General features: G+C 35.7%; 2 protein-coding genes and 1 long non-coding RNA gene across 3 annotated transcripts; 1 reads left to right on the forward strand and 2 right to left on the reverse strand.

The window, feature by feature from the left end:
• The first annotated feature begins 11,679 nt into the window (after nucleotides 1–11,679).
• LOC129260791 (beta-1,3-galactosyltransferase 5-like) lies at nucleotides 11,680–16,432 on the forward strand. Its single transcript, XM_064114264.1, has one exon. The coding sequence runs from the start codon at nucleotides 12,015–12,017 to the stop codon at nucleotides 13,125–13,127; it is 1,113 nt and encodes a 370-aa protein (XP_063970334.1). The 5' UTR covers nucleotides 11,680–12,014; the 3' UTR covers nucleotides 13,128–16,432.
• Nucleotides 16,433–29,901: 13,469 nt separating this feature from the next.
• On the reverse strand, nucleotides 29,902–33,880 carry LOC135157742 (uncharacterized). The gene is made up of 3 exons (XR_010296732.1): nucleotides 33,331–33,880; nucleotides 32,035–32,217; nucleotides 29,902–30,546 (listed from the first exon to the last, which is right to left on the reverse strand). It is a non-coding gene; the product is annotated as an uncharacterized LOC135157742 (long non-coding RNA).
• Nucleotides 33,881–37,302: 3,422 nt separating this feature from the next.
• On the reverse strand, nucleotides 37,303–48,045 carry LOC129259921 (lysosome membrane protein 2-like). The gene is made up of 9 exons (XM_054898045.2): nucleotides 47,923–48,045; nucleotides 46,057–46,214; nucleotides 44,489–44,633; nucleotides 42,124–42,324; nucleotides 40,969–41,110; nucleotides 40,292–40,361; nucleotides 38,989–39,170; nucleotides 38,057–38,175; nucleotides 37,303–37,380 (listed from the first exon to the last, which is right to left on the reverse strand). The coding sequence occupies exons 1-9, from the start codon at nucleotides 48,043–48,045 to the stop codon at nucleotides 37,303–37,305; spliced, it is 1,218 nt and encodes a 405-aa protein (XP_054754020.2).
• Nucleotides 48,046–60,948: the final 12,903 nt, after the last annotated feature.

A 60,948-nucleotide genomic window follows, 5' to 3' on the forward strand; every position in this document is an offset into this window, starting at 1 on the left:
ATACGCACTGTATACTACGTTGTTGGGAAAATGAGGAGGGATGGTGGACATACTAGTAGATATGTTATTTCCGTCTCACTTGATTACTTTACAATGGCGGGAGTATGGCAAGCCAAATTTGAGACGAAATACATTCCCTCACAAATCATCTGACATTCAAGTAATTTTATACATGGTTATATTATGAAAACAACAGGAAAACCACTCAATTTACATCTTCTCAGGCCTAGCTATTTCAATCGTTCTTTTTAAGTCATGCTTAACTTTAATGACAGCTTTATAAAACATCCCTGCAGTATTTTTGAAGTTGGTTTTGTATTTTTTGTTACATTTTACCTTGAAATGATATGTTTGAATGGTGAGGAATTCTTTCTGATTAACTAATCTGAGGTCATGCATTATACAAGCTTGCAGACTTATTATTATTATTATCATGATGATGATGATGATTATTATTATTATTATTATTATTATTATTATCATTATTATCATCATTACGCCTATAAATACAGGCCTACAATGTGAAAACTGTTAGCCTCAATTCATTATTAATCGTTTAATAAATACAGATATATTTTATTTGGCCAAAACATATATGCTATGACATAATTCTAACCTGAAAGCGTAATGACTTAAATGGAATAAATAAACGGAACCAAAAACTAGGTACAATTCTACATATTGAATTTTAATTATTGCACATTAGTTAACGCAATGTGTACTGTTTAAAGATACAATTAAGACAAGCCAATAACGTTTCAAAAAATTAGGATTGTATATATATATATATATATATATATATATAATAATCCAAACATTTTCAACAATTGTAACATGCAGATAAATTTTATCCACGCAAATTTATTTCATACCCCTTTCATACCCCTTTCATAAACCCAATTATGCGGCTAATAGCAGCATAATTTGGTCGTAAAATCGGAGGAGGACCAGAGTTATCCGCATTATTTTGATGCTGCAATTATCCGCATAATAGCAGCATCGGGACAAGATGTTGAGTTTATGAACGTATTTCCAAATAATGCGGATAATTGCCATGGTGCGGTCACAAGGTCACCCTTTTCCAACACAACCGCATCGGAGGGGGCGTGTCCAGTTGTCATGACGATTATCCGCCTGTTTCAGGACGGGCGCTCGTAAAAATAATGCGGATAATTTTCGGAGTTTGTGAACGCAATTTTTATTGAATTATCCGCATTACTATTAGGCGGCTAATTGGAGGATAGGTTTATGAAAGGGGTATCAGTCACGGTACAGATGTATCAAGGTTGTATTCTTATATTTCCTGTTATTTATGACATGCACAACCACAATATTGCGTCAATTGCACAATAGCTCCACCTCCCCGGTCCTTCTTACTAACCATACTAGCAGGAAATAATGTACATTAAAACGTTGTTTAAATTGTTGTACAGCGCAATTAACTATACAAACCTTACAGTAGTTGTTTAACACTATACAACCATGCAGACTGGATTTATTTAAGTTTAAATGTTAGATAATAAACTCTGTTCTTCAAGATTTAAAACACGTGTTAAAAGTGTTAAACAACTAGTGTTCATATAGTTAAGAGCGTTGTATACAAATTTCAAACAGCGTTTTTAATTGTGCGGAATTTCAGAAACTAATACTGGTGTTTCACACAACGAAAAAGAAAGTGATAATGATGATAATGATATTAATACTTGATCAATAATGATAATACTACTACAGTAACTACTACTACTACTACTACTACTACTTCTACTACTACTATATACTACTACTACTATACTACTACTACTACTACTAATAATAATAATGATAATAATTATAATTATTATTATTATAATAATTATCATTATTATTATTATTATTGTTATCATCATCATCATCATCATCATCATTATAATAATAACGGTAGTAGTAACTAGTCTTTTTCTTATTTCGACAGAAAAAAAATACAGCAGGGGTTAGTTGGTTCTATATTGAGACTGATTTGTCTGATGCAGATTCCATAGGCATATTAATTTTTATTCATCTAATCTCTTTCTCGAGGCTATATCAAAACAATTGATATGAAATCAAATTTAATATTGAACGCCAACAAAGGCATCCAAACCAAGCTAACACGAATTTGAGCAATTTTACCCTTTTGACATTACAACGGGCGGACAGAATTTTTCTTATTCATTTCATTTATCTCAATCACCGTGGAAGCATATAAGGAGAATTATAAAAAATCAAAGGTACGAATACAGAAAATACACATACACAACAAACAGGCTTATGTGAATTTGGGACGACAGAGCTCAAAGCCTTATAAAACGCCGATCCCTGGGTACAAAAGTTAAAGCAAATTGTAGAGGTACAAAAGTTAAAGCAAATATCACAGATGAAAAACATAAACAAATAAAAAAAAATGGAGGGAAAAGGGGAAGTAAAGATGTGCAGAAGAATTAAAGACCCGTTGTTAATCAGCTAAATTGCTTAGACCAAAATAATACTCCTCGTCCTTTATGCACCATTCCCGACCTTTCGTTGGAAGAACGCGAACACTTATTTACGACGTTAGTTGATTTTGGAAGAGACTTTTGGGCCCGTCGTCATGGTCTTAAAACTCTGTCCTGCAATGCAAATTGTGTGACATGAGATTTTTTTTTCGTTTCGCATCTGGAACGGAAACATTCAATTTGCGTTTCGTGTGCAAAATTCTGGTTGCTACTATGGTAACAGCGATATATCCGATTTAGGACGACTTTCCAAATCCACATTTGGTTCCTCCCAGAGCTCGAGAGGCCGCCCGGGGGGCCCACTTTCATTGAAGAGTGGATACCAGGCGCAACAACGCGTAAAAAGGGAAAGAGTGGGTAAGTACGTTATGTATAGGCCTATGTAACGTTATAAAGGTGTCAAAAACGATGATTAAAATACTGAAAAAAGGATACATTTCCAATACTTGTAGGGTTTCACAAGCCAAATAATTGTTAAAAGATGCATTTTCATAATCTGGAAAAGACTTGCTTCCCTTGTTTAGGGTACTTTTCGAAACCCCATGGTCGTGCCTGGTATCCACCCCGGGGGGGGGGGGCACTCGACCAAAAAAGTGGTAGGGGTGTGCCGCGGGCGAGGCAAAAAACGGGGGCCTTGGAGCGGGCTTATTGTAAAAAGGAGGGTCCTCGGAACGGGCTTCGGAACTACAAATGTTTGTGAAAACGGGGGTCCTCGGAACGGATCTCCGTATCTCTGTGAGTGCGTATGCATCCCTATGGAACGGGCAATCGTGCATGACGCAGCTAGCGCGGCCTCCGCCGGGTGCGCTCGCGCTTAGGCGATGGTCGAAAAGCGCTCTACGGCCGCTTTTCACCAAAATTGCAGCTCCTTGTAGCAGATCAATGCGACCGGAGCGGCGTAACGAACCATATGCGAAGCTTTGGAACGGATTTCTTTCTTCTTTTTTCTCGATAAGAAGGAAATGCTATGCCTTGGAGCGGCTTTCTTTGTTCTTTTTCTAAAAAAGACAAAAATGCTGTGCCTTGGAACGGAAATTTGAGTGTAAAAATGGGGGTCCCCTCCGCGGCACATACCCACTATGCATTATATACTGAGTGCCCCCCCCCCCCCGGGGTATCCACTCATCAATGGAAGTGGTCCCCCCGGAATTTGAATCTAACCCCCCATTTCTGGGGAAAGTAAAACATAATACCCTTTACATCGTGTGCTAGAGGCGTATCGTTTGTGTAGAAGGAGTGAACAAAAGAAACAAAAGAAACCCGCATTTTCAAACGTATTGCATACGCCGTGTACATATGCGAAATGGGTTCGGCTTGAGAGGTGATCTGACCCATGGAATCAATTGCCAGTCATCCACCAATAATCCACATTAAATGCAATATCGATTCGATGGACTGTAATGATCTATATCTAAGCCTTAATTTAGTAAGTTTTCCTCACTCAATATGTACTCGATTTGTTTGAAAAACCACTTTCTTATCCATGTCATATTCCAATTTAGGTCCTGCATTTCGAATATCTCCAGCCATCAGTCGTAATACATGCATGTATGGCGCACGGGTGTCGCGGGAAAGAATTTTGCACACGAAAGCAGATATGTAGGGCCTGTAACCCCCCTGTAACACAAATCTTAGCATTGATTGTAGAGCAATTCTCTACGTTTGATTGTATTGACTATAATGTACAATCAATCTTAAAAATCAAGTGTATGATTAAGCGTCAACTTTTGTGTTAGGGGACCCTAATATTAGCGTCCGTGAGGATTGCGAAAGGTTGCAATTATCTACATGTCAGGAAGCTCAAATCATTGGTTCTCTTTCTTTATCCGTCGTCACACTCTGGCGAGATACATAGAAAGGAGATGTTGAAAACATGTTATACTTGGTTTCAAAATATTTTCATTAGCTTTAATAACCATACAATGGAAGTTTGATGTGGACCACCGTGACGCTTAATGATGATTATTGATATTAACTAATTAATGACACACCATCAATACAAACAATGAGAACTTAAGACCGAAATATTAAGAAGGCAAGACCGACCAAAATATCACCTTAGCCTCCAAACATCAGTCCAACATTCTGATCAGAGTCAATAATTGTAGTTCTCATTTTTGTCTCGCCTACGTAGCGGAGCGAGACATAGGTATCACTATTTCCGGTGTCGGCGTCGTTGTCGTCGTCGTCGTCGTCAACAATTGTGTTGTACACCCAATAATTTTCTATAGCTTTGAGGTGGGATCACCAAATTCATACCAGAGGTCCATCTCCTGAAGGCACAGGTCAAGTTCGAATATGAGTCGAATTTGAATAAGGTCAAAGGTCAAAGGTCAATGAACTTTCCATGACTGGCACTGTGCTGTGTTGTACACATAATAAGTTTGTACACCCAATAACTTTCTATAAGCTTCGAGGTGGGATCACCAAATTCATACCAGAGGTCCATCTCCTGAACGCACAGGTCAAGTTCGAATATGAGTCGAATTTGAATAAGGTCAAAGGTCAAAAGTCAATGAACTTTCCATGACTGGCACTGTGCTGTGTTGTACACATAATAACTTTCTATATCTTCGAGGTGGGATCACCAAATTCATACCAGAGGTCCATCTCCTGAAGGCACAGGTCAAGTTCGAATATGAGTCGAATTTGAATAAGGTCAAAGGTCAGAGGTCAATGAACTTTCCATGACTGGCAATGTGCTGTGTTGTACACATAATAACTTTCTATATCTTCGAGGTGGGATCACCAAATTCATACCAGAGGTCCATCTCCTGAAGGCACAGGTCAAGTTCGAATACGAGTCGAATTTGAATAAGGTCAAAGGTCAATGAACTTTCCATGACTGGCACTGTGCTGTGTTGTACACACAATAACTTTCTATAGCTTCGAGGTGAGATCACCAAATTCATAACAGAGGTCCATCTCTTGAAGGTGCAGGTCAAGTTCAAATGTGAGCCAAATTTGAATAAGGTCAAAGGTCAATGAACTTTCCATGACTGGCACTGTGCTGTGCTGTACACACAATAACTTTCTATATCTTCGAATTAGGATTGCCAAATTCATACAAGAGGTCCATCTTTTGAAGGTGCAGGTCAAGTTCAAATGTGAGATGAATTTGATTAAGGTCAAAGGTCAATGAACTTTCCATGACTGGCACTGTGCTGTGTTGTACACATAATAACTTTTATATCTTCGAGGTAGGATTGCCAAATTCAAACAAGAGGTCCATCTCTTGAAGGTGCAGGTCAAGTTCGAATGTGAGTTGAATTTGATTAAGGTCAAAGGTCAATGAACTTTCCATGACTGGCACTGCTGTGTTGTACACACAATAACTTTCTATAGCTTCGAGGTGGGATCGCCAAACTCGTAACAGAGGTCCATCTAAGTCATATAGCATACATAGTAGTTTTGACATGCAGTCTCTTCATGACTGCAATATGCAGGCGAGACAACGCTTGGCGTTTGCCTTGTTTTTTCATCATGATTTGATAGTTTGCAATAGAAAGACATAATACAATTGACAAATAATGTACACTGTTGGTAATAAAGGTGGAATATTTTTTTTCACCAAATTTTCACAGCGTAATTATTACAACATGATTTGAATATGGCATTTATGGTGCATGATAACCACTTTACTTTATTATTCTGCCTTTTACACACGTTTGACAGTGATATTTTACAAGTTTATGTCCTAAGCGATGGATGTCATGAGCATAGAACAACAATGACGACAATATACAGTAAATTAAAGGATCGTGAGATATTTATTTTCAATCTCTCTCAGTTTTCCAGATGACTTTTTTTGTGTGATTTCATGGACAAATTAGTATCAAACCTGAGTCATTGTTCTTACTCAGTCACTAGTATCGGGTATGTCCACCCCTGGCACGAACCAGCGCATGCAGACGTCGTGGCATACTGTCCACTAGCTTGTTGATGACATCAACAGGCACAGCGTCCCATTCTTCCCTCAGAGCATCTGCCAACTCCTGCAGATTTTGAGGAATGACCTCTCTGTCGTTGATGGCTCGGCCTAGGGCATCCCATGCATGCTATATGGGGTTCATATCCGGCGAACAAGCTGGCCATGGCAACTGTACGACGCCCTCTGCCTCCAGGAATTCCCTTACTGCAGCGGCCCTGTGCGGTCTAGCGTTGTCATCCTGCAGTCGGAAATTGTGCCCATACACTCGTCTTGCATATGGAAGACAGTGGAACTCCAAGATATCCCTGTAGGCGGCGGCGTTGACGTTTCCGTCCGGAACCACCAGTGGCGTTTTCCCTCCATAATGGATGCCGGCCCATATCATCACTGAGCCGCCTCCGCCTTGAGTCGTCTCGTGGATACATTCATCGCGAAGGTTTTCCCCGGTTAATCGACGAACTCGTTGTCTCCCATCCTTTCGGTCAAGGATGAACCGGCTCTCGTCCGTGAAGACCACATGTTGCCAATGTCCTGGATGAAGCCTTCTGTGCTCCCTAGCCCAAAGAAGACGAGCTACTCTGTGGCGAAAAGACAGGCGTGGACATTTGGTCAACCGTCGTGCTCGGTAACCATGTTGGAGCAATCTGCGATTAACGGTTGATCGGGAAACGTTGATCCCATGATATCTCCTCCACAAGCGACGAAGACGGCTCGTGGGCAATTTCCGGTTTCTGCGGCTGAAATTCAACAGTTGGCGACCATCTCTTCTTGTGGTCAATCTGGGACGTCCTGGAGATTTCCGTGGCCGCACATTCCCCGCCTCACGTTGACGTTTCAGGATCTTAGAGACTGCACTCTGTGATATCCCTAGAACTTCTGCGATATCAGTCTGCTTGTAGCCCTCCTGTCGCAGTGCTACCACTCTCTCGCGTGTTGCTGTTGCCGTTGGACCAGGCATAGTCCAGGGAACGTCTTTACCGATTTTTATTTCAAACCGTACAAGGAACTCAAAAAAATGCAACCTTCTTATACTCAGTGCTAAATCAGGGAAAGAGACAGAATATCATATGCATAGGCTTTTATAGTCTACAACAAAATAATTTATTACGTAATCCAAATTTCTCATGTTATAATGTCACCTGTGTAATGGGGAAACATTATGTAATCACTCAATTACCATTTTGTCTACGCGTAGCCTTTCAAATACCAACAAAAACTGTCGATTTTTATTTAAAAATATTTTATTCCACCTTTATGACCAACAGTGTATATAGTTTCGTTATTTTTCGTAATATATACGGACTTACATTTATAGCTAAGATCGGGTTTTCTTTCCATTGTTTCCAGTGATACCTTGAACATCCTATCCCTACCAGTAATATAAGGATTCCTATGCTGAATGCTACCCATGGTAAATACTTTCCTACAGCTAAAGGTACCATCAGTTGGTGCTCAAGTTCATCAACAGCCTCCTTGGTAGCTAAGCTTCTCTACAACAAATCGAATACGAAAAGTACCTTTAATTCCACTTATATTCAAGTTGTTTCTTCCATGTTGAGTATTATATATACTTTCTCTTCTTTCAAATTATTTGTATTGATTTATTAAAATAATAACCGTAATACCATCATCTTCCTGTAAGGCCCCAGTGTATCATCTAATCAAATTCATATTATGTTAAATTAACATTGTCATGATAAAAACTATTTTCATTTATACTTGGGAGTCAATGGATGCAAGCCAGAAAGGGGGGGGGGCAATTTTTTTTTCTGTCAACCAATGGTCCTTATGGATAATGGTTATTATGAATAACGGTCCTTATCACCATTTCTAACGGATGTACCTCGAAAAATAATTCCGTATAGATCTGATATTTTTGAATGTCCAATAAATATATCGCAGTGGCGTAACTAAGGGCCAAGGGCATGCCCCGGGTGCCACTTTCAGGGGGCGCAAAAAAGGAAAGGTGAAAAAAAAGCGCAAAAAGGAAAATGAATACAGTACATAAGAAAAAAAGTGAGTAAAATGAAAAATTAATCAGCTTAAATGTCTTGTAAACTGATATTCAATTTGCACTTTTCAATTCAGTTCTGCAAAATCAGCTACTTTGCCGACTTGCAGAACTTAATTTTGCAGGATAAAACGTTTATATTCATGTTTAGTTATTCAACATTTGCACTGAGCCATTCCGAGGTATTTATTTTATGCAGTGATGCAGTAACTCTGCTTGAAAAACTAAGATTTTTAAAACGATATACGTTGACATGCATGCAGTTTGCGTACTTTGTTCCAGTTCATCAATTATTGATTTATATTGATAAAAATGCTATTTTGAGCTATGGGGAGTGCAGAATAAATGATAGGAAGAATTATGAAAAAAACACATAAAAGTTATGATAATTTTCATCGCAAAGTTAATCTTTAGATCTTTCAAAATGTCAGATATTAAGATCCTTTAAGATCAACTCCAGGGGTCTTTTGCCCAACAAAATAAAAACTACATAATCATGATAATACAGCCATATTTAACATTTTTTTTAAACATTTTTTTTTATAGAAATCTCCCCTTAATACTTCCCCTTTACAATGAATTCTCTTTTCAGACATAATTATGCCCCAATTTAGTTGAAAGGGGCGCGATTTTAGCATTTGCCCCGATACGCTACTGAATATATGCAAAGGTGTTAATTACACTTAAAAAGTACAGGAGAAGAATAATAGACACCAGTTTGTTATCCAACTTGTCCGATGACCCAAATAAGAAATGCCTTGTTTACATTTGCTACGATCATCGTAGGATGGGTTATTCTACGATTTTTTTAAAAGGGGGCTATGGCAATCTTACGATTTCGTGTGTTAGGCGACGTGGAGGTTGTCTTTGGTCCTCCGTACCGAACACATGAAATCGTGCGATGGCCGTATATAGCTAACCCGTAGCCACCTCCCCCCCCCCCCCCCGATGGAGGGGTTTAAGAATTTCCACTATAGATCCCGCTATAGATTCACCTGCTGACCCATTTTGATGAAACAAATAATGCACAGATGCAATATTTAGGGACTAGTGGTGATCATAAATGTATAGGCATCTCATGATCTCCAAGTATTCACACTGTTATACAAAAGCAGAAGGTATCAACGGACACGCTGTTTCACAATTAATACAGAAAACTTTCACCAGTTGGGGATGATAAATTAAATTTTTTTTAAGCTTCAACCAACCTCATAAGTCAAGTCCACCCCGAAAATTGTTGATTTGAATCGATAGAGAAAAATCAAACAAACAACGCTGCAAATTTCATCGAAATCGGATGTAAAATAAGAAAGTTATGACATTTTAAAGTTTCGCTTATTTTTTACAAAACAGTTAAATGCACAACTCAGCGATATGCAAATGAGAGAGTCGATGATGTCCACTCACTATTTCTTTTGTTTTTTATTGTTTGAATAATACAATATTTCAATTTTTACAAATTTGACAAAAAGGACCAACTTAACTTAACCATAAACTGTTAAAATAATGGCAATTCCACATGTTCAGGGAGAAATAAAACTTTGTTTCACTTCACAAGGAGGAGAAAATTATAATATTTCATATTTCATGTAATATAATACAAAAAAAATAGTGAGTGGGCGACGTCATCAGTTTGCCAATTTGCATACCGACCAGGATGTGCATATAACTGTTTTGTGAAATTCAGCGAAACTTTTAAATGTCATAACTTTCTTATTTTGCATCCGATTTTGATGAAATTTTAAGTGTTTTGCTTGTTGTATTTTCTCCTTTTTTTTCAAATCAACTTTTTTTTGGGGTAGACTTGTCCTTTAATGATGATTTGGGGCGAGCTCCCATGGGCAAGCTTTCGTCCAGTCCTGTGGACTTTCTCAAGCCAATTGATCATTCACAAAGTTTGCTGCCTGTGGTGGTCTGTACCTCCGTGCTTCTTGATCACTGGACCGAAGATTGGCGACTATGTATACCAGAGTCTTTATTCAGTACTGGATTAATCTTCTTTATTCACAGTAAGTCTTTCACCTTTTTTTCCAGAGATATTTTTTAAGTCAATTACTTGTACATCGTCCCATCCAATATTGTGACCTGTATTGAGGGCGTGTTCTGCTATACAGCTGAATGAGATGGATTGTTCAATCAGAGTTCTGCCCGTTTCTTCAACATAACAATTGTCACAATCTGTGCAGGTGATCTTATAGACAATACCTGACCTGTCGTTTTTTGGAACTTAGTCTTTTGGATGGACTATAATTCTGCTTCTGAAAGTGTTTGGGCTTTTGAAAGCAACAGTAATATCCTTGTCGGTCGCCCTCCACCCCCCCCCCCTTATTGGCGAAAGCTGGCTCCACCCCTATGACATAATTATACAGAACCCCCCCCCCCCCGTGCCCCCGGAAAATATCCTCACTACGCCACTGCCTCGCGCTGAGGCAGAGGAGCTCCGACACTGGCAAAACGAAATTTGTACCCCTTCTTCTGCTTTCAACAGCTGATTTTCCAAACTTTAAGGGATAGTCCAGGCTGGAAATATATCTCAATGAAGTAAAATTCACAGAGCAAAACGCTGAAAATTGATCAAAATCGGATAACAAATAACAAAGTTAGTGAATTTAAAGATTTGCATTATTCCGGTGAAACAGTTCCAGGCATGTCTTTATGAATATTCATTAGGTGGACTGATGATGTCATATCCCCACTTGTTTTTTGTATTTTATTATAGGAAATTAGGTTTATTCAGAATTTTTCTTCCAAGAACTAAAACAATTGGATTGACAACTGATGAAGTGCATTAGTTATTTATTGCCGCAACTTATTTCATCATAATGGAGACACATCATTTACACATGTATGAAAAAATGAAATATTCATGATTTCATGCAATAACATAAGAAAAGGGAAAGTGGAGATGTGACATCATCAGCCCACCTAGTGAATATTCATGACGATGTGCATACTACTTTTTTACAAAATATATATAAATTTAAAATTCAATAATAACCTTGTTATTTGTTATCAGATTTTGATGAAATTTTCAGCATTTTGCTATGTGAATTTTACTCTATTTATTTAGATATAAATATTTTCAGCCCAGACCATCCCTTTAAGTTTCACCTCCCCAAGATGTGCACCCCCGCAGTTCTACCCTATACCCCCCGCCAGGATGTGCACCTCCCCATGCTCACCAGCCTACGCCCTTTACCTGTACAAGTTCCACAAAAGGTATTCAAGAAAACGGCGACATTGAACAAAGACCTGTCATAAAAAGAACATATACAGCTTTACTGGGGTTTCACAAAAAAGGACGGTCCTTTTGTCCGGTGGTTAGGTATGTCTGATCAATGAACAACGTGGCTGGGGCTATTCATTTGTATTTAACCTCATTAGAAAAAAAAATCAGTTCATCAAATCATTGTTCGTTAACGCATATCCCGGCCTCTCTTAACTGCGTTTCCTCTTTGGATTCGGTTTTGTATGAGCATGGTCCATGGTATGACTGGAACAGACACAGCAGAACGACTTCGAGGAAATCTTCTCTTTAGGTCTCCCAATCTAGTAAATAAATATGGTGTCCAAAAAGAGAGCAATAATTTACATCGTTCTTGCTAACACGGTGTGTACATTTTTCTATTTATTCGGGACAACAATTTTGCATCTGGATAGTCCGCTTGAAACTCGTTCTAAAAAGAAAGATGAGACAACTACTGCATTAGACCGTCATGTTACACAGAGCATACCAGATAATGTTGGTGACAACGTGAAAGTAAACCCTGCCACAATCCAAAAGCCTTCCTCTAGAAAGGCACTTGGTTGGAGAAATGAATTTCATTGGGAGTCCAAAATAGACCAGCATGACTATCGCATCCTCATTAACCCTCGGAATAAATGCAAGCAGTCGGAAAATATAACTTTGCTTATCCTCGTCAAGACAAGAGTGAGTAGCATAAAAGAGAGGAATATAATCAGAGAAACGTACGGCCAGGGAATAGTGAAGTATAATGTGTCTGCAACGATTCTATTTCTACTTGGAAGAGAAAGTAAATATAATTCAATTGCACAGGTTGATCTCCAGAAGGAGGCTGATCTACACGGAGATATTCTTCAAGAGGACTTCATAGATACCTATTATAATCTAACCATCAAAACCATTATGGGTTTCCAATGGGCATCGATGTCCTGCAGTAATACTTACTTTGTAATGTCAACAGATGATGATTGTATCGTCGACGTCGTTAACCTTGCCAATGATCTCGAATCAAACACATCTTCGACGTTTCTTTCGAATTTTGCCCTGGCCGAGCGAGCAATCAACTGGGTTCCGCACCGCGATCCTGGTGATAAGTGGTACACTCCACGGGAATTGTATTCGGCTGATCGCTGGTTACCCTTTCCTCGAGGATACGGTTATGTTGTTTCCAGAAAGGTGGCTCATCTTCTTTACCAAGCTTCTCAGAAGATAGCTCCACCTGCACCCTGGGATGATGTCTACTGTGGTATACTCTTACATTCATTGGGGATAGAGATGCAAGATATCATAGTTTGGTTTAAGACCAAGCATACACATGCACCATTAAGAGCACCATTGAAGGTTCAGGACCACTATGTGATTGGGGGAAATGGAAATGCAATGAACATGATGAACACATGGACGGCAGTTGAAAATAGGTACCAGAAATAAACACGAAGATATATAAGTATATTATTATGATGATGATTTCCCGGAAGTTTCCTGATTCAAGAAATGTAGATGCTATACTATCAAACTTTATTGTACCCACAGTTCCTTCCCACCACAGTTGCTGAGTTGAATTCTTTTAGCCGAAATATTTGAAAAGTCATTTTCGCAAAATAATGTTGACCGAAGTATCAAGCTCATCGACGCGCTTTACACCGTGATGTCATCATCAGCAGTTGCACCTGCAGTGCACCGACCAACATCGCCACCATGACCAACGTATTGATCAGTGCTTCTTTGAATAACCTGTTTACCAAGGCTCTGGAACAAAGCTAATCTTGTTTACTTACTGGTTGATTTTATATTCCATCTTGCCTTTCTCTCCCGCACAGCTGGACATTTACTGGGAAAGCCTATAAAATTTAGATTTTTATTGAGTTTCTACAGTCATTTCAATAAAAAAGTGTTAGTGTTACAAAATATGGCTTATATGAATATCATACAGTGGGGATAACAGAAATGAAGCCTACTGGGTTATCCCCTTACAAATAAATAGGCCTACATTTAAAAGTACACTTGCACATTATACAGTTAAACACTAACAAGCAAAATTTTTATAACTATTGCATTATTGTCATAATCGTCACCTTCGTTTTCAGTATTATCGGCATTTCTGTTGATATTTATAATCTGTCATTATTGATGGTGTAGGCCTGTTTTTAATGGAAATTACTATTTCCCATTGCTTCACTAAACACATTAAAAATTAAACGCTGAATAACGATTTTAACCGCTTAAGAGCTATGATTTCAAAAGTGTATTTTCATTTGGTAGATAAAGTACTTTATACATAGTATTTAGATTTATCATTGTGTTGAATCCAGCATGCGAATGCATCATTCGAACAGTCACCAATGCACATTTTGTACCAACGAATTAAACATTCCTGTTATTAGAATGAGTGAGGAAATGTATTCATTCATGAACAAAGTTGAGTCAGTTTAAACTTTGCTTAACAGTATGTAATCCAAATGAAATGTATTTTGAATGTATACGAGAATGTGATCTAAGACCACGCGTGACTCAATTACTGTATGCTGAATACAATAGGCTTGGATTTATTTTTCTCAGTTTGGTGCGTAAGAATGGCTTGGTTTTCGGATGCTGCTGTAGCGGAGTAATTTTTTGTCACGTACATGGTCACTTAATTGATAATGCCCATTGTATGATGTGTTTTTGTAAGTCATAAAGGCTGATTTTGACCAACCGATCTGGGGTCGTTTCACAAAAGATGGTAACTTTGTCATTTGGTAACAACAATGGTGGCACAGCCCAGCAACCAATCACAACTCAAGGCTTCCATGGTGGTTACTGCAATGGCAAAGTTACCCTAGTTGTAAGTCTTTTTGAAACCGGGTCCCAGTTTCCATTCACATCGCTCTTCTAAAAAAATTCAAGGAAATTGAATCTGTATCTCTTGTCTTCACGAATTAATCTATTTACTCATGAGCAAATAGTTATAAGAATTTGCTCTTTCACTTTCTGGTGGATTAATATAATAATAATAAAAAAATATTTTATATTAGCCCTTTGAATTTGAAATGGCAGTTAATTGGTATATGCACTGCGTGTATAAGGAAACTTGGCCCTCGTTTCATGGAAGGGGTAGACTATAATTGTTTGCAATCTTGATTTCATATCGATATCTATGATTCATAAATGCACTTCTGAAATTAATTAAATTACTCTATGACATATATTTTGTAAACAATTTAAAGTTCCGCATGAATTATTAATTTCAGACGTTATGAGTTGACAAACTTCGAATTCGTCGGGTTTTTTAAAAGATGTGTTTTCAGACGCGAAAAGAGGTTCTAATTCCTATTTCCATACCTTTGACATAGGAGAAACCACGTGTTAGGGCTGAATAAACTTTGTTTCACATTGTTTACAATATTCTATCATAATTTTTCATTACCAAGGCTGTCTGAAAATTGGAGACCACTAATTAAATGACCTACAACGCCGTCCTTCATTGTAGATCGGACGTTCTACCGGCGTTCTACGCGTCTGAAGGCTCTTGTGGGCAACTGCATACGAATACTGTGTAGGTCGTTGGTGCATCAAAGAGCAAACTAGTGGGCCGTATGCATAAAAAGTAGCAATTGCTTGTGCTAGCCTTTTACTTGAATCTGTATGCATAAACATAAGCAATTGCTTGCAAGCAAATGCTTTTGCTAGCAAGCACAAGCAATTGCTTGATGTCCGCAAGCAATTGCTTAAAGATCAAGCAATTGCTTAAAACCGTATGCATAAAACAAATCTTTTACTTGTCTTGATAAGCAATTGCTTGCGTTTTTTCAAGCACCTCCAGACCAGCTTGAGCTCTTGCTTACTCATGGCATTCTCGTTTAAGGATTAAATTTTCATACCGTTTCAAGCTCCATATTCCAGAGGTTATGTTGTGATTTCATATCTAATCAAATTCCTGTTATTTTAGACTTTTTACGGCAATTTTTGTCCATCGATCTACACAGAAACCCCCCTGATGCTCTGCGCTGTTTTCCCCCTATTTGCGTAATAAAAAATACTTCTGCCAGGTCGGGAACGAAGCGTCGTTGTCCTACTGTGCGATGTTCGCACAACCGTAACGATCCTTTGTCCAACACATAAGCAATTGCTTAGGCAGTGCAAGCAAAAGGTTTCAGCACAAGCAAAAACTTGTGCATACGAATTTAAGCAATTGCTTGAACTTGCCCTTTTGCTTGACCAGCTCTTGCTTTTGCTTAAAGCATTTGCTTATAAGCAATTGCTTGTCTTTATGCATACGGCCCATTGTCTGTGCATATACCTTTAGTATTTTGACGCGTTATTTATCATTGTGCAATATCACGCAACTCAATTTTGATAAATTGCGTTGTAAAAAAATCAAATAGAAAATCACGGATACACAACAGGGAGTAAGTGCCAATGCATTGATAGCAGACCAAATCATGTACTTTCAATGACCATGCATCTCTGCTATATATTATACGTATATGACACCTATTTGTGTTATCAACACTTATTGAAATTAGAAATTGTGTTTTAAACTGCGAAAGAACAGTTGTCTCCTCGAGGCTAAAATTAATCTCACTCTGAATATGAATTTTCGATTCTCATGAAGAAAGATTAATGTTATGCTGTCTAGAAAAGGATCGTATTCTAATTTAATGTGAGATGAAGATCGAAATCAAAACATCGCCATAATGAAAATATATACATGTTGTCTTGACTAAGTACCTACTCTATTAAAGGGGAAGTTCGCCGTGTTTGTTTTAAGAAGAGCAGAGTAATATTCTTAGGGGGTATAAGGATTTGATGTAAATCTGACAAAGAAAAACAGTTATGATTTTGTTTTTTCTGTGACGTCATAGACGAGCAGCTTCTCTGTATGTCGTGTGATACAAAATGCTATTTTCTCAAAACAAAAAATGATAGTGATTTATTTGTGTGGTGGATCAGACGCACCGTGATATCCTTTTCTATAAGGAAAATATTAATTTTGTATTCATCATATTCCTCTAATAAACGTGAATTTATGTAATTTCTGTTATGAAATATAGGGGAGCTGCTCATATAATGAAGTCATATATTCAAATCTTTGCAAGTTCAAACCTCTCTTATTCTTTGAATTAAAAAAAAATGCTTTACCGAAATTTCTTATCTGACATTACTTCTTTTATCAAAGACAACTTATCATCATTGGAGAACAGTGCCCCTCTGACACATACAGTAGACTATACAGTGCGTCCCACAAAAAAACGAAACCGAGATATAGCAATGATTTATCATAACTTAATCACAAATACAATAGACAAAATGACCTACCCAATGTAAAGCTTATATAGAATCTCCTATTTTATCTGAAATTACTTAAGATTATTCATCATTCACGCACAAGTTAGCAAAAACAATTTGTTCAAAGAAAGGATACCAAAAACTAATTTGGCAGGGGAATCTGAATTTCAAAAAGAAAATCACATGCCTAAAAAAAAATCAATATCTGCCCTTTCATTTGATTCCTTAATCACAGAAATGTTCAAGAAGTAAAAAAAAAAAGTTCTGTTCCCTCGAAACAATGCTTGTATTTTCATACAATTTCCTTGAATAAACGTGTTTTCACCGGTTTCCAACTGAAGCTATCGCAGGGTTAACAAAAGACTTAATGCATGGCTGATCGTCAACATGGTCAACAAGAGTGAGGTTGGACGCTAGTCTGTAAAACCTCTTCATTTTATGAAATGGTTGAAATTCAAGCCTTATTTCAAGTAACCAGAGCTTTGTTATTTTATGACCATTTTTGTAATTGGGGTATCAAATTAAAGAGCAGATATTGAACTTTTTAAAAATGTGGTTTTCTTTTTGAAGCCCAGATACAGCCCGCCAAGTGACTTTTTGGTATCCCCTCTTCAAATTGTTTTTGCTCACTCATGCGTGAATGAGAAATAATCTAAGTAATTTCAGATGAAAGAGGAAATTCTAAGCTTTACAATGGTAGGTCATTTGTCTATTATGTTTGTGGGACGCACTGTATATTATTTTAACTGAAATTCTAATAAATGCTCATCGGATAAGGCTTTCTCATTATTCATTTCTAAATTTAGAATCATCCTTTAAAGTTGAATTAAGAAGGGGGTGAGTTTCCATAAATATAGGTTCTACATACAATATATAGTATATATAAGTTGTTCAAACACATAGCATGTCACAATAATCCTCTGCCTTCTCGATATTTTGCTTTGAAAGTCTATGAAATTAGCCACCTGTCAGAGCCCGAGAGACGAGTGTACAGAAAAGTCACTCGGAGTGTGACGTCACCGGGGGGAATTTAGTATAAGAGGTGCCTGAATGTCATACAGAAATGCTATGCAGAGAGAGAAAGATATTTTACAATTTTTTTTCAAAGCAACTCAAATCAAACAAATAGGACTGATATGTACAAATCTTTACTTTCCCTGTATAAAAAACAGTATGAATAACCACCATGAACTCTTCAATCATGATGTAAGATAGCAAACAGTGAGTTATTGAATGATATTTTCACTATTTCTCATTTATTTTATCACGATGTTCAATCAAGTGAGTAGCTGGAAAGTAATTCCGGCGGCTAGCTCAGCGCGCGCTGAACGCATAATACTAGTACACACAACACCCAGGCATTGAGTGTACTGTTATGGTCTGGTATGTCGACTTAGATCATGGCCGTGCAGCGATCCCCTGGCGTTTTTTCTTCTTTTCTTTTGTCTTTGACTCCACTTTTATATCCTCTGGATCATTTCCACTCATAGCTCATTCCACAGAACAATCTTGAACCAAACGTATAGTATTCTTTCTCGGCCTTCTGAGTTGTTTTCTATATTTAATTACGCTAGGGGTCACCGTCACACATACAAACGCAATTCGGAAGTGAGTTGAAGACAGAAAGATATATAGTAATTAGTATACATCTCTATGGTTGAATGAAGACAACAAGAACGGTATAGTACGGTAGCTCGACAGCTAGCTGCGCGCGCCGGAGCGGGCGGCCGGTCGGCACAAAGCAATTCCGCAACCAACTGTGTTTTTTTGCAAGAGCCGCGTCACACGCGGATAAATATGTCATAATAACACGTCTGCTACGGTATCGACTGGTGAGAAGATCTCGATCAAATTTCATATTATTCACCTTGAAATTATTCCTTTAGGGTCTATGGTATCATTCTGAGGGAATTCACATATTTGGAATAATAGTACGGCCACAAATATTTTAATCATTTCCTCTTTGCAAGTTCTATGGCTCGCAGATACAACTTCAACTGCATTTATTCCATATGAAGGAGTACGTGCATAGTACACAAAACGGCACTGCCTTGATTACTACACCGGGACCGAATACCCCCCGGTGACGTCACACTCAAAGAACACCCGTCTCGGTAGGCATTGCAGGAGCGAACTCAGGGAAAATGGGTAGGGATAAATCGTTCAAATTCACTATTTTGAAAAAAGAAAATGGGGGGTCGAATCACCTATTAGTGTTTGGGGGGTTGTAAGGTTGCTATTAATGTAAATATCTCAATATTTGGAATCGTCTTCTTAATTCAACTTTAAGAAAATCATCACAAATTCTCGTAAACCCAAAACCTAGAAAGCGACATGAATACTACAGCACTTATTATGGCGACCGAAGGCATATCTAAAATTGTGTTTAAAAACCAACAAAAGTAATAGACGGGTCAATTTACGACAAAAAATACCCTTACTCGGAAAAAATGGCAACAAATGATTTTTTAACGGTGTTTGTACTATTTGACCTCAGGAATAACACTAAAAATATACCAAAATCTGCATCCGGGAAGTGCGTTTCCGTTTTACACCCTGGCAAAGGCAATCTCCGCAAAAATAGCTACAAAGCGACTAGTGAAGAGTCTACACACGTCGCTGGTTTCGGTTTCTCCCATATCTCTATGGTTTCTCCCCACACTACTGCATCGACATTGAACTCCAGCACAGAGTTTTGTGGCTACACGGCCACGGCACTTGATGTACGTACATAGAGCAGTCATGAATTAAATCCGAACATACTTTTGCAGTGGCGTTTGTATACACAAGGAGGTGAAAAACCTAGAATTTTTTTAACCCATCGCGGATTTTTGCACATACCAGACCACTGACTTTCCTTGTAACTTGCCCCAATATATTATTTGACCCATTTAACCATGGCATAGACACAAAAATCATATTTCTGGATATTTAACAAACTATGCCGGTTGTTTTTTAAGTAGCAACAGCAATTTTAGACTCCATATTTGGAAGCCATTTTTTATTTTCGAACATACTGGACCACTGACTGTCCGTGTAACTTGTCCCAATGTCTTATTTGACCATTGAAAACATGGTATAGGCAATAAAAATCATATTCCCGGATATTGAACAAAATATTTTGTTGTTTTTTTAAGTAGAAACAACGTTTTTTTATTCAATTTTTTGAAGCCATCTTGGATTTTTTTAACATCCTGGACCACTTACTGTCCCTGTAACGTGTCCCAATGTATTATTTGACAATTGAAAGCATGGTCTAGACACCGAAATCATATCTCCCAGGTGGATATTATATGAGCTATGTCAATTTTAAGTATTAACAGCCATTTTAAACTCAATTTTTGGAAGCCATCTTGGATTTTTGGACACACCAGACCACTGGCTGTCATTGTAACTTGTACCGATGCACTATTTCACATCAAATCCATTGAATAAAAACAAAATTAAAGCCACTTAAGTAAGTAAAAGATGAATTTCGATTTTTTTTTTTTTTTTTTTTTGCCTCCGGCAGTCATTTTGGGCGCCATCTTGGAATTTCCTGGTACCCAGGAGTGCTAATATTCGCTCTAACTTGTATCAATAAATTCGTTTACCCACTGGACCATGGAATACGAACCCAAATATGATTCTGGGGTGGATAATAAGTGAGTTATATCAATTTTCAGTGAATGGCAGCCATCTTGGACGCCATCTTAAAAATAACTACTTTCCCATATGCGGATTTTGGTAGATTTTTAGTATGTTATTCCTGAGGTCAAATAGTACAGAAAACCGTTGAAAAAACATTTGTTGCAATTTGTTCCGGGTCAAACCATATATTGACCCGTCTATAAAGGCAGCTTGTAATGGTGAGTCATGTAGACAAAATAGGCAGACCTCACATCGTTTTTCCGGGGAAGGGAGTTGGTATTTTAAATAAATTATCCCAAAATATACATTAATGGTACCTGGTTACAAGATTCCCCCACCACTGATGTTAAAAAAATATATATATATATTTCTGTTTGATTTATGGTAAACTTTGTTACCAGCCTCTAATGGGCAAAAGGAAATAATATTTAATTTTTAAAAGGAGTCGTCTTTTTGCTAACGACTCCAATATTTTCTTTTCCCATGATGATATTAACCAACTCATTAGAATCGTAAATTCTGAACTAACAAAATAATGTTACAAATTGGATCAAGACCAACAAACTTTCGCTTAATCACCAGAAGACAAACTACATGCTTTTTAGTAATAAAATCAATACTATACCAGACAGTATTTTCTTTGATAATTTCGTTCTTAATAATGTTTCCACTACCAGATTCTTGGGTGTCCTTATTGACAACAAATTATCCTGTAAGCCTCATATCGATAGTATATGTAAAACACTTTCTAGAAACATTGGAATTATTAATAAACTCAAATATTTTCTCCCTTCTCGCACTTTGTTAATATTATACTACACCCTTATTCTACCATATATATCAATTACGGAATAATATTGCCTGCATGGGGATGTGCAGTACAAACATAACTAAATAGAATATTACTTCTCCAGAAAAAAAGCTCTAAGAATAATTTTTCAAACACACTTTATAGATCACATACTGATATCTTATTTTTTTTAAATAACATTCTCAAAGTAAGTGACATGTATCTTTTCGAACTTAGTCAATTCATGTTCAAATTAAGCAAGGACGATCTCCCCGCTATTTTCTCAAATATGTTCCGTAAAAATGAATCCGTACACTGCTACCCAACAAGGCAACGACACTATTATCACCTTCCTTTAACAAGAACTTGATTTGCAAAGAATTAATTTGTCTTCTCCGGGTCTGCCTACTGGAACTCTCTGCCTCAAGATTTTAAAGAATCCCCTAATATAAATATTTTTAAACGTAAACTGAAAAAAAAATGTTAATTTTGCAATACTCGTTGCAAACAGGTCAAGCTGAATAACTGATTTAATTATATTCGGCTTTTGTGTATATGTGTATTATAGGCGCTCATATTATATACATGTTTATTATTTGCTATTACTTTTTTCTTCTTAAAATTGCAATTAGCCAAAGTACCTGCTCCTGCTGCCCGTTTTCTTTCTACGTAATGTACATTGCACTTCTCTGTCCCTCCCCTCTTCTCCCCCTCTCTCTCTAATATTATAAAACAAAATATTTCTCACACGATCCATCAGTTACTTTTTTTGTAAAGTGCACAAAAATTGTTTGTATTCATTTTTAAACAAAAGTTCTATATGTCATTACGACCCAATAATTCTTTGTTGTAATTTTGTAATGAAACTAAGTTAAGGGCTTGCCTTTTGTACAAGCTTTGCTTTTTTAGGCAAGACCCTCCGTTTACTTTTAAATACAAATGTCATCTGAGGTAACTTTATTTATTGAATTGTGTTCCTTAAATCTAAGATTATGTTATATATATTTTATTATGTCTTGCAGTATTTTCGACCTTGTTATGTTATATTTATCATAATCATGTACAATTGTGAAACGGAAATCAATAAATCAAATCAAATATAGGCCTATATACATTTACCAAAGGAAAATAAAACGATGATTTCTCCGTTATCATGGTTATAAGTGCAATTGTTATCTCAGAAATGAATTTTTGATACGCAAATGCGAATCTGGATCGTTATCAAAGATAACCATGATCTACTCCCAAAATTTTATTTTGAAATTTCAGAACATTTGTTTTCTCTTACAAATTAGTCGCTTCCATTTATTACATGCATGTTAGAGCTGCAGTAGACGTGCACATAAACAATGCCGGTATAATAAGTTGTCATTCTCGCAATCAATAATTCTTGGATAGGGCTTGGCCCTTCCACCTGCATGTATCTCCCACATAATGGTCATATTGAACAATGTCCCGTTATTAAATCAATTATTGTGACATTATGTTGCTATCCCGAGGTGCTTTAACAAACAATATCACATCTCGTAATCTGGGCATGTGTTTCAAGTTTAAAGCGTACTGATTGAAATCAATACATATTGCATTTTACCTAACAAAAAGAAAACAAATTGTATTTCACATGATTTTATCATCAACCATAATTTTACATTCCCTGTTTTCAGTAGGCCTCTGCGAGAGACTTAAACGAGACCGAGCGAGAAAAAATGAAGATGGAAGTGAATGTTAGAGGTCATGATGGTAAGGTGAATAGTAGGCCATATTCAAAGTTTTATATTGTAAAAACTTTTTGTAATTCGGCTCTGTGCTGCGATGGAAGTTTTTATCTTAATAAACCATTTTGAATTGAAAACAAAAAATAGTCAGAATATGTGTAAAAGGCTACATAGACTACATGTATACCGCCATCATTTAAAATGATGAGTTTCATTTTTGAAGTGCAATGTTTGTATGATTTACATTATAAAGGTGCCTGGTTGGTAGACTGAATTTCATATTCGGATTAAGTAAGATTGTTGCTTTTAAATAAACACGAAAACCCATGCCATGCGACCAAACAGCATCACACTTTAAAATGTAGATTGACTCTTTATTTTGTATTTATTAACGAGGATGATTGTCAACCTCAAAGCCATGCATAATCCATAATTCTATATATATGTGACAATAATATAAGAACCATTATGTTACTGCTTACTTAAAAAAATATTACTATTATTTTGATCGACGCATTAAAAAATGTTTGTTTGATGTTTACTTTATTAATTATTAATCAATGAAATTGATTTTGGCCCTAATTAACACAGTGATAGGATACAGGATATCACTTTCAAGTTTCTCTCCTGAAATTTTTACATCTGTATAAGAATCGATTTATTCTTAATGTTTACATCTGGATAATGTATATAGGCGACGAGAGATAAAAACAGGTCTTTTGGCAATGGTTGGTGTGTTCATTGTAAATCGAGTCCAATCTTAAAAGTAGATCTAAATCGAGAAATATCAAACAAGCAATATGCGACATTACTTAAATTTCATTAAAATAAAAGTTTTGAAATCGAAAGCTTCGTCTTATTTCACAGACCGTTACACAGCACGAGTAACTTGCAAGATTATTGTGAGAGCTGATTTATTCATTTATTTTTTTTACATGAAATATATTTTTTCAATGTAGAATTGGTTGTAAAAAGCTCTTGATAACTTCAAATAATCGCAGTACATCTAAAGCGAAAAAGAAATCGAAACATTTATCTTAATTGGATACCGTCCATGCTGTGCAGACATGTATACATGTAGTTGTTATGTGAATAGGCTAAGTGTGTTTTTATTTTACATCTAATTTTGTTTAGTTCTAATGAAATTTTCATAATTTTGCTTGAGTGATTTTCTCTATTTTGATTTGAATCAACTTGATTTTGGGGTGGACTTAAGACATTCAAAAACTTTATGAAAAATATCATAAATAAACTTCTTCTGAGTATTGTAATATACAGTATTCACCTATTCTTTTAGGGGGTGAAAGTAGATTTTTATTTTAATCACATATATATACGCAAAGATGACAAAATCTGGTTTCATTTGAAAAAAATATTTCATAGTTTTAATGATCTTAATTGTTGTGCACAGAGTGTAGTGTATATTGTATGATTATTCTTTTCGTTCTACGCTAATGGCAATGTGGAGGTTTTTATTTGAAAATAGAATGATCTGTATGTTGCTGACAATATTGCGTTAATGTAAAGAGTTTTTGGTATTGCTATAATGCTTAAGCATACTGTAAGCATGTCCATGTCCCAAACTTGGACAGTAGAATGTAGAATATTTATTTTCATTTTGCTAATATTGCTAGTTTAATGTCGCCATCTTTTATTATAGCGAGTTTTCGCAAGAGAAACCGAGGTCGGATTCTACAATATAGTAAATACATTTTTAAATGTCCGTCAAATCACAATGGGTAGTTTAGAGGTCTTTGTCGAAAAAATGGTGAACCGGGGCAGCTGATCGTCCTAAGATTCGGAGCTGACGAAAAAATGCAAAAATGTCGTTTGTCCAGAGTCCAGGATGACACTGCTGTTTATAGTGATTCACCGATTTTCGACAAAGGTTGCTCGATCTGTCACGAAGGGATTTTGACAATAGATTATCTATTTCCCCCGAAAACGTCCGCCTAGTGGTTGCAAACACTCCCTACTACGTTGTTGGGAAAGTGAGGGGGATGATGGACATACTAGTAGATATGTTATTTCCGTCTCACTTGATAACTTTACAAATGGCGGGAGTATGGCAAGCCAAATTCGAGACGAAATACATTCCCTCACAAATAGACTAGAGCCATTCTGGAAAAAGAGGCCTGTATAAACTTTAAGAAGCATTTTGGGGGAAAAGTTGGGAACCGGACTATTTCACACAATTCGAATATGCTGAATCTGATAGGATCGGTTCCCAAGCTAATTTTTCATGTTTTGAGCACCTAATTTGCATAAACAAAATGGCTGCCATTGACAATTCAGAATATTATTTCGACAATGTTCTTTAATTATATTCGCTTTCACAGACATGAATACTGCAAAATCCTGCATACATACGTGTACCTTTCGGCAAAATTTGTTATTTTTGTTACCGGCTAATTAATTATGCAAATTTATGCATATTTTGGATCATTATGCTTTAATTTGATAATTTCAGCTCAAATGTTTATATTTTTGGTACAAATAGCATTTGCATCATTATGAATAATTGTACGGCCCTTAGAATATAATATCACAGTGAATGTTAATGTATTTTATTGTTTTTGAATTTCTTATGTATTTCTTTGTATTTTGTACCTTTTGTTTCGTGCATGTTTTGTTATGGGATCTGTCAAAGTATTGATTATCAATGGCAGACAATAATAGTTTCAATGATTTTTACAGGTTTGTATTCGTACATATCCATGGGCATTAACAGATGCACCGACTCCCACACTCACATCTGCATACCAAGGTAAATTCCTGCAAGGAGGGCCTTCCCATTTAAAAGCACACTGGTGGTGATCCAACGAATTTCATGAACCTATCTGTATTCAAGCGAATGTCACTATTAATTGCTTAAATTTTCATTATAAAATGTTTTTTTTTAATTATGATATCAATCAATTAATTCATATTTACAATTTTAGATGATGGATTATTAAATTTGAATCATGACAGTACTGTAAATCTCAACTCCTAATAGTCAATTTTAGTACAAGTATTCTGCAGAGGCATTTCGGATCGAAGTCATCGTGTTTGTGTTCTTGAGATATGACCGATTCTCATGTCACAGATCCATAGAGAAAACCCAAACTTTTGTCTTGAGAGAGAATCTGCTGTCTGACCAGATCTTGTTTCAGGTGTTAAAATGCTCGGAGTGCACCTTTCAATACCGCAGTGAACTGTGTAATGTCCCCTTGGCCATTTTTCGAACTTCTAATATTCACACATCTTCATATCTTCATAAGATAGACTATTTCTAATTGATAACGAAGATATCTTTCAGAGGATGGTGGGTTCCTGACATGTTTGGTGTTCCTGTAGGTTATTATTAATCCACTTCTTTTGATCGGTATTAAACCCAACAGCATCCAATAGCTTACCCAGCTCTGATAGGCTGCATGCGAGTCTGAGATATCACCATTAAAGTCTAGGTCGAGAATTTCTTCGATTGTAGAGCCAGGAGATCTCTTTCTATGAAGAGAGCAGTTGCCTAAGTTATTTTTTACTTGTCAACCGGTTTTGATACCACTGAACATGTCATTCTTCTTGGGAGACTGACAGTCTGTTTTGGAATTGATGATTCTGCACTCCAATGGCTTTCCCTTTACCTTTCCAACAGAGGACAAGCTGTATTCATCACTGGCATGCAGTCTCCTGTGACTACCCTTTGCTATGGAGTTCCTTGGGAGTCTGTCCTTGGTCCCGTGTTCTTCAAACTGTACATCACTCCTCTTGGCTCTATAATGTGGCAACATGGTTTTGGTATACACTTCTATGCTGATGACATCCAGCTGTATACCTCACTTTTGATCCAAAAGTTAAAGATACAGAGGTTCGTGCAGCTGCTGTTGTTGGTGCTGCCATTGAGGATTCGATGTTGGATGATGGTCAACTTCCTGGAGCTTAACGATTAAAAGCGAAGTATCTTGTTCTGTCATCTCCATATGCGTAATTATTATGACTACAACTCCAGTCTTAATAGGTGAGGAAGCTATATATCTCAAGTATGCAAGGCTAGATATCTTGGCGTAGTCTTTTGATAGAACAATGAGCATGAAGAAATACACATCACATGTCTGCCAATCTGCGTATTACCAGCTTCACAGAATTGCTGAGATCAGACATTGTCTTACATGAGGTGGTGCGGAAAATATCATCCATGACCAGATAACCTCTAGACTGGACTTCTGCAAACTGTCTCCATGCTGGTTTACCTTCCTCAGGCATCCCTAGCACTTTTCAATCATATGACGCAGTGTGAAAATTTGTTCTGCATTGGGCAGTGACTGGGCTGGAAACCTTCTTGTTTTGCCCATGTTTTTTTTTTTTTACCATGGATCTAATCTATGTTTAGCCCCCTATTTTTATCATTTCCTCTTCTGTATTCAGTATCGTTCGGCAAAGAATCTTCAATGGCAAGGATTGGATAGAAGCTGTGGTATTCAGTTATTACTTTGATGGTTGACTCAGGGGAAAAAATAAATCGGTAATGACCAAAAAAATGAGTAAGTGATCCGGTAGTACAGACCCTTTGCCTTTATTACAAATTTTTATTTTGTTAACCATGTTAACTGTCATGATTGCCGTTCTGATGGAGCCGAATCAAAGATATAATTTTGCTACAAGGATGTTAACAATGTACTGATACTTATTTCCGATTGATTAACTACACTGCATAAATCATACGTTTAATTGATTATTGGGTCTGTTATCTAATTATAAAGGATATATAAGACATTTTAACATTTGAAGCTTAATATTTGTCTGCCATTGATATTATTTTTTTTAAAGGTCATATCAAACATATACAAAGAAGATGGTTAAAAATACAAGAACATAAAAAAATATAAAAGAATAATGAAATACATATAAAATTGACTTAAATATTACATTTAAGGGCCAAACATTTATCATAATGATACAAATGCTATTTGTACCCAGAATAATAATTTTTTAGGAGTAATTATCAAATTATAGCACATTTTTGCAAAATATGCATAAATTTGCATAATTAATTAGCCTCAAACAGAAATAACAAATTTTCCTGAATGGTATATGTTATGTATGCAGGATTTTGCAGTATCCATATCGGTGAAAGCGAATATTATAAAAGAATATTGTAGAAATAAGATTATAAATAGTCAATTTGGCAGCCATTTTGTTTATGCAAATTAGGTGGTAAAAACATGAAAAATTGGCTTGGGAACCGGTCTTATCAGATTCAGCACATTCAAATTAGGTGAAAAAGACCGGTTCCCAACTTTTACCCCAAAATGCTTCTTGAACTCAAATTTTCCCCATATTGGTCTTGTCTAAAATCATCTGACATTCGAGTACTATACACAAGATTATGTTATGAAAACAGGAAAACCACTCAATTGACATCCTCTCATGCCTAGCTATTTCAATCGTACTTTTTAAGTCATGCTTAACTTTAATGACAGATTTATGAAACATCCCTACGGTATCTTTGAAATTGGTTTTGTATTTTTTTTTACATTTTACCTTGAAATGATATGTTTGAATGGTGAGGACTTCTTTCTGATTAACTAATCTGAGGTCATGCATGAGACGAAAGCTTGCAGACACCTGCCTGTCATCTGGTAAAATTATCATGGAGTAATTTGAAATCGGTGAAACAAACCCATCTCTTAAATGGTAAAAATTAAAAACAAAACACGACAAAAATAATTCAATAATCTCATTTTTATTACAACGTTATTTATTTGTTATGTTCTTAATGCTTAAAACCCTAGTGCTTTCTATTCGTTGTACTTATATTGTTATTATTATTATTATTATCATGATTATTATTATTATTATTATTATTACTATTATTATTATTATTATTACGCCTATAAATACAGGCCTACAATGTGAAAACCGTTAGCCTCCATTCATTATTCATCGTTCAATAAATACAGATATATTTGGCCAAAACATATGCTATGACATGATTCTAGCCTGAAAGCGTAATGACTTAAATGGAATAAATAAACGGAACCAATAACTAGGTAAAATTCTACATAATGATTTTAAATTATTGCACATTATTTAACGCAATGTGTACTGTTTAAAGATACAATTTATTAAGACAAGCAAAGTAACGTTTCAAAAAATGAGGGTTGTATCTATAACAATGCAAACATTTTCAACAATTGTAACAGATAAATGTCAGCCAAGCAAATTTATTTCAATCACGGTACAGATGTATCAAGATTGTATTCTTATATTTCCTGTTAGGAGCATTATGACACAACCAGTCAATGACACAATAGCTCCACCTCCCCGGTCCTTCTTACTAACCATGCTAGCAGGAAATAATGTACATTAAAACGTTGTTTAAATTTTTGTACAGCGCTATTAACTATATATAAACTTTACAGTAGTTGTTTAATAATATAAACAACCATGCAGGCTGGATTTATTTCATTTTGAATGTTAGATAATAGACTTTGTTCTTTAATATTTTAAACGCGTGTTAAAAGTGTTAATCAACTACTGTTAATATAGTTACCAGCGTTGTATACAAATTTCAAATAGCGTTTTTAACTTTGCGGAATTTCAGAAATTAATGCTGGTGTTTCTCACAACGAAAAAAAAAGTGATAATGATGATAATGATATTAATGCTTGATCAATAATGATACTACTACTACTACTACTACTACTAATAATAATAATAATTATTATTATTATTATTTTTATTATCATTATTATTATTACTAGTATTATTATCATCATCATCATTATAATAACAACGGTAGTAGTAACTAGTCTTTTCCTAATTTCGACAGAAAAAAAATATACAGCAGGGGTTAGTTGGTTCTATATTGAGACTGCTTTGTCTGATGCAGATTCCATATGCATATTCATTTTTTTATCTAGTTTCTCTCTCGAGGCTATATCAAAACAATTGATATGAATTTAATTTAATATTGAATGCCAACAAAGGCATCCAAACCAAGTTAACACGAATTTTACCCTTATGACATTACAACGGGCGGACAGATTTTTCTTATTCATTTCGTTTATCTCACTCCCGTGAAAACATGTAAGGAGAATTATTAAAGGTACGAATACAGAAAATACATAACAAACGGGCTTATGTGAATGTGGGACAACAGAGCTAAAGCCTTATAAAACGCCGATCCCTGGGTACAAAAGTTAAAGCAAATTGTAGAGGTACAAAAGTTAAAGCAAATATTACAGATGAAAAACATAAAGAAATTTAAAAAACTGAGAAAAAAGGGAAGTGAAGATGCGCAGAAGAAGTATATAAAGACCCAATGTTAATCAGCTAAATTGCTTAGACCAAAATAATACTCCTCGTCCTTTATGCACCGTTATCTACATGTCAGGAAGCTCAAATCACATTAATAGCTTCATGATTCCATCATTGGTTCTCTTTCTTCATCCGTCGTCACACTCTGGCGAGATACATAGAAAAAAAGGAGAGGTTGAAAACATGTTATACTTTGTTTCAAAATATTTTCATTGGTTTCAATAATCATACAACGGAAGTGTGATGTGGACCACGGTAACGCCAAATGATGATTATTGATATTAACTAATCAATGACACAACACATATATGCAAACAATGAAAACTTAAGAGGCGTAAATCCCGGGGGGGATGGGGGGATATATCCCCCCCACTTTTCGAGGAGGGGGGGATGGCCTGTACAAACATCCCCCCCACTTTTTACGAAAGAAATGAAAAAAAAAATCACAAGAGAAAATTGTTTTATTGGTGAAAATTCTTCCTGAAATACCGCTTAACAAATAAAACAATTTTATTGAATCATAAAATGCAAATAAAGAGCCAGTTCACCATTTCCAAACGAAATACTTATGTCCTTATTATAACATTGAAGAGAAACCCCCGTTTCTTCCAATTCATCAATGTTGGGGTCTTTGGGAAGGGATCAAGATCGAATGTCAAAATATATGAAACATTTCCTGTCCGTGATTACGTTCGCATTAGTGGATTGGTGAGATATGTCTGCTCTTCATGAATTCCTAAAATCAGTCCTTAAAATGTCCCTTCTTCTGATCTGAATATAAAAAAATTTCAGCTCGCGCTTCGCGCTCGCATCATTTGGTTAATGAAATGCGTATGGTCCTAGTTAATTCCTACAAAGAAACCTTAGAATGTCCACTTCAGGTCTGAACTATCTAAATTTTCAGCTCGCGCTTCGCGCTCGCAATATTTGATTAGTGAGATGCGTATGATAATCATGATTGCAATGACTACAAAAAGTGTTTCATGTGTTGAGATGTAATTCTGATAAAATCAGCAAGCGCTTGGCACTCGCATTAGATGACTATGGTGAGATATGCATGCTCTTAATGGATTCCTAAAATATATTCCTTAAAATATCGTTTGGGGTAAAAATATACGAAAACTTCAGCTTGCGCTTTGCGCTCGCATTGTTTAGCGAGACAGGTACCTATCATGATTACACAAATTTGATTACAATGTCCCTTTTTAGGTGTGAATATTAAAAAATTTCAGCTCGCGCTTCGCGCTCGCATTATTTGATCAGTGAGATACATATCCCTTTAATTTTGCTGGTGCCCCCCCCCCCAATTCCGTGACCCACGGTACGCCACTGTGGACATATCAATGACAATTCCTTGCATATCTAAAAACATGATTGCAAAAAAAATGCCAAAATATTTCAGTCATCCCCCCCACCCATCAACACGGATTTACGCCAGTGCTTAAGACCGAAACATTAAGAAGGCAAGACCGACCAAATATCACCTCAGTCTCCAAACATCAGTCCAAAATTCTGTTCAGTCAATAATTGTAGTTCTCTTTTTTTCATCATGATTTAATAGGTTGCAATAGAAAGATATAATACAATTGACAAATAATGTATAGTTTCGTTATTTTTCGTAATACGGACTTACATTTATAGCTAAGATCGGGTTTTCTTTCCATTGTTTCCAGTGATACCTTGAACATCCTATCCCTACCAGTAATATGAGGATTCCTAAACTGAATGCTACCCATGGTAAATACTTTCCTACAGCTAAAGGTACCATCAGTTGGTGCTCAAGTTCATCAGCAGCCTCCTTGGTAGCTAAGCTTCTCTACAACAAATCGAATACGAAAAGTATCTTTAATTCCACTTTATATTCATGTTGTTTCTTCCATGCTGAGTATTATATATACTTTCTCTTCTTTCAAATTATTTGTATTGACTTATTAAAATAATAACCGTAATACCATCATCTTCCTGTAAGGCCCCAGTGTATCATCTCCTCAAATTCATATTATGTTAAATTAACATTGTCATAATAAAATCTATTTTCATTTGTACTTGGGAGTCAATGGATGCAAGCCAGAACGGGGGGGGGGGGCAATCTTTTTCTGTCATAACGATCCTTATCACCATTCTAGCGGATGTACCGGGAAAAAATAATTCCGGATATATCTGATATGTTTAAATGTCTGATAAATATATCGCAGTGGCATAACTAAGAGCCAAGGGGCTCATGCCCCGGACGTCACTTTCAGGGGGCGCAAAAAAGGAAAGGTTAAAAAAGAAAAGAACAAAAGGGCGCACAAAAGGAAAATGAATACATAAGAAAAAAGTAAGTAAAATAAAAAAATTAATCAGCTTAATGTCTTGTAAACTGATATTCAACTTGCACTTTTCAATTCAGTTCTGCAAATTAGCTACTTTGCCTACTTGCGGAACTTAATTTTGCAGGATAAAACGTTTATATTCATGTTTAGTTATTCAACATTTGCACTGAGCCATTCCGAGGTATTTATTTTATGCAGTGATGCAGTAACTCTGCTTGAAAAACTAAGATTTTTAAAACGATATACGTTGACATGCTTGTTTAATAAACAGATAATACATACAGTTTGCGTACTTTGTTCCAACTCAATAATCATTGATTTATATTTATGAAAATGCTATTTTGAGCTATGGGGGGTGCAGAATAAATGATAGGAAGAATTATGGAAAAAAAACCCATAAAAGTCATGATAATTTTTATCGAAAAGTTCATCTTTAGGTCTTTCAAAATGTAAGTAATTAAGATTCTTTAACATCAACTCCAGGGGTCTTTTGCCCAACAAAATAGCGGTAACAAAATAAAAACTACATAATATAACCATATATATATATATATATATATATATATATATCAGTTGGGGATGATAAATTAAATAACTTTAAAGCTTCGACCAACCTTAAAGATGATTTGGGGCGAGCTCCCCGGGGGCGAGCTTTCGTCCAGTCCTGTGGACTTTCTCAAGCCAATTGATCAGTCACAAAGTTTGCTGCCTGTGGTTAGTCTGCTGGGCAAACCCTTCACTCGAGTTAAGGGTCTGAATGTGCAGCCTACTCATGCCTTGTGTACTGAAGGCTATCTCGCTCGTTTTTGTATGTGCTATAGTCTTTACGTGGAGGCACACTTGTTGATCAAAGTTCCAATCAGGGTCTGTGCCTGCAGACTAGCCTGTGGTGGTCTGTACCTCCGTGTTTCTGATCACTGGACCGAAGATTGGCGACTATGTATACCAGAGTCTTTATTCAGTACTGGATTAATATCCTTTATTCACAGTAATTCTTTTTCCCCCAGAAGTAACTATTAAAGTCTTTTATATACTTGGACAACGTCCCATTCAATATTGTGACCTGTATTGGAGACGTGTTCTGCTATACAGCTGAATGGGATGGATGTTCAATCCGAGAGCTCTTTTATGTTCTTTTAATTTAGTAGTTCAATCAGAGTTCTGCCCGTCAACATTATTGTCACAATCTGTGCAGGTGATCTTGTAGACAATACCTGACCTGTCGTTTTTCGGTTGTCCCGAAAATGTGCGTTGACTCCCCTCCCTTAGGCCACCCTTCCGAGGGCTTTGAAAACAACAGTAATATCCTTGTATTGGAATGCTTTTTGCAACCGAGAGGATATGCTATCGACTGATCGATTGGCTTGAGAAAGTCCACAGGAGTGGACGAAAGCTCGCCCGGGGGGGGGGGGGGGCAGTCAAAGTCAAATATATTGCTGTACACATGCGTGACCCAAAAAAAAACGCGTTGAAAGGGGTGTTTTGTCAATTGTGGACGTGGCCGGGGGACGTGGGCCGGCCATGATGCCCCCCTCGACGCTTCGAGTGATATTTCCGAAACGCAAAAAGATAGCGCCCCCTTAGCGCCGCTTTTTTTTTAAAGTCTTGCGCAACTTTTGAGACCAAATTCGCGACATACGGGTATACCGTCACGTGACTTTTTACGAGACAATGTCATGCCGAAAATGGCACATTTTTATACTTTGTGTACAAAGTCTATGGGAGATGAAATTCATAAAAGGGTGATTATTTTTCGTTCTAATTGGTCTGATCAATTAATTTAGGGTTTAATTTAGTTGTTAAATGGTCTGTAATAATTTTCATTGAAAAAAACAATGAATAACAAAAGATGAAAAAACAAGAAATACATGAGAAATTCTCAAAACAAAGAAATACAGAAGAAAAAATTGGTTTTCGCAATTTTTTAAATTAGATTGCAAAGATGAGATCTGCAAAAAAAAAGAACTTGAGAAAATTTGAAATGAAATTGGGTGTTAAATATGCAAATAATGTTTTTCATGAATAAATTTGCATATTTTATAATTTTTTGTAAATATTTCATAATAAATGAAAATAATTATTTTCTGATTTTTTTTTATATACTATCTTGTAGTTTATGTGGTAAGAAATGTGCGTGCCAAAATTCGGCGCGATCGCGCGAACGGCGGCCGAGATCAGAAGGTCCCCAATCTTCAATCATCTCAAATAGCCCAGTCCTTTTAGGGTTAAGGGTATAAAAAAACACCAATTTTCAAGAAAAAAGGGTGGTTTTGAAAGACTGGTGAATGGTCAGTCGCGGGGTCAAAAGTATTTAGGGTATTTTTTATTTCCAAAGCTAGTTTTTTTTTAAGACTAGCCAAACGTGTTTAGGGTATGTTTTCCCCAAGGTCTTATTCTGGCGACATCTTAGGGGCCAAATTGTGTAAATAAAGCCCGCGAAAAACTTGTTTAAGGGGGTTATTTTGCACACAGAGAAACAACTGGTTTAGGGGGTGTTTGAAAATAATTTGGTCACGCATGTGTACAGCAATACATTTGACTGGCCCCCCGGGAGCTCGCCCCACCATTAAGGTTGGTTGAAGCTTAAACAATTATTTAATGTTTGACCATTACTACACAATCTCACCTGATTCTCACATTCAATTCAATTCAGTATTTCAATTCATTTGTTTTATTTTCCACTTTCAATTTGTCATATTTATAAGTATTACACAGTTGGCATAGTAACATAAATTATAGTCAAATTTGAAGGACATTCAAATGTCATTTCCTTTTACGTTTAATTTTCCCCAAATACATGTATATTTATTTATCCATAATTAATTTATTTATTTTTGTGTACGTACCTCTTCCATCCAGACAAGTGGTAAGTATGCTTTAGGAACGTTCTTATAAAACCTGTGCAACAACAACAACAACAAATAATAATTATTATCTTCTTTCCAAGCAGAAGAAGATAGCAGGGCCATGAGAACGATTTTTTTTTGGGGGGCAGGGGGTGCTGAAATAAATTTGAAAAGCAAAAAAAAAAGGTTTTCACTTCAAAATGAAGGTCGTTTTGATCCCATGAAATTAAAAAAGCAAAAAAAAAAGGGGGGGAATTCCAGGGGGTGCTGCCTATGGCAAATAATACACGCAGCCCCCAGCAGCACCCCCGTTTCACAGGGCCATGGAAGGTAGAGTGCAATATGGATAAAATAATTTTAATCGGGGTCCGACCACTTGACCGGAGGCCCGCGAGACCGACTTTTTTATATTTTATTTTCCTTCATAAGGTGCCGAGTGGTTTAAGGCGCCTCGTTGCAGCGGCGTATGCCTGTTATCAGAGGGGGAGGGGCAGAGCCAAATATTTCCTGGTAACTCTGTCTAGAATTTATGGAATTAATGAAATAGCTAGGATTTCAGTTTAGGGGTGGTAGTGAGCGCGGGAAGCGCACTCCCTTGGGGGTGCAGGGAGGGGGAGTGTCCCCCGCGAGAAGCGTGGAAGCTCCGACGTTCATGTGAATCGTTCCTTGTCTGCTCCCGCTCATCTTAATGTCCTCTGCCTGTTTTCGGGGGGGGGGGGGCTAATGCCCTTACATACGTGATCGAGGTGATGGTTTGCGAGCCTATAAGAAATCTAGACAGAGGAGTTTTCCCCTTTTATCGTTTTTTGCGATTTATTTTGCATGTATTTGTAATTTTAGCTGAAATAGGGCGCAGGCAGTCCCCATTCCCCTACTCCTGTTGCACCAACTTCTACGTCTCACAAATGGTCTTATATTACTCATCATGAGCAAGCAAAACGGGGTAGGAAAATATTACGCTTTTGTTGTCATTTGAGAAATCTTTATTTACTGAATTGTGTTCCTTAAATCTATGATTATGTTATATATATTATATTTTGTCTTGTAGTATTTTCGACCTTGTTATGCTATGTTTATCATATTATGTACAATTGTGAAACGGAAATAAATAAATCAAATCAAATCAAATCAATCAAATCAACATAAGCAAGGAAGAGCAGTATTATCAGAATTGGTTTATCCGTCGATTTATTATATTTTACTACTAATTTTGTTATAATGTTCTTTACTGTTGCTTTTCATCTGTTTCGGACATGACGAAACAAACATCATATCCAGATTTTATATTTTGTCATCTTTGATTCTTCTCAGGTCAATATTCACCACGATCGATTTATGGCATATATATATTTTTTTATAATCTTTTTCTATAAGTATTGATCTAGATAAACAGGAATATACCCTCTTAATGCCCATCAATGAGCTTTGTTTTTTAGTAAACGTGAAAAGAACAAGTTGAATTTCGAGCAGAAAGGGAGGTTTTAAAGGATTTGATTGAACTGATAGTTTGTGCACAGTTACCTAAACACACATCTATCATGCATTGGAGGTATTTGAATGCTTGAATTGTGAATGTACGAAAAGAGGGATTGTTAATCTAAATTGTATATATCAAACAAATGTCGATCATTTTTCGATTTCCATTAGTCGTATAAAGTTGAATCAGTTCTATCAATGTAACCATTAAAAAAAAGCCCGCCCTTTTATCAGGGTACGTGGCATCCCTTATTATATTTATACTTACTCGATAAAATCATAACTATGGATGTACGTGTTTATTTGGCTTCTCTTACCAATCTTCAGAGGAACTCCCGTGTACTATATCATAAACAAAATAGATAAGATAATCATTAATAAACCGACAGCAATATTCAAAGGTATATTATGAAGGCGAATAAATTCGCTTTCCTTTTTACCTTTCGGGTTGATAACATCAAACGCTGTATGATTTGTTTTCTTATCCAAAATAATTCATGCAACTTTACCACAGCAAGATTTGTGAAAGCATATGACTAAATGCAAAGACAGACACACAGATAAACAACTGGTACAAGAGACTACTCAGCACAGCCTTTCGTGAAAAGCTCCACCGGTTGTTCCGAAAATGTGCGTTGACTCCCCTCCCTTATTAGCCTATACCCTTCCTAAAAAAGTTCCCTCGATTTTCTCGAAAGGGTGCAGCCATCCCGTTCCATCCCCCCTTCCGCGAACGCAGACGATCGTCGTAAGTCATATGAACCCAACTTCCAAGCGTGCTATTCACACAGGTTCTCCGTTTCCCTCTTATTAAAAATTCTTCAATCCAATTAATAACCATCTCACTTATACCCCCCCCCCCAAAAAAAAAAAAAAATAATAATAATACCAGCATGCTTATATAGCGCATATCACTGCCAAATGCGTCCCTATATGCGCTTTTGAAGGAGACAGAAATGGCAAAGAAAAATGCTTAACGCTTTCAAGTAATCGACGGTATGGCTCCTTATATACGTACTGGTTCAATATCAAGAAATGATTGATGAAGTGTATCATTAGGATGAACACCATTTATCATCTGAAAGACTTCATCATCGGCAAAAAGGAAATGTGGTGATGAAAAATAGATTGGAGCACCTGGACATGGAAAAGGTGAAAGTTTTTGTTTACCTAATATAGATCCATTGTATTTTTCGTTGTAATCTCGTGTGATTCTTCTTTATTTTTATCATAAACTAAAATTGTTACTTAACGTAAAAATAAAAACTAAAATAAGTATCTCCAGTTTAAAAGATAAAATTTAATAAAGACCCGAATATCAGAGTAACTCATTTTATTCGTTGATTATTCTGGGTTATTTGTGAATAATTCAAGTAGGTTACTATCTATCCTTATTTTGTAGCTGAAATTTCAGGAACGCAGATTTAGACAAAATAATGTGCAGCTCAATAAAATTTGTAGGACCTACAGTGAATTATGTAGGGATCTACAAATTCGTTATACTAATAGTTTCAATTTTTCGAAAGTTGTCATACATGTTCCACACAAAAAATCGAATAAAATAAAAATCTAAAGCTTTATATTCAATTCATTGGTAGAAGGGACCTGAAAAGGGGGTCTTATTGTAAAAAGTCCCTGTAAACTACAACGAGGCTACTTTAATTTGACGAACAATTAAAATAAAGTACCAAAATAAGGGAAGAATAAAGAAGGACTGAACTTGAGAAACTAGCAGGACTTTAAGGCAAAAACCAAACGAGGACGCAAAATTGTGACCATGCAGACAAGACAAGAAAGGATAGAAGATAAATATATACTCATTTAGTTTTATTTAATCACAATTGATTATTTGAAGCCATCAAACTTAGTTATATCGATGAATTAAACAAAGTAGATTGATATCAAATTGGTCAGAAAAGCAATAGAATCTAAAAACAGCCAAAATATTACCGAATTGACAATCAGTGATGTTTAGAATCCCTCCTGGTGGACAGCTATTCTTATCGGGTGTGCAGAAAGCAGCATTAGATGGTTCGATGTAATGATTATCAAATACAGATTTAGGGATGACGTATCGCCATGTTGGAATCTGCCGTGTTTCCAATTCATGTTGAAACGTTGCATACACTGAGCTGAATGAAACGACATGAATACATTTAAAATTAAATTCTATATCCAAGAATGGTAAAAATTCACATCCATAAAAAATGTTGGTCATATATTGATTACAAAATCGCTTTGCTTAGCATAAGTGCCGTCATCTGACACTGTCTGATAAACAAGTATAGCAGATATATTTCAAATTCATTCTCAAGTAATTTTAGACAATCATCCTTTAAATAAATTTGCTTTACCAATAGATTACCAACTTTCAATTTTAAGAAGGGCGAGCAGCAAAGTAACGCGAGAAAGTAGTATGGCAAAGCATGAACTGAAGGATTGGAAGAAGGAACAAGTAAAATAAAAGATAGAGAGAGAGCAAGGAGTGGCGGTGATATTTTTTTAAACAAGTTTAATGAGCGATACTACCTTCTCCCATTGTCACATTAATTACAGTGCGTCCAAACGTAACTGAGATTTAGCGATGATTTATCATAACTTAATCATAAATACAATAGACAAATGACCTATCAACAGAATCTCCTCTTTCACCTGAAATTACTTAGATTATTCCTCATTCACGCAAAAGGCTGATCGGCAACAAAACGGAGTGTCGAGTGAGTCTGGACGCTAGTCTGTAAAATCTCTTCATTTCATGAAATTCTTGAAATTCAAGCCTTATTTCAAATAACCATGACCATTTTCTGTAATTGAGGTATCAAATAAAAGAGCAGATAATGAAACTTTAAAAATGTGGCTTTCTTTTTTAAACCCAGATACAACTCGCCAAATGATTTTTTGGTATCCCCTCTTTGAATTGTTTTTGCTCACTCATGCGTGAATGAAAATAATCTAAGTAATTTCAGATGAAAGAGGAGATTGTAAGCTTTAAAATGGTAGGTCATTTGTTGTCTATTGTATTTGTGATTAATTTATGATAAATCCTCGATAAATCTCGGTTTCGTTTTTGTGAGACGCACTGTACAACACATTAAACATGTCATCTAAATAATGAAGGAAAAGAACTGAAAGGAAATGTATATTATTAGGCGGTATTATCATGTGCGTAGCGATATACGTGGTAATTTATGATACAGAAGTAATCTGTCGTTGATCATGTGGATAAAATCACGTTATCACACATTGTACTTACCGACAAATGTCAGAAATAAAAATGTAAATCTTTTTTTCCTTCGTTAAAAACTGTCTAAAGTAGGTGCCATCTGCAAGAAGATGATCATAGAAACAAACTATAAACATACATGTAACCCATGTGTTTGGATTTATTGTTTGCGTTGGCCTATAATAAGATGCAGTTATAGCCTATTTTCTTTATAATGTAGCAAATAATTATTGAAAATGACACCATTATAACTTTAAATGCTATAAGATCTTTGACCTGTTTATTCAGGTATAATTAGATGCCAAAGTAAATCAATAAAAATAAATATCAATATGCTAAAATAATGATAAAAAAAACAAAGTCTGCGTGCCCGTGTGTGTGTCTATAGCAAATAGCCTTGATATATAGAGGGGTGGGTATAGGAGTTACGTTTATACTTTGATCTTATGTGAAAGTTATGTTTCGTGTAGGCCTAAGGTATCATTCATAAGCAACTTGCTCCGCGTTTTCCAATCTATATTTGTTTAAAATTGATATTAAATTAACCTAATAATCTTACCTTTTTGTATTTCTTGTTTAATGTCATTGATTGAATATTTCTTTTTCGTATGGGTCTCCTAAATCTTGCTTTGCAACCCAAGACATGTAAATATTTATCTTAAGTCCTAATCGAATTAAATCTTGAAAAAAAAAGTTTGACAGAATACCTGTGCCATTAATCCTGTTTGCATATTTGGTAGTCCAATACGACACATCGTCCTTTCCATTCCATCTCTCTATCTCATTAGTTTTAATGTAATTTCTTACTCCATCGTAGACTGTGTAAATGCCATCAGAAGAGTTGTTTTTCTGGATTCGTGAATAAAAGCGTTAAATTTAACACTTTTCTATTCTAATTCTGATTTAATATGTTTTAAAGTTATTCCCCCTCTTTTACCTATTTGTTATTTTAAATAAATGAGAATGAACCCCATTTGTTGTGAAGACATATTCTGCACTCAGTGACAATCCCCTGCCATCCCGCTCCTGAATGTATCATTACCGCAATAATAATTATCCTCTTCCTCACCATCACTATCCTCCTCATCCTCATCTTCCCCATCCACATCTTCCTCACCATCTTCTTCCTCATCATCATCATTATCACCATCCTCCTTTTTCTTACCATCACCATCAACACCCTCCCCCGGGGGGGGGGGGGGGCACTCAGTATATAATGCATAGTGGGTATGTGCCGCGGAGGGGACCCCCATTTTTACACTCAAATTTCCGTTCCGAGGCATAGCATTTTTGTCTTATTGAGAAAAAGAACAAAGAAAGCCGCTCCAGAGCATAGCATTTTCTTCTTCTCGAGAAAAAAGAAGAAAAAAATCCGCTCCAGGGCTTCGCATATTTTCCGTTACGCCGTTCCGGTCGCAATTTTGGTGAAAAGCGGCCGCAGCTCGCTGTCCGACCATCGCCTCTGCGCTAGAGCGCCCGTCAGTCGTGCCGCTGGGCTAGCTGCAAGTACGTTCCATAGGGATGCATACGCACTCGCACGCAGGCGACCCGTTCCAAGGACCCCCGTTTTCACAAACATTTGTAGTTCCGAAGCCCGTTCCGAGGACCCTCCTTTTTACAATAAGCCCGCTCCAAGGCCCCCGTTTTTTGTCTCGCCCGCGGCACACCCCTACCACTTTTTTGGTCGAGTGCCCCCCCCCCCCGGGCACCCTCCTCCCCCTCATCCCCATTATCACCATCTTCATCATCGCCATCATCACCATCATCATTAGGATCACCACCAACATGATCATCACCATCGTCATCACTACTACCATCATCCATCACCATCTCCATAACATCCTCATCGTCATCTTCCATACCCCAACGTATATTCCAAACTCATCCGTGACCACCATATCAGGCCTAAGAATCTTAGCAAGGGCGAGTAGTGGACTGAAATATCCCCAGATGAAATCATGAACCGTGTGTGTTGCATGGAGATGTCTCTCCAGTAAGTTCGCAAAGACGTTGAAGAGATATCTGTAGTTTTCAGGCATATACTGAAGTTGGTTAATGATTGTCTGTAAAAGATCGAAAATGGAAATAATCCTTCATAAATGACAATGATTATTGGTGATATGCTGACTAAATCATTAATTTCGAAAATTGGTTGACAGAACAAAACTAAAAACAACCCAGACAAAACCTGGAGATTCGCAATCATTTCAATAATTGCACAAAGATGGAACAAAATGATGATATTTATATAATGACGTTTTAAAAGAATTAACCGAAAGTATATTTTAGATGAAAGTGTGTTTGCATATCTAAAATTTTCTCTTGGAAGTGCATGGCTACGGGTCGAAAATCGTATTCAAGACGTTGCGGTATCTCGCAATTTGTTTTCAATTCAGTGATGCTGGGGCGGATCCAGCATTCGCAAATAGGGGGGGGGGGGGGGTGGACAAAAAATTACCAACATTTTTTCCGGTCGGCCGCTCAAAGTTTATTTTGTTTGTTTCTTTGAAGGGGTAGTCTTAACAGTCACTTCCTAGCTATATTCTTATAAATCAACATAAATATACGACAATCTCATGAGCCCTATTTAAATAGTGCGAGCGCGAAGCGCGAGTTAAAATTTTTGGAAATTTCCTGTATTTTGTCCTAAAAATTGAACATTCTGGGCAATGTTTGTGATCCTGAACAAGATGCGTATGTAATTTAATATACGTTCTGGCCTGCTCGAAAATGGACATATTAAGGACTGTTTGCAGTTAGTCATGAAGACGATACATATTTCAACAATCAATTTTTTTTACATTCGACCTAAAGAATGGACATTCTAAGCACTTTTTGTAATCGTAAACAGGATAGGTATATAACTAAACAATGCGAGATTTAGACCTAAAAAAGGGACACTCTATTCATGTTTTATAAATCATGAAAAGGATTGGTTGTTGGGTATCGATCTTCCCGCATTAATAATGAGCGCGAAGCGCGAGCAGAAAATTTTGGACATTCTGATCTGAAATTGGATAATTTAAGCATGTTTCAAATAATGAACCAGCTGCGTATCTCAATAAACATGCGTTCGCGTGTTTTAGACTTAGATCTAGAATCTGGGCATTTTAAATACATTTTTTTCATCAATAATGCGCCATTAGGGGGGAGGCCGGCCCCCTCGCCCCCCCTGGATCCTATGGTGATGTAACCATGGAGGTAGGATTTTTACTTCGGTACGAAAGGGTTATGGCCCCCACGATCGGCTTGCCGTAAACTTTGGTCATTGCAAGAAACTTGCCATTGCGAGTAACAATCAATCGTGGTCAATGACTACTACTACTACCAGTCTACCACTAGTACTCTACTACTACTACTACTACTACTACTACTACTACTACTACTACTACTACTACTACTACTACTACTACTACTACTACTACTACTACTACTACTACTACTACTACTACTATCTACTACTACTACTACTACTACTACTACTACTACTACTACTACTACTACTATCTACTACTACTACTACTACTACTACTACTACTACTACTACTACTACTACTACTTCTACTACTTCTACTACTACTACTACTACTACTACTACTACTACTACTACTACTACTTCTACTACTACTACTTCTACTACTATTGCTGCTGCTGCTACTACTACTACTGCTACTGCTACTACTACTGCTACTGCTACTACTACTGCTATTATGACTGCTACTACTACTGCTATTACTACTACTACTACTATACTAACAGCTACTACTACTGCTACTACTACTACCATTGGCGGCGGAGCAGAGGATTATCTTTTGTGTTTGGGGGGACGCCTATTGTTGCGTCCCACCCAAACACAAAAGATAATCCTCTGCTCCGCCGCCAATGCTGCTACTACTACTACTACTACTACTACTACTACTACCACTACTACTACTACTAGTAATAATATACTACTACTACTACTTCTACTACTAGTACTACTACTACTACTACTACTACTACTACCACTACTACTACTACTAGTAATAATATACTACTACTACTACTTCTACTACTAGTACTACTACTACTACTACTACTACTACTACTACTACTACTACTGCTACTTTTACTACTACTACTACCTCTACTACTACTAGTAGTAGTAGTACTACTACTACTACTATACTCTTACTTTCATATAAACAATGATTATAAAAATACAAAAACAAAAATCAATTTACTTACTAGTAGTGGCATATTGATTGTGGTAAAGTTATCAACTTTCGGATCGCCTACAGAATGAACTGGATCAAAGACGTATCTTTCTGGCTGAACATATGATAATGTTCCATTTTTGTTATTCTGGATGTAATCTTTACTCCGAGTTTCTCTGTAGAACGATATAAAGGAGGGATATGTTATGAAATATACACTTCAAGCATTCTGCCTTATACAATATTCATATTGTGATTTTTCCTTGATTGCCCCCCTCCCCCAAGAAAAAGGACCAACATGAACATAATTAAGTAAATGGTCGAATTAAAATAATTCCTCGCTGGTCATTCACTATAAGCCAGAATAGCAACAACAAAAAAATAAAATAAAAAATCGACTCGTGTTTCGCACACACATTATCTTTCTGTGCCTTTGTGTGTGCCATGTGTTTTAAATAAGGGGCCCTTTTTTGTCTCCCTTCACCAAATGATATTGCATATATATATTTTACTACTTAAAAAAAAAATTGCACACCTTGTTACCAATAATGCGTATACGGCATTTCAATTTATTTGAATGCAGGATAAAAGAGCATTGTTGATTAAATGCCTTGCTCACGGACATAGGTGCCACGGCCGAGTATCGAACCCCAGACTTTCCATGTATATAGCCTGGCGCCTAAGACCACTCGGTCACGGCACTTCCACGATACGCAAACACATGGGCACAGCTCGATCCGCAAGCCCCCCCCCCCCACCTATGAATTGGGCCTTGCGCTTTTCAGTGAAAATTTCCAAAATGTTTTACGATATTTTCGATCTAACAAACAGTTGAGGTTGTTATAACAGTCATAATTTGATAAGATCAAGAGTTTCTATCCATAATCCACGAGGAGTCAATGTGCAAATCACATAAGGGGTAGTTTGACGAGCTTTTCTAATACCCCTTTCATAAACCCAATAAAACATATCCTCCAATTAGCCGCCTAAGAGTAATGCGGATAATTCAATAAAAATTGCGTTCACAAACTCCATAAATTATTTTTACGAGCGCCCGTCCTGAAAAAGGCGGATAATCGTCATGACAACTGGACACGCCCCCTCCAATGCGGTTGTGTTGGAAAAGGGTGACCTTGTGACCGCACCATGGCAATTATCCGCATTATTTGGAAATACGTTCATAAACTCAAAATCTTGTCCCGATGCCGCTATTATGCGGATAATAGCAGCATCAGAATAATGCGGATAACTCTTGTCCTCTGATTTTACGACCAAATTATGCTGCTATTAGCCGCATAATTGTGTTTTATTGGGTTTATGAAAGGGGTATAACTTGAGACCCTCTTTTTCAATTCTGAACATATAGCGACCATATGTTTGTCCCTTGTCATGGATATAAAACTTTGTGAATAACGGCAACCTTCATACGTCAGTCATGAATAAAACTTTATTAATAATTATCTTTCCTCGAATTATGAATTGAGACCCTGATGGTGAACATCACCTTTCACTGACCCCCCCCCCCCCAGCCCCCCTTATAATAAAGATTGTATAGACCCTTGTATGACCAACGGATGGACACCGTAATGACAACTCAACCTATATGTGTACGGTCCTCGCTGTGTGACGTTGGGCTTAGCTCCTTTCTCCACCTCTAGTGGGTTTTCAAGATGCCACACATAGAAATCAATGTAAATATCAGCAGGTGGGCTCTCCCAGATTTTATATCCTGTGCTCCCTTCTACTAGCCGGGTTTGCTTGTAAAGGAAAGATAAGAAAAGATTGGTTATGGTAGGATCTAGGAAAACAGAGAGAGCGAGCAAGAAACGGCGTGTCTAAAGTGCTATATGAATTATTATTAATATCATAGTTATTATTATTATTATTATTATTGTTAATATTCTTATTCTTATTATTCTTCTTCTTATTATTATTATTGTTATTAGTATTATTATTATTGTTATAATTATTATTATTATCATCATTATTATCATTGTTGTTATTATTATCATTATTATCATCATCATTATCATTGTTGTTATTGAGTATACTGTCAATTTTCATAAAGTTCGCAGAAATTGGTTTGCGCAGCTAAGCTCATTTTCGTGTGTCAAGGAAAAACGGCGAAAATAAATCGACCGTGCAGTACATTTCTTACATTAATTTTTATTTATAGCATTTCCAGTCAATATTCAAATAAAATAGATACATTTTAACATATTGTAACAGCTTTGCCATCCAAATTAAAGGAGAATGAAACTCTTGGAGCAAGTTAGCTTTTGTGAAAACAGAAAAATAAAAGAATAAGATCAACAAAAGCTTGAGTAAAATAGGACTAGCAATAGAAGAGTTATGAGCATTTGAATGTCGAGATCACTAATGCTATGGAGATCCTCCCATTGGCAATGCGACCAAGATCGATGATGTCACAGATGAACAACTCTCCCCTTTTGGACACTGAAAATATACCCCAAAACATCTCTTTTTGCTAACTCTAATCATATGACAAACGATTCATCAATGATATAATGTTGTGAAACCTCTGTACTTGTGAAACCTCTGTACTCTCTCATAAAGAGAACACCTCACCTTGTGATAGACTCTGTAAAAGTGAGAATATAAGTGAAATAAGTACTAAAGTAATGAGGGAGTTGTACGTGTGTGACATCACAGATCTTGGTCGCATTGCCAATAGGAGGATCTACATGGCATCAGTGATCTCAATATTCAAATGCTCATAACTTTCTTATTATTCATTCAATCTTCCTCAAACTTTCAACAATATGTTTCTTTGATTTTTCTCTTTGATATGGATTCAGCTGGTTTCAAGGGTTTCATTCTCCTTTAACATTTTAACCCTAGTTAGCACAACCATTGCCTCTTTTTTTGTCCCACTGGATCTTATAGGACATAACTGAATATAAACAAATTTATTTCAGACATCCCCAGCAAGTTGTTATCATTTGAAGTAGGTTTACATTTCATATTTCATTTAATATTTGTTTCTCCACACCTTTTCCACGCATGACAATGATTAACAGAAGGAAAATCAAGCCTAAGCCATTTCATGTGGATCACTGCTCCGTGTAAAGCAGGCCTCGGAGGGTGTGTGTTGGTCTGTGCGTATGTGTGAGGGGGGTGCATTTGCGCTCGATGAAGTTCTTTGGGCAAGGAAACAAGTTAAAAATGTAAAAGATATATTCAAATCAATCTTCTTAGCTAAAGTCTATGCGATATTTTCATGATTAACCAATATATCTATTTCCAAGTTCTGCGCAAATCATTTTCTACGAACTTTTCAAAAGTATTGTGCTCACTCAATCGGAAAGATTTTATCGTCATTCGCTCAAAGTGATCTGTACCAATGTATAAATGTGGAAAAAAAGCTTCAGGATATTCGAATATATTATTTTATAGGATTATTTCTAAGTGTAAATACGCACTGTATAATCAATTTATTTTTACCTTCTTCAATGCTTCGTCAAAAATGACCGGGAAAAAGTGAAGAAATGACACGCCTACCACTGCGATGGTCACGCCCACGACTAATACTGTTGCTGAGATACAGAACTTAGTTCCGCCTTTCATTATTAGTTCGTGTCTGATCTGTGTAGGAATATAAAGACCGATTACCATTGCCTATATTATTTGAGATATTCAACAATTTCAAAGAAAAATGAAAACTGGGCGCATAAAATGCATATAGAACACTGCAATGATTATCAGATACACCGCCAAAAAAGTATTTACCAGTTGATTTACATTATTACTGGAAATGCTCCACTGTATTAATTTAACCACTGATTTTCAAATTCCATATAAACTTCAACGAGAAGAATTTCATAAACGTACCTTCCTTTATTCATTCATTCATTCATTCATCATAATACATTCATTCGCTCTTTAATGCAACAATTTTCCATCCATCTATCCGTCCATCAATAATCATTTATTCATTCATCCCATTATTCATTTTTCACCTAATGTATACTATCATCGAACAAGATGGAAATCACAATTAATGAAGCAATGTATTTTACAACATGTTACATAAATTACGTTTTACAACAGGAGATTAATTTGCATATTATGAAGACGGGTATCGTTTCTCGGTAGTTGATTAATGCATTACTGATCAAAATAGGCCTACTTGTCAATACTATATATGAAAGAAAAAGTAATTATGGATAAAATTCATATCATGATCAAGCCCGTAGCCGGAGAGGGGGGAGGTGCGATCAGGGGCGGATCCAGGATTTTTCGAAAGGGGGGCACATTTTTCCCGAGAAAAAATTGACAAGCCAAAATAAAAAGGGCTTCACTTTCAAAGGGGGGGGGGCACTTCTGTTTTAACGGCATTTTTACATTACAAATTTTAATTGTGCCTCTCAAAGAAGGGGGGGCACGGGCCGGCTGTGCTCCTCCCCCCTGGATCCGCCAGTGGGTGCGATTGAAACCCCCTAAATTTTCAAAAGAAATAAAAATATGGGTGGAAAACAGTTCTTCCGGGACGAAATGTGCAGCAAATTTGACTGACGACCCCTTTTTTTTTTTTTTTTTTTTTTTTTTGGGGGGGGGGTTTGTCAATTTTTTCTGCTACTCCAAATTGGTTTTTACAACTGTCGATAATTACAGGAAATGCATCACGCGCATAGCTTAGCCTGCAACCCGGCCCTCCCATTCCCTAGTTGGTCAGTTGTAGAAATAAATGGAAGCAGGCGTGGATCCAGGATGACTCCCCAACACCCAATCTCCCTTTTCTGTTTCCCCCTTTGTCAGGGGCCGCGGAAGGGGGGGGGGGCTGGGGGGGCTTCAGCCCCCACTTTTTTCCAAAACCATATACAAAAACGTAAAAATGACCATAATGATTGTGATTTTTTGCATGGTCAGCCCCCCCCCCCCATTTTTGGCTCAGCCCCCCACTTTGAAAACCGTTTCGCGGCCCCTGTTTGTGAACATTAATACGAAAAATGCTCTCCGAGAGAGGTTTTTTTCCCTGCCTTGCTTTTGCGAAAGTCCCTCACCCCGGTAAATCTTGGATCCGCCCTTAATGTATTCCATATTTCTGCAAGCATATTATATGCATGAATATTTGCAGTTAGTAACTCCATTGTATATCATTGTACACAGCAGAATATTATAGGTCGATCGTGTCCCTAAACTTAACAATTTTTTTTTTCATGATGAAAGACACTCTTGGGAAATCCCAAGAGGTAAAGGTCCGCCTCAACGAGGTTAGATTATTGACCCGTCATGACTGTGTTGTGTTGAAACGTAACCTATATATGCAAATAACACTTCCCCATAAATTATGGTAAAAAAATGAAAGGATCCCCAAAACACACACACACACACGCATTCTCAAACTCACTCACCCTCACACACACACACGCACACAACACACACACCCACAACACACGCATACACCCCATACACACACACCCCACATGCGATGTCTTAAATCGTGTTCAGTTAAAACCACTAGTACTGTGTTAACAATTTAAAAAATTAATGATTTATTTTAGACAATATTTCTGTTTCAATTATCTGCATTAAATAAATCGTGATTACGAATTGAGAAGAATCATTTAAATGATGGGCTATAGGCCTATCATTAAAAAAAGACATGCTGTCCAAAAATCAATCCCGGGGGGCGCTTACATTAGGTGGAGTGGATAGCATGCGGGACCAAAAAAATACGGGAAGGGAAAGGACAGCATGAAAGGTGTATACATCAATGAAGACCTAACGGCAATGCGTCATTCTGTGCTTATGAAGGCGAAAGAGGCCCCGAATGTCCAATCTGTGAACAGTAGATATGGGAACATATCATGCAAGCTGGCCAACGGCGAGACAAGGTTTGTCAAGAGCCCAGATGATTTATTCGATCTGGGCGTTGACAACATCTCGTACAGTGACTTTAAACTTCACTTTCTGGTTTAACCATAATGATTAGTAGCAGTGTAAACTAAACCTTAAACTATATCAATAATGATAGAAAATGAAATCAATGCTTTTGAAGTACTACAATACCAATTATGTCCCAGTGATTTTGATAATAAATTGAAAAATCTAAATGATAACAATCTTAGTATAAGTCATGTCAATATTAGATCTTTGAATAAAAATTTTAATGAACTACAATTATTGTATGATCACAGTCTTAATTTCAAATTTGATATAATTGCCCTTTCTGAAGTTTGGAATGTTTGTAATATAGACACTTTACCTTTAAGGAATTATGCTTTGGAGGTCAATTGCCGTCAGGCAAATGAGAGGGGTGGTGGAGTAGGAGCTTACATTCATAACTTGTTGAATTACACTCGACTTGATTATAATGTTACGCACACTGAAAGTCTATGGGTGCGAATAAATCAAGATTGTTTTGATAAAACTGTGATAGGTATAATTTATAGGAAACCAAATACTGATATTGATCAGTTTCAAAGTAGCTTGCTTGGTGTTTTGGAAGAGGTTAATTTTGGAAAAACGAACATTGTACTTATTGGTGATTTCAATATAGATGCATCTCAAACAATGAATCAAAAGGTACATGATTATTTAAGTATGATAGAAAGTATAGGACTACAGCAGCTTATCTCATCCCCCACCAGGGTGACTAATTATACCTCATCAGTTATTGATCATGTTTATGCTAATGTTTATAATCACGCAATTCATTCAGGTGTTATCGAGACAGATGTCTCTGATCATTTTCCAATCTTTGTAATATTTGAAAGTAAGAATAAGAGTAAGAACGCTTTCGTGAGGAAAGTTGCCCGAGCCTACGTGTCATTTAATATTCAATCATTTCATGAAGATCTTGGCAAAATTGATTGGGTACCTGTATTCAGACACAAAGATGTAAATAGAGCTTATGAAGTTTTTTATGACATGTTTGTGAAAGTGTGTGATAAACACGCACCTAACACAGAACACAATGTATCTCGTAAAAAGAATAGTCCCAAGAAACCGTGGATTTCATCAGCAATTATTAAATGTATCAGGAACAAACACAAACTGTACAAAAAGTACCGGTCGTCGAATTTTAATGAAGAGTATGGGAATAAATATAAAAGGTATAGAAACACCTTGGTGACAGTTATAAAAAATGCTAAGAGAATGTATTATTGCAATTCTTTTAATTGTAATAAAAATGATATGCGAAAGACCTGGGGAACTATTAAAGAGTTAATTGGGAAAAGGAAGAATAAAAATATGCATACTATTGAGGAGTTGGTCATTAATCGAGGTGGATTAGATACAATTGTTACCTCAGGAAAGGATATAGCCGAGGAACTTAACGACTACTTTGTTACTGTTGGGTCAAATTTGGCAGAACTAATACCAAATGGGCCTCCTAATTCTTGTTTTAAAGATTACTTGGGTGCTTCAAATGAGATCTCTTTATTTTGGAAACCCATAATTGAAGAGGAAGTTAAAGATATTTTATGTACTTTAGATTCTTCAAAATCTCATGGGTATGATAATTTGCCAGTTAGATTGATCAAGGATGCAGCACCTTTCATTGCTTCTCCGTTGACTTATATTTTAAATTTATCATTAGAATTGGGCAAATTCCCAGATGCCCTAAAGGTAGCAAAAGTGACCCCCCTGTATAAAAAGGGTTCGAAGGATGACCCAGGCAATTATAGACCCATTTCAGTTTTACCAGTTATTGCAAAAATCTTTGAAAAATTAGTTAATATGCGTCTCATGGCCTTTCTAGAGTCCAGTGATATTTTGTATAGACATCAGTATGGCTTTCGTAAGAGATATAGTACGAAATTATCAGTAATAAATTTGGTAAACACATTATTGAAGGCGATTGATAAAGGTGAAATAACCATAGGTATATTTATAGATTTCAAAAAGGCGTTTGACACAATCAATCATAACATACTCTACGAAAAATTAAAGCATTATGGAATAAGAGGTATTGTATTGCAGTGGTTCCAGAATTACTTAATGGACCGATCGCAGGTTTTATGTTACAAAGATGAAATGTCCAGTAGTAGAAGGATAACATGTGGTGTTCCCCAAGGATCAGTCCTGGGGCCAACACTCTTTTTATTATATATTAATGACTTACCAAGATCAACTGATTTTTTCCAGTTTAGACTTTTTGCAGATGATTCAAATATTTTCCATACTTTCCCCAAATGTCAAAAAGATATTGATATGAACTATGTAAGTAAGAAATTAAAAGAGGTGTATAGTTGGTGTATACTTAATAAATTAACCATAAATTTGAAGAAAACTAATTATATGATAATAAAAGGACCAAGACGATCTATTGAAATTGAAGGTGTATTAACTTTATGTGAAACAGTTATAGAAAAAGTACATGTGGCATCTTTTGTAGGAATTCAAATCGATGAATCTTTGTTGTGGAAAAACCAGATCCAATGTATTGATAAATGCATTAGGCGGAAAATTGGTTTGCTTTTTAAATTACGTTACTATGTACCACGGCATGTTCTAATGCTTTTGTATAAATGTTTTATACAACCACACATATCTTTTGGAATTGAAGTTTGGGGAAGTAGCTACAGGAGCCACCTAAATCGTATATATTTGGCGCAGAAAATGGCTATGAGAGCAATTACATTTTCTCCACTTAGAACAACATGACGAAAACGGCCTGTTAGGCCTTTGCCCTAATATAACTTGCTAACTCGGGTTCAAGACACCACATTCCACAGGGTCTTTCTGAGGATTAAGTTTCCAGTCCTATGTCTTTCCTCGGTAATCCTATTAGGGATAATCCTCTTTAAGTAGCAAAAGACAGTTAGCTCTCACCTAGTACCGGCCCATTAGAAGATTGTGTGTGCAGTGCGTACGAACATTTTGTGCATGAAACTCTGTTAATAACTTCATGTTTTGTGTGTGGTATCCATGACCAGCGGTGGTCATGGTGGTATCGGTCCGTACTCCGCTGGGGCCCCTTTTCAATGAAATTGCATAGTTAAAAGCTATCGAAATCCTTTGTGATTGGATGTTTTAGCAATAATATAAATCAATATGAATTTGTTATTTTAACAAGATCATGTCTTTTAAACGGAACCCTGGGTTCGTAAAAGGTAGCCAAATATTCTCAACATGTTATGAGAAAGTTCTTTAACTGTTTTCTTTTTTTACAGTTTTTCTTGTCACAAAGACATTTTTAACATGTTCAATTTTACGATGTTTTTAGAAGTCAAAGTATGTTTGGTCTTGATCGGACCCAATGACTTATGATTCTGTTTTTTATTCTTCTGTCGTCAGAATAATGCGTATTTTATATTTATTTTTGGAGAACGGGATTTCAAAATGAAAAGTATATTACATTTATATTTACTTGTTAGCTTAGCACCTCAAAACAAGTTTAAGACGCTCCTGATAGTTCGATTATTAATCTAAGATGCATGTTTGTGACTTTTCTTCTGTTTTATTCATTTCCACTGCTGTCAGAGTATTAACGATTCATTGATATATATATATTTTTTTTTTTTTGGGGGGGGGAGGAGGGGACAAGAGTTGTATGAGTATATTTTACATGTTAGCCAACTCATGTATATATATATATATATATATATATATATATAATATATATATATCTTACCGGTTAGCCAACACAAAACAATCTTAAAACGTTCCTGATAGCTCGATCATTAATCTTAGATGTTTGTGAATAATGCATCTTTTACACGTATTTTTTAGAACGGGAGTTCATAACGAAAGGTAAATAGAATTTACTTTTATTCTTGTAAGCACTTAAGACGTCCTGATAGTTCTAAGATGTTTGTGACTTCTATTTTGTTTTATTTTCTTGCGTAATTAATTATTCTTTTATAGGAGAACGGCGTTCATAACGGAAGGTAGATAAAATATATTTTAAATTGTGAACAACTCAAAACAATTTTAAAACGTTTCTTATAGTTTGTACATATATCTAAGATGTTTGTGACTTCTATTCTGTTTATTTTCCTTCCGTCTCTTACTTTGTTTTTGAAGAACGGGAGTTTTTTTTAACGAAATGTAAATAACATAATTCATATTTTTACTTGTAAGCAGCTCAAAACAGTTTTAAAACGTTCCTGATACTTAGTTGATGAATCTGAGATGTTTGCGACTTTTATCCTTTTTGATTTTCATTGCGTCTTTTATATTTCCTTTGGAGAACGGAAGTTCGTAAAGAAATGTACATAACATTTTCTTTTGTATTTATAAGCACTTCACTTATTTTTTTTAAAACGTTCCTGAAAGTTTGTTTATTAATCGAAGATGTTTATGCCGGGTGTTTGTGACTTCTATTTTGTTTATTTCTCTTGCGTAATTTAATAGTCGTTTAGGAGAACGGCGTTCAAAACGAAAGGTATATAAAATATATTTTAAAATGTGAGCAACTCGAAATAATTTTGAAACGTTCCTGATAGTTTGTTCATTTATCTAAGATGTTTGGGACTTCTTTTCTGTTTTATTTCAGCCGTTATCCGAATAATATACGTCTTTTATATTTCATTTTGGAGAACGGGAGTTCATAAAGAGAGATATATAAAATGCATTTTTACTTGTCAGCACCTCAAAATAATTTTAAAACGTTCGTAATAGTTTGTTCATTTATCTAAGATGTTTGTGACTTCTATTCTGTTTATTTTCCTTCTGTCTCTTTTTTATTTGTTTTTTGGAGAACGGGAGTTTTTTTAACGAAATGTAAATAACATAATTTATAGTTTACTTGTAAGCAGCTCAAAACAGTTTTAAAACGTTCCTGATACTTAGTTGATGAATCTGAGATGTTTGCGACTTTTATCCTTTTTGATTTTCATTGCGTCTTTTATATTTCCTTTGGAGAACGGAAGTTCGTAAAGAAATGTACATAACATTTTCTTTTGTATTCATCAGCACTTCAATTTTTTTTAAACGTTCCTGAAAATTTGTTTATTAATCGAAGATGTTTATGCCTGGTGTTTGTGACTTCTATTTTGTTTTATTTCTCTTGCGTAATTTACTATTCGTTTAGGAGAACGGCGTTCAAAACGAAAGGTATATAAAATATATTTTAAAATGTGAGCAACTCGAAATATTTTTGAAACGTTCCTGATAGTTTGTTCATTTATTTAAGATGTTTGTGACTTCTTTCCTGTTTATTTTCCTTCCGTCTCTTATCTTTGTTTTTGGAGGACGGGAGTTTTTTTTAACGAAATGTAAATAACATAATTTATATTTTTACTTGTAAGCAGCTCAAAACAGTTTTAAAACGTTCCTGATAGTTCGTTGATGAATCTGAGATGTTTGCGACTTTTATTCTGTTTTATTTTCATTGCGTCTTTTATATTTCCTTTTAGAGAACGGAGGTTCATAAAGAAAGGTACATAAAATCTTTTTTTTTTTGTATTCATAAGCACTTCAATTCTTTTTTTAAAAACGTTCCTGAAAGTTTGTTTATTAATCGAAGATGTTTATGCCGGGTGTTTGTGACTTCTATTTTGTTTATTTCTCTTGCGTAATTTACTATTCGTTTAGGAGAACGGCGTTCAAAACGAAAGGTATATAAAATATATTTTAAAATGTGAGCAACTCGAAATATTTTTGAAACGTTCCTGATAGTTTGTTCATTTATTTAAGATGTTTGTGACTTCTTTCCTGTTTATTTTCCTTCCGTCTCTTATCTTTGTTTTTGGAGGACGGGAGTTTTTTTTAACGAAATGTAAATAACATAATTTATATTTTTACTTGTAAGCAGCTCAAAACAGTTTTAAAACGTTCCTGATAGTTCGTTGATGAATCTGAGATGTTTGCGACTTTTATTCTGTTTTATTTTCATTGCGTCTTTTATATTTCCTTTTAGAGAACGGAGGTTCATAAAGAAAGGTACATAAAATCTTTTTTTTTTGTATTCATAAGCACTTCAATTCTTTTTTTAAAAACGTTCCTGAAAGTTTGTTTATTAATCGAAGATGTTTATGCCGGGTGTTTGTGACTTCTATTTTGTTTATTTCTCTTGCGTAATTTAATAGTCGTTTAGGAGAACGGCGTTCAAAACGAAAGGTATATAAAATATATTTTAAAATGTGAGCAACTCGAAATAATTTTGAAACGTTTCTGATAGTTTGTTCATTTATTTAAGATGTTTGTGACTTCTTTCCTGTTTTATTTCAGCCGTTATCCGAATAATATACGTCTTTTATATTTCATTTTGGAGAACGGGAGTTCATAACGAGAGATATATAAAATGCATTTTTACTTGTTAGCACCTCAAAATAAATTTAAAACGTTCTTAATAGTTTGTTCATTTATCTAAGATGTTTGTGACTTCTATTCTGTTTATTTTCCTTCCGTCCCTTATCTTTGTTTTAGGAGAACGGGAGTTTTTTTAACGAGATGTAAATAACATAAATTATATTTTTACTTGTAAGCAGCTCAAAACAGTTTTAAAACGTTCCTGATAGTTCGTTGATGAATCTGAGATGTTTGCGACTTTTATTCTGTTTTATTTTAATTGCGTCTTTTATATTTCCTTTCGGAGAACGGAAGTTCATAAAGAAAGGTACATAAAATTTACTTTTGTATTTATAAGCACTTCAATTCTTTTTTTAAAACGTTCCTGAAAGTTTGTTCATTAATCGAAGATGTTTATGCCGGGTGTTTGTGACTTCTATTTTGTTTTATTTCTCTTGCGTAATTTACTATTCGTTTAGGAGAACGGCGTTCAAAACGAAAGGTATATTTAAAATGTGAGCAACTCGAAATAATTTTGAAACGTTCCTGATAGTTTGTTCATTTATCTAAGATGTTCTTCACTTCTTTCCTGTTTTATTTCAGCCGTTATCCGAATAATATACGTCTTTTATAATTATTTCATCTTGGAGAACGGGAATTCATAACGAGAGTATAAAATGCATTTTTACTTGTGAGCACCTCAAAATAATTTTAAAACGTTATAAGGTCGTACATTAATCTAAGATGTTTGTGAATTCTATTCTGTTTTATTTTCCATCCCTGTCTTTTATATTTCTTTTTGGAGAACGGGAGTTTCTTTAACAAAATGTATATAAAATATATTTTTACTTATGAGCAGCTAAAAATAATTTTAAAACGTTCCTGATAGTTCGTTCATGAATCTGAGATGTTTGCGACTTTTATTTTATTTTATTTTCCTTGCATCTATTATATTTCCTTTTGGAGGATGGGAGTTCATAAAGAAAGGTACATAAAATTTACTTTTATATTTGTAAGCACTTCAATTTTTCAAACGTTCATGAAAGTTTGTTGATAATCGAAGATGTTTGTGACTTCCATTTTGTTTTATTTCTCTTGCGTAATTTACTATTCTTTTAGGACAACGGCGTTCAAAACGAAAGGTATATTTAAAATGTGAGCAACTCGAAATAATTTTGAAACGTTCCTGATAGTTTGTTCATTTATTTAAGATGTTTGTGACTTCTTTCCTGTTTTATTTCAGCCGTTATCCGAATAATATACGTCTTTTATATTTCATTTTGGAGAACGGGAGTTCATAACGAGAGATATATAAAATGCATTTTTACTTGTTAGCACCTCAAAATAAATTTAAAACGTTCTTAACAGTTTGTTCATTTATCTAAGATGTTTGTGACTTCTATTCTGTTTATTTTCCTTCCGTCCCTTATCTTTGTTTTAGGAGAACGGGAGTTTTTTTAACGAAATGTAAATAACATAAATTATATTTTTACTTGTAAGCAGCTAAAAACAGTTTTAAAACGTTCCTGATAGTTCGTTGATGAATCTGAGATGTTTGCGACTTTTATTCTGTTTTATTTTAATTGCGTCTTTTATATTTCCTTTCGGAGAACGAAAGTTCATAAAGAAAGGTACATAAAATTTACTTTTGTATTTATAAGCACTTCAATTCTTTTTTTAAAACGTCCCTGAAAGTTTGTTCATTAATCGAAGATGTTTGTGCCGGGTGTTTGTGACTTCTATTTTGTTTTATTTCTCTTGCGTAATTTACTATTCGTTTAGGAGAACGGCGTTCAAAACGAAAGGTATATTTAAAATGTGAGCAACTCGAAATAATTTTGAAACGTTCCTGATAGTTTGTTCATTTATTTAAGATGTTTGTGACTTCTTTCCTGTTTTATTTCAGCCGTTATCCGAATAATATACGTCTTTTATATTTCATTTTGGAGAACGGGAGTTCATAACGAGAGATATAAAATGCATTTTTACTTGTTAGCACCTCAAAATAAATTTAAAACGTTCTTAATAGTTTGTTCATTTATCTAAGATGTTTGTGACTTCTATTCTGTTTATTTTCCTTCCGTCCCTTATCTTTGTTTTAGGAGAACGGGAGTTTTTTTAACGAAATGTAAATAACATAAATTATATTTTTACTTGTAAGCAGCTCAAAACAGTTTTAAAACGTTCCTGATAGTTCGTTGATGAATCTGAGATGTTTGCGACTTTTATTCTGTTTTATTTTAATTGCGTCTTTTATATTTCCTTTCGGAGAACGGAAGTTCATAAAGAAAGGTACATAAAATTTACTTTTGTATTTATAAGCACTTCAATTCTTTTTTTAAAACGTTCCTGAAAGTTTGTTCATTAATCGAAGATGTTTATGCCGGGTGTTTGTGACTTCTATTTTGTTTTATTTCTCTTGCGTAATTTACTATTCGTTTAGGAGAACGGCGTTCAAAACGAAAGGTATATTTAAAATGTGAGCAACTCGAAATAATTTTGAAACGTTCCTGATAGTTTGTTCATTTATCTAAGATGTTCTTCACTTCTTTCCTGTTTTATTTCAGCCGTTATCCGAATAATATACGTCTTTTATAATTATTTCATCTTGGAGAACGGGAATTCATAACGAGAGTATAAAATGCATTTTTACTTGTGAGCACCTCAAAATAATTTTAAAACGTTATAAGGTCGTACATTAATCTAAGATGTTTGTGAATTCTATTCTGTTTTATTTTCCATCCCTGTCTTTTATATTTCTTTTTGGAGAACGGGAGTTTCTTTAACAAAATGTATATAAAATATATTTTTACTTATGAGCAGCTAAAAATAATTTTAAAACGTTCCTGATAGTTCGTTCATGAATCTGAGATGTTTGCGACTTTTATTTTATTTTATTTTCCTTGCATCTATTATATTTCCTTTTGGAGGATGGGAGTTCATAAAGAAAGGTACATAAAATTTACTTTTATATTTGTAAGCACTTCAATTTTTTAAACGTTCATGAAAGTTTGTTGATAATCGAAGATGTTTGTGACTTCCATTTTGTTTTATTTCTCTTGCGTAATTTACTATTCTTTTAGGACAACGGCGTTCATGACCGTGGTAACGAAGGGTATATATATATATATAATATATTTTTAATTGTGAGCAACTCGAAACAACTTTAAAAAGTTCCTGATAGTTTGTTCATTTATCTAAGATGTTTGTGACTTCTATCTGTTTTATTTTTCTTTGTCGTTATCAGAGCAATGCCTGTTTTATATATTGTTTTGGTGAACGGGAGTTCATAGAGAAAGGTACATCAAATGTACTTTCATATTTGTAGGCACTTCAATTTTTTTTTAACGTGCCTGACAGTTCCGTCGAAACAATCTTAAAACGTTCTTGATAGTTAATTTGTTCATTTATCTAAGATGTATGTGACAAGAACTTGAATTTGGTTTGTTACTACCCGAGTAGACCACACAGTCACCTATCATAATAAGCCCAGCAGATGAGAGGCTGAATTTGGTGTGTTAAACCATGGAGCTATTACCTATTACGAAATAGGTCCATGGTTAAACCCGAGTAGCCAACACAGTCACCTATCATGATAAGCCTAGCAGACGAGAGGCTGAATTTGGTGTGTTAAACCCGAGTAGCCAACACCGTCACCTATCATGATAAGCCTAGCAGACGAGAGGCTGAATTTGGTGAGTTAGACCCGAGTTTTAGTCTATTCTACGCAGACCCGCAAGTTGCTAGAGTTGGTTCTCATGGAGGTTTTAAGAAGAATAACTTGAAAACAATGAACTGAATCTTTGGGTATTTCAAAGTGAACTTATCACCGGAGATTCCAGTTTTATTTTTAACACTTTTCTAGCGGAAGAAACAATTTAAACAAGGATTTATTTCAAACCAAATAAATGCATGGATAAAAACAGCAACATTTCCGAGGAAATATTCTGGTAAATCATGTGAACAAAAGTAACAAATACAATTAGCATGAAACTGAACAGGAAAATTTCAATCAAATTACTTTAAAGTAATAGAACGTATAGTCTTGGACATGTCGAATATAGGATATTCTTACCCCCCCCCCCCAAATAAAAAAAGCAAACTCACAATAAAAAAGAAATGAATATGAATGCTTGTCGGCAATGTATTTCAATTTGAAACAAGGGTAATCATAGTTTCACTTCCATGGGAAAAATTGCGATAGCTGAATTAACATCTTTGGATAAAAGGACAGGTTTTAGGACCAAAACCTGTCATGTGTTTTTAAAACGCTGACATAGTACAAGC

This window comes from Lytechinus pictus, unplaced genomic scaffold (assembly GCF_037042905.1).
Source record: "Lytechinus pictus isolate F3 Inbred unplaced genomic scaffold, Lp3.0 scaffold_19, whole genome shotgun sequence".
NCBI classification, from domain to species: Eukaryota; Metazoa; Echinodermata; class Echinoidea; order Temnopleuroida; family Toxopneustidae; genus Lytechinus; species Lytechinus pictus.

Bases quoted from the DNA above. Each gene is read 5' to 3' on its own strand.
- LOC129260791 (XM_064114264.1), top strand. From the start codon at position 12,015: ATGGTGTCCAAAAAGAGAGCAATAATTTACATCGTTCTTGCTAACACG.
- LOC129259921 (XM_054898045.2), bottom strand. From the start codon at position 48,045: ATGAAAGGCGGAACTAAGTTCTGTATCTCAGCAACAGTATTAGTCGTG. The intron at 46,215-47,922 runs GTAAAAATAAAT...TTCCTTTACAAG, and splicing joins TTGACGAAGCATTGAAGAAG to CAAACCCGGCTAGTAGAAGG. The intron at 39,171-40,291 runs GTAAGTACAATG...CGTTTCATTCAG, and splicing joins TTTATTTCTGACATTTGTCG to CTCAGTGTATGCAACGTTTC.